Genomic DNA, 65,000 nt, shown 5'->3' with positions numbered 1-65,000 from the left:
TCTTTGTTAACATAATTTCTACGTGTTTTCCTTGATGCTGTAATGAAACAAGAAGCTAATTTGCCCATATCTGCTATTTCTCCGGCCATCACTTGCAAAATAACACGGCCGGAAGGAGTTAGGAGTTAATTAACAAGTTTATTCTACCAGCGACACAGAAATTAGTTTTTAATCAGAAGCTGCAATATTTATTTAATTCATTGTTATTATTATTATTATTATTATTATTATTATTATTATTATTATTATTATTATTATTATTATTGTACTTAGTGACGTAATGAACAGAGATTAATGTAAAATTCTCTGTGTATTTTGAGGTTACGAGAAAATTCAATGCCTAACAGAGATATATTTTAAGTAGGCAGGTTTTCTTCAGACTTGTAGGCCTATAAGCCTCTTCAAGCCTACTCCTTTTTGGTCACGTTCCTCTTGAGAATAATTGGAATGCTTGATAAATGAGAGGAACAAAATAAGGCAGATGAAAAAGGAATAACGAAAGAATGAGAATAATTGTGCAAATAGATGAGATTTTATTTATTTATTTATTTATTTATTTGAGAGAGAGAGAGAGAGAGAGAGAGAGAGAGAGAGAGAGAGAGAGAGAGAGAGAGAGAGAGAGAGAGAGAGAGAGAATGTGTGTGTGTTTGTGTGTGTTTTCCTTCACCTTCATCTTCTCCTCCTCCTCCTCCACCTCCTCCTCCTCCTCCTCCTCCTCCTCCTCCTCCTCCTCCTCCTCCTCCTCCTTCTTCTTCTTCTTCTTCTTCTTCTTCTTCTTCTTCTTCTTCTTCTTCTTCCTCCTCATTTTTCGTCTTCCTCTTCTTATTATTATTGTTCTTGATATTATCATTGTTATCATTGTTGTTGTTGTTGTTGTTGTTGTTGTTGTTGTTGTTGTTGTTGTTGTTGTTGTTCCTTCCTTTCTTTCTTTGTTTTTCTAAATCTTTTCTCTTATTGTACTATCTCTCTCTCTCTCTCTCTCTCTCTCTCTCTCTCTCTCTCTCTCTCTCTCTCTCTCTCTCTCTCACTCCATTACAGAGAGAGAGAGAGAGAGAGAGAGAGAGAGAGAGAGAGAGAGAGAGAGAGAGAGAGAGAGAGAGAGGTTGGAATTTTTCTTTGGAATTTTCTATAAGCATTCCAGAGAGAGAGAGAGAGAGAGAGAGAGAGAGAGAGAGAGAGAGAGAGAGAGAGAGAGAGATAGTACAATAAGAGAAAAGAGAAAAGGGGGGGGGGGGGGGGAGGGCGGAGCAGCGCGCCACGTGCGGGGACGCGTCGTCAGGAACTACCACTCCGTGAGGCGCCCCTACCCGCGGAGCCCCAGCGAGCACCACACACACTCACACACACACACACACACACACACACACACACACACACACACACACACACAGAGGAAAATGTTAAGGAATATTTGGCATTTATTTTATTTTTCGTCTATAATAATAATGATATTGACTGGGAAAGGTTTGTTTGTTTGTTTGTTTGGTGAAAGTTAATGATGTGTGTGTTGTTATTGTTATTGTTGTTATTAGAAGTATTCCTATTAATTATTGATATGATTATTATTATTATTATAACTGCTACTATTATTAAGAGACTCAACTATAACTTGTATAATATTAAATGGATAGACATTCTCTCTCTCTCTCTCTCTCTCTCTCTCTCTCTCTCTCTCTCTCTCTCTCTCTCTCTCTCTCTCTCTCTCTCTCGCACAGTTATCCATCCTACTAATTCTCTCCAGCAATAACAATATGCTCTTCTCTCCCCCTCCCTCTCCCTCTCTCCCCCCCACCTCCCCCTTAAGCCTTCCCTTGCTATCATATACTTGTGGCCATGGCTCACCCGCGCCTACACACACACACACACACACACACACACACACACACACACACACACACACACACAGAACAAAAGCACCAGTGACTCAGACCAATTCGTGGGCGTCCTTGGAACACCATCACTAAACAGGACGGCCCGCTACTCCCACGCCCACCCGCCCACCACGCCCACATCCCACACTACTTCCTCCCACGCCGCCCGCAACACACCCAGCGGCAAGGTAGGAGCGCGGGGGGGGAGGGGGTCAGGGGAGACGCTGTGTTTTGAAGCTAAGGGGAAAAAGGAAATTTGTGGGTAGGGAAGTGAAATTCTGTGTTTTAGGGGAAAGAAAAGAGGAGTATTTTTTGTGATGATTGAGGAAAAATTGTCTGTTTTGAGTTAGGGGGAAAAAAGAGGGCAGTTTTGGGGGTCATGCAGGGAAAATCCTGTCTTTTGTATGGGAAAACAGACGGAAAAGGAGGGAGACTGTGTGGGGTGAAGGAAGGGGAAATACTGTGTTTTGAGGGGAAGGGGGAAGTGAAGGGAGATCTTTGTTTTGCTCTTGAGGGGGATGAGGGGAAAGAGTGCCCCAAACACACCCAAACACACCTAGACACAGCCTCTCTCTCTCTCTCTCTCTCTCTCTCTCTCTCTCTCTCTCTCTCTCTCTCTCTCTCTCTCTCTCTCTCTCTCTCTCTCTCTCTCTCTCTCTCTAACTGTATGTGCATATTCTCATTTACAAACCTAAAACATTATTATTATTATTGTTATTATTATCATTACTATTATTAAATAGTATAGATAATAAATAGTAATAAATATTATTAAATAGTAATGATGATAATAACAATAATAATAATAATGTTTTAGGTTTGTAAATGAGAATATACACATACATACATACATACATACATACATACATACATACCCACACACACAGACAGACAGACAGGCAGGCAAATAGATAGACAGACAGGGTGACAGATAGACAGACAGACATAAACATGATGTGTGACTGGTGTGTGTGTGTGTGTGTGTGTGTGTGTGTGTGTGTGTGTGTGTGTGTGTGTGTGTGTGTGTGTGGTTAGTGGGCGGATCAGGTCACGGCCAGGGGTGGCGTCTGGAGGAGACAAAGGGTGTGGAGGGTTTGACCTCACCCCTCGTGGCAACAAGGCGGCCACCTGGCGTCATGTCCTAGGGGAGAGAGAGAGAGAGAGAGAGAGAGAGAGAGAGAGAGAGAGAGAGAGAGAGAGAGAGAGAGAGAGAGAGAGAATTATGGAAAATACGCCAGTGTGTGCTTATTATTTTTTTCCTCCTCGTAATATGATAAAATTATTGAGCGCTCTCTCTCTCTCTCTCTCTCTCTCTCTCTCTCTCTCTCTCTCTCTCTCTCTCTCTCTCTCTCTCTCTCTCTCTCTCTCTCTCTCTCTCTCTTTCTCTCTCTCTGGCATCTTTTTCCTTCCTGTTTCCTCCTCCTCCTCCTCCTCCTCCTCCTCCTCCTCCTCCTCCTCCTCCTCCTCCTCCTCTTGGAGACGAATGAGGAGGAAGAGAGGAAGGAGGAAATAAAGTGAGAAGGAGGGGAAGAGGAAGGTTGATAAGGAGGAAGTGTGATAAATAAGAAGAAAAGAGGAGGAGGAGGAGGAGGAGGAGGAGGAGGTGATATTGTAAACCCTGTACTCCTTATTTGGAGGTTACTTAAAGTTTGCTAAGGAAGATGAGGAGGAGGAGGAGGAAGAAGAAGAGGAGAAAATAATAAATTAAATATTTTGTCTTTTTTATTTTTCTTCATATTATTATTATTATTATTATTATTATTATTATTATTATTATTATTATTATTATTATTATTATTCGTAGTAGTAGTAGTAGTAGTAGTAGTAGTAATTTTGCAGTTAATTTCACCACCACCAGCAAATGAGATCCCCAGGTAACGAACACACACTCACCTGTCTAATTAGAGAGTAATCACCTCTTATTACCTGGCGAGGAGGAGAAGGAGGAGAAGGAGGAGGAGGGTAATGAGCTGAGATATGTATACTTCTTGTTATAAAGGGAGGAGGAGGAGGAGGAAGAGGAGATAAATCTGTATTGAATTTCGTCAGTTTAACTCTCTCTCTCTCTCTCTCTCTCTCTCTCTCTCTCTCTCTCTCTCTCTCTCTCTCTCTCTCTCTCTCTCTCTCTCTCTCTCTCTCTCTCGTATTTTTGACTGGACAAGTTGAATCAGTACACACACACACACACACACACACACACACACACACACACACACACACACACACACACACACACACACACACACACAGAGAGAGAGAGAGAGAGAGAGAGAGAGAGAGAGAGAGAGAGAGAGAGAGAGAGAGAGAGAGAGAGAGAGGCTGCCCATTAACGTACGATACGTGTGTGTGAGTGTGATTATATGAAATGGAAGAAAAAGAAAACGGTACTTTTTTATATCAAAATTTTTTTTCACTACTACTACTACTACTACTACTACTACTACTACTACTACTACTACTACTACTACTATTGCTACTATTATCACACCTGGCCTAATTAGCAGGAAATTTATGTAAATTAGCAATGCGGTATTCAAGTGTTGGAAGGAGGAGGAGGAGGAGAGAGGAGAGAACAATATGTACCATTCTCTCTCTCTCTCTCTCTCTCTCTCTCTCTCTCTCTCTCTCTCTCTCTCTCTCTCTCTCTCTCTCTCTCTCTCTCTCTCTCTCTCTCTCTCGTACATAGAAACACACACACACACACACACACACACACACACACACACACACACACACACACACACACACACACACACACACACATGTGAAAAAGGAAGAGGAAAGAATAATCAATAGGAAGAAGGAAGGGAAGAAAGAGGAGGAGGTCTAACAAGAGGGAGAGAAGGGAAGGAAGGAAGGAAGAAGAGGACATGAGTTGTACCGAGGCGCCCTTTGTGTGGCTGCCTCGGTTGAGGGTGCGGGCTGGGACTGGTGAAGGGGCGGGTCTCGTGGTGTGTTAGGGGGTGATGGGGGGCCATATAGTTGTGTTGTGGTGTGGTGGTGTGACGGCAGGCACCGTGGTGGCGGTGTTGTGTTATGAGTGTGGTGCAGGCAGAGTGAGGGTGCGGGGTTGGCGTGGAGCGCGGCGCCCTTCCTGGAATGGTGACGTCCCGCGCACCGTGAGTCTCGCGGGCGGCGGACACAGTGACGGTGCGCGACATGTTCGAGGGGTGGCGGCGGCCCCCTAGGAGCTCCAGGGCGGCAAGAAGAATGGCGGGGGGCCGTCCCGCACCAGGAGCGTCCTGCTGCCCAGCCCCGTGGTGTGGGGCAGTGACGCGCCGCAGGCCTCCTTCCTGACGCTGCTGCACAACGGCGGCGCCAACGTGCTGCTGGATGGCTACGACGGAGGCGGCGTCGGCGGCGGCGGCAGGGGGGCGCGGCGGTGGGGCGGCTGCTAGGGCCACCCTGGCCAATGGGGAGCGCTCCTCAGACTCCCAGGACTCCGGGGCCATTTCGGGCACCACGTCAGGCAAGGAGGCCAGCCCGGGCTGCGAGGAGAGCTCGGGCTCCGAGCAGAGCAGCGCGCCGCTCCACGAGGACCCCCGCCACGAGGAGGACCAGTCCAGCCCCCGCCCCAGCCCGCTCCTGCGCGGCCCTGCCCCACTCCCGCACCACGCCCTGCTCAACGGGGGGGCGCCATGCCGCGCTGGACGACGCGCTGCGCCCCCTCACTCTCTACGGGCAGGAGACGGGCGGCGGCGACCTGGGCAGGGTGCGAGCGGCACACGAGGCCAACATGAGCATGCTGGCGGCGCTGTTCACGGGCGCCAAGCTGGAGGAGGCGCGCCTGGAGGGCAGCAGGGAGGAGCCGCGGAGCCGTCAGTCCCGCTCCCCGGCGCCCCGCAGCCTGCACAGCCCCGATACAGGATACAAGACCTTGCCCGCATCTTGCTCAGAGCACGCCCTGCGCGGCCTGGCGGGCGGCCTCAGCACGCCCGCACGGCCACAGATGCTGCGCACCATCAAGACGCGCCTGCAGCTGGCGCGGTCCCGCGAGGGCGGCGGGGCGGAGCGGTGTGTGTGTGGCGGAGGGGGGACTGGCCGGGGGCGGCGACCCCTCTGTACAGTGCAGCACGCATTATTGTGTTACCCTCACCACTCTCTTCACCCAGCCCCCCCACCACGCCCCCCACCACACTCCCTCATCCCCCCACTCCTTCACTCTCCCTTGTGTAGCACGAGCATGGTCACACACACACACACACACACACACACACACACACACACACACACACACACACACACACCACACACACACACACACACACAAAACTTTCTCTTTTTATTAAGACTTGCAATACACCGCCCTCGCCCACTCCCTCTCTCCCTCTCTCTCTCTCTCTCCCTTTCTCTCTCTCCCTGTCACTTTGTGTTGAGCTGCCTCTGGAACGTGTCGCTTGAGCGGAAAAAGAAAAGAGAAAATGGAAGAGAGAAAAAAAAAGTGATTTTCGTACATTTTCAATATAATTTTTTCGTGTTTTTAGGGCAAAACAATTAAACCAAAACTCAGAAATGAAGAATTGTCTCTCCGCTAAAAAAACGCGCATACCAAAAACCAGAAATAACTCCAAACGAAAGAGACAAGACCGATCACGAGCAGTTGCGACGCCGTACTGAAAAACATTGAAGTCTCCAATGCTGAAATATTGTTAATCTGTCACAACAATCTTAAAAACACCCTTAAAAAAACCTTTGTAACCTCATCTAGGGTGTTTGGAATGTAGAAATGTTGTTTGGGTGTGTTTGGGAGTGTTTTTATGATTATTTTTATTATATATTTATTTTTTTGTGCTTTAAATTCCAATAACTTCAAATAGAGCCTTTTAAAGAGTGCTTCTCCCTTTAGGAATGTTGAAATGTTGTTAATCTGTCAATACAACCTTAAAAACACCCTTGAAAACCACAGTAACTTCAACTACAACCTTTTAAATACAGGTAGCAGGGTTCTCAAGGATGTTCCTCATGTCAGTAATGCAGAAATGTTGTTAATCTGTCACTAGAACCTTAAAAACACCCTTGAAAACCACAAAAATACAGCCTTTTAAATACAGTTAGCAGGGTTCTCAAGAGTGTTTCTCCTGTTAGTAATGCAGAAATATTGTTAATCTGTCTCTAGAATCTTAAAAACACCCATAAAAAGCCCTTGTAACTTCAACTAGGGCCTTTGGAAAGTAGAAATGTTGTTAATCTAACACTAGAACCTTAAAAACATCCTTGAAATCCCACGTCACTTCAACCACAGTAAACAAACAAAGAAAGAAAATTTATTATTATTCTTTTTATTTACTTATTTGTTTGTTTATTTATTTTGTTTGAGAGAAAAAAATATTATATATATATATATATATATATATATATATATATATATATATATATATATATATATATATATATATATATATATATATATATATATATATATATATATATATTATTTCATTATTTTGTAGTAATAGTAGTAGTAGTAGTAGTAGTAGCATATTTTCATTGCATTTTGTTGTTGTTGTTGTTGTTGTTGTTGTTGTTGTTGTTGTTGTTGTTGTTGTTATGTGTGTGTGTGTGTGTGTGTGTGTGTGTGTGTGTGTGTGTGTGTGTTTCCATTGTATACATACCATAATACATTAATATTTTTATAGTGAAAATACAAAAAAATATTACTATTATTATTATTATTATTATTATTATTATTATTATTATTATTATTATTATTATTATTATTATTATTATTATCATTATATTATTATTATTATTATTATCATTATTATTATCATTATTATCATTATTATTATTGTCATTATTATTATTATTATTATTATTATTATTATTATTATTATTATTATTATTATTATCATTATTGTTACTATTGTTATTACTATTATTATTAGGTAGGTGAGAGGTGAATCAATAATGTACTACTAGTTGGAAAAATTGATAACTAATTTTTCATACCATTGTCTGGTAAAGGTCTCACAAAAATGATAGACCCGGGACATGTTTTCTTCTTATTTTCCTCCTCCTCCTCCTCTTCCTACCCTCCCCCCTTCTCTCTCTCTCTCTCTCTCTCTCTCTCTCTCTCTCTCTCTCTCTCTCTCTCTCTCTCTCTCTCTCTCTCTCTCTCTCTCTGACTGTCTTCAGCCTCTCTCTCGCTATTACAAGCACATGCACAAGACTTTCTTCTTTCTCTCACCCCTATTTTGTCCACCTTTCTAATGCAAGAGTTAACCAGTATTCTCAATCAATCACCACTATTCTGTCCTCCTCTCAATTGCAAGAGTTAACTCTCTGCCTCTCGTTGCCATTGATCAATGACTCTCTTACATAAAATAAATAAATAAAATAATGATATATATAAAATGAATGACCAATTAAATTAAAGAACGAAATTTTTGTAAGCCTAATCTAGCCTAATCTAGCCTAGCCCAACTTAACTGAACCCAGTGTATCTGTCAGATGAAAACAGAATTGAAACACGTCTCAATCTCTTTTTTTCGGTATTGTTACACCAGGGGTATGGATGCGGGTGGCAGCACTGTGGAGTTGGCAGCACTGGGAGAAGCGGGAACAGGCAGAGAGGGGAGACGCGTGGCCAGAGAGGAGGCCAGCGTGTGCCTGCCTGCTTTGGAAGTGTTTCCCTGCCTGTTGAGTGCCTGTCGTGCCCTGGGAGACTTGTGGTGCCCCCTGTAAACTTGTAAAGCAGTGTACTTGCGGAGGATTTGTCGATAAACCTAGGAAATAGTGCCCGTGTTTTCCTTTGTGCCCTGGGCCCGTATACACAAACCTTTTTTGTTAGTCTTAACAATCTCTGCTAGCTAACAGAAAATCACTAAAAGTAATTCACCAATGCTTAACTAGCAAATGTTAGCTAGTAAACAGTTGTTTGTCAAGTCCCGCTAAACAATGCTGAAGTTAGCGGCTTATGAACATGTAAATGGGCATATTATTAAAAATTGCACACATAAAACAGTGTTATTAATGCAGTTGTTCAAAATGTATTAATATAGTATCATGGTAGCACATAAATAACGTATATAATGGTTTTTTTAGGAGTACTTATTAACCAACGACAGATATTTTTGGACGAAAGCGCATCGCGCCGTATGTTTGTAGACAGTGTGCAGGCGGCCGCGCCACAGACAAATCTTCCTACACTCAGCAATTACTTCAGAGGATATAGACATGGCAGAAGAACCACAGAAAAAGAAAAGGAAGCCAAACTGGTCACAAGAGGAAACACTCCTCTTGGTTAACGTGATAATGGAGAAACACTTGATTATAAATGGGCGATTTAAACCAAGTTTAAGCCACAAGGACAAGAGGGAGGCATGGCAAAGCATAACTGATGCCATTAATGGAAGAAATCCACTGACTAAGCGGACTGTAGAAGAAGTTGAAACCAAATGGTTTTCTGTGCTCTCAAAATCGAGGAAGAAAATTGCGGCAATAAAGGCTGAATATAACCAATCAGGTAAGATTAACTTGTTACTGTCTACTCTTCCGTTTTAAGAAGTTAACATAAGCGAAATAGCTTTCATGTTATTCCTATTGCTTATTCACCTCAATCAACTTGTCACAATTACTTTCATTAAGGTAGAAATTTAGCATTTGAGTGTTCCTTCTCACAGTATTAATAACATGCATATCATTTAACCAAGATGTGTTGCAAGTACTGTAGCAGTCAAATTCAGTGCAAACTTAGTCATACATACAAATTATATTGTACTGTAATGTGTAGTGCTATTGTATATTTGCAGCTTTACAGTACTTTGCTAAAATATGATTAACTCTTATTGAAGGTGCTGGTGGCCCCCAAGCTCCTCCACTTGACCCAGTAGACATGAAAGTGGAGGAATTATTAGGGGAGAAGAATGCAACGGTGACAGGTGTGAATCAGAATGATCTCGGTTTTCATACGTTGAGGTAAGATTCTTGCAATTTTTTTGTCCTGTGTACTGTATTGGACTTTCTATTGTGTAGTGTACCACAATTTTAGCCTAACATTTGCAATGATATATTGTTATCAGATAGTTCATCCTTCAGCAAGGCATTTTTACATACTGTACTGTAGTTGATATGCACTTTTCTCCTTGTGAGATTAAAATAGTTGCATGTTTTTAACTGTGGTAAATTTATGCAATGGTTTTAGGAAGCTGCAGACCCAGCAACGGCAGGAAGACACTGAAGAGTTGGGAGAAGAACCACCCCAGCAACAGGTAGAGGATGATAGTGAACTCCCTCAGCTTCATTGGCAAAGTGTCCAACGCCAGCCCCAACCACAACAATCTTCGCACAAGGCCCACCACTTAGAACTCTTGGAGGATGGGTCCTTTATAGAATGCACCATCACTGAACCTGAAACCTCTGCGGCCCAACCAAGCATATCAACACCAAAACTAAGAAAGTGTTCAAGTGTCAGTGATGAATATCAACAATACAAAGCTGAAAAACGCAAATTAAAACTTGAAAAGGAAAAGTTAAAAATTGAAAAAAGGAAAGTAAAATTGTTAGCATTGAGGGGAAACATTGAACTTAAACATAAGTTAATGATGGCAGAAATTGATTATTACCAGTCTTTGACAGCAAAAAATATGAAAAATTAATATGTGAATTGTATAGGCTTCATTTTTGGTACAGTATAAATTTATGCAGAGGAAATAAAAATATATTATTTTATTTATTAAGATTTTACAGTCAGTATTATTAACAAAATTGAATCTCATGAAGATTGTCCACCCCAGAGTACCCAACTGAAAATTGTCCACCCGAGCCGCACTCTCATGAAGATTGTCCACTTCAGCTGCTCTCGGCATCTAACACCGAAGTTTAGGTTAGGTTAGGTTAGGGAATGGTCGGGTCAGCTGAAGATTGTCCACCCCCAGTCTCGCTCTCATGAAGATTGTCCACCCTAACATGCTTGGGGTGAACAATCTTCATGAGATCCATAAGGTTATATACTGTAGCATGTATGTAAAGGACAAAAATACAAATTATATTATTTTATAAACTGTATTTGTTTCATTTTATCTTTCACTTTTGACTTTAAGTGGAAAAAACTTGTTAGTAGAGAGAGAGCACTGCAACAACAATCACACCTTCATGATACCTCACTCAGCCACTGGTCTGCTGCAATATAAATAAATGTACAAAAATTTAGTAGTTTAGAAAATAAGACTGGCACCAATCACAAATATTTATGCACAGTACTGCATCTCTGAGCAAGGGTAATTAAGTTATTATATTAATTTATTATTATTATTATTATTATTATTATTATTATTCTTATTCTTATTATTTATTATTTTAGTGAACATATATTGTAATGTATACAGTATACTGTATTGTACAGTATACAGTACAGTACATTCAGAAAAGTTGATAAGGATAAGTAGCACATACCTGAAATGAAGATTGGCAATATAATCTCGAAATGGATGTCCATTACGGCCAGCTGGTCTACCAGGATTAGGAGGTATCTCTGCTTCACCTGGCTCTTCTTCATCTGCACCTACGTCCCCTTCAGCTGCATCGTGGAACACTTCATCTTCCTCGTTGATAGGTACTGGAATGTTAAATTGCTTGCACATGTTGTGAAGCAGAGCACAGACATAGACGATTTTGCATGTCTTCTCTGGGGACAATCGCACTTCACCATGAAGTACATGGAACCGTCGCTTGAGCTGGCCAATCCCCCGCTCTACAACACAACGTGTCCTCTTGTGTGCTCTGCAAGAATTGTTAACCATCATAAGGTGAGGTATTGCAGTATATACAGTAGCATCTATAAGCTGCATAGTGTTGAAGAGAAAATCTGTACTGAAGAGGAATTCTATACTGTATTGGTATTTTGGTTGTTATCACATTAAGTAATGACTACTACCTAGACTGGAGAGGACAATACCTCCTTTAAAATAAACTGTACTATATAGCATAAGAAACATGATTTTAACTTACGTGTTATAGTTTGTCTGAACGCCAGCCAGAGGGTTTAGATAAGGCGTCAGCAACCACTCCTTGCAAGGATAACCACTGTCTCCTAGAAGGTAGCATCCAGCTGGGACATAATTTTGTTCAAAAAGTGCCTTCAAGCCAGACTCGTCCAATATCCTGGCATCATGTACTGAACCAGGCCACCGTGCCAAGACATCAAGTATCCTGTACTTGGCATCGAATACGATTTGCACATTGATGCTGTGGTATCGTTTTCTATTTACATATAAATGTTCATCGACACTGGGAGCCACAATTCTAATGTGTGTGCCATCTATGGTACCCACAACACCGGGAAACCTATAGTCTTCCATGAACTCTTCTTGTTTCACTTGAACTTCTTGGCGAGTCAATGGGAATTTTACAAATTGAGTTACAATGTCTGGTTCTGACAGTGCATCAATTGTCTGAGTAATGACACGGCTGATTGTTGCTTGTGAGGTCCCAAAGTCGTCACTGCTGCACTGCTGCATTTTACCCGTGGCCAAATATCTTAGGGTAATTGCCACCTTGGTCTCAGGACTCAGTGGTTGATTCCGTTCTGTACGGGATTGAAGTTTGTCCCTCACTAAATCAGCCACTGTTATTATACCAGCACGGTTCATCCTGAAGCGTTTGATGAGTTCGTCGTCACTGTACTCGTTGAATACGTCCCGTCGCTGTCGATACACTCGCTGTCGTCTTGGAAGTTGTTGTTGTTGCTCCGCCATCTTCTCTACTAACAGGAATTTGTTAAGAGCCTAAAAGTCCTCCACAGCACTTTTACCTTAACAGTACTTTTAAGGCCCTAACAAGTTTTCTGTATCCACTGTTAGTGCTTAACAGCTAAATGTTAGCCTTAACAGGAATTTGTTACCCTTAACAGCTATTTGTTAGTGCTAACAAGTTTTGTGTATATGGGCCCTGGCCTCGTGTGTGTGTGTGTGTGTGTGTGTTTTGTCCCGGCGTTCAGAGTGCTACTTATTTGAGGCCCCGCTGCTCAAGTTTCTTGATCTGTGCCCGTGTGGATAACACGCCCGCCCGGAGTGAGGGGTAGGCACAACAGTATTATTAGAAACATGAACCGTCTAACAGCCACGAAAAAGAAATGTAAATTTTCGTATGGAGAAGCAAAAATCACTGGAATTTGGCTTTCTAAACTAACCTAATTCTCTCTCTCTCTCTCTCTCTCTCTCTCTCTCTCTCTCTCTCTCTCTCTCTCTCTCTCTCTCTCTCTCTCTCTCTCTCTCTCTGTCAAATGTGCAGGTATGGCAGTCCATGGAAGTAATGTTTGGCAGAGCAAAGGACTGACTTGTGTTCCTTGTTGATAACAAACAAACATGAGCAGGCAGGGTGTAGTAATGTTTTGATGCTACACTGATGCATTAGCAAATAATAATCATAAATGGTTTATTAATAATCCAGTAAGGACAAAATTTATATTGTACTGGATACAAAAAATAATATGTAATAAATATAAGCTTAAAATTAGGAACTTATTAACTAAGGTGGTATTACAGGAGGAGGAGGAGGAGGAGGGTTTGTATTGCTGTACAGGAGGAGGAAGAGATTTTGTGTTGCTGGCAAGAGGAAGAGATTTTGTGTTGCTTGGAAGGGGAAGAAGAGATCTTGTGTTGCTGGGAAGGGGAAGAAGAAATTTTTGGCAGTCATGGAGAATGTGTCCCTCCTGGCTGGGTCCTGCATCATGGTGGTATGAGTTGCCAGTGATGTGTCTCTGCTACAGTGCTGCCATGCCAGGTGAGTGAGGCAGCCTGGCAGCACAGTGGAATGTTATGATGGGCAGCTAATGTATGTGCACAGGAAAAATAAATGCTGGATTCTTTAAAAAATCAGTTTATCTGTATTTTACTGGAGAAAGGCTAAACATAAGTTAAAAGTAATGTGTGGGATCCAAGGAATTAGTAATGTTTTCTTTGAAAGCTATTGGGATGAATTTCAATGGAGAAAAAGGTTCTGATAAACTGGAATGGCTGCTGTCACCATTCTTTTACTTGTCAGTCAATGGTAGGTGTCTGACTCCTTAAATATCACAGCCACACATGATGCCTGTCTCATGACACAAAAGTAGTACAGTTGAACACCACACTATAACCACTTGGGTTAACTTGGAAGGTTCACCCCTGTGGACGCTCCATAACAAGTCACTCTAACTGCCATGCATCAGTGGCTTGCCTTACCTTACCTTACCTTACCTTACCTTACTGCAGTGTCTTATCCTCCAGTACATTAGCAACTATGGACCTCTACTCTTGTCTGCATTGTGTAGCTTGTATCATCTGCACTGCTGTCATCCTTGCACTTGTCAGCTTCACCAAACTTTCCATGTAGGTATATCTCCCCTGGTCTTTTTCTTCTACTCCCCTCTATCATTCCCCTCGGAACAGCATGACTGTGTATGAAGTGTTATTGACTGGTGACAGCAAGGTAAGTGGCATCAATCCTTGCTCTTGTAAAACTGAGCCTGGCCAGTTGCAGAACACAGTATGATAGTTTGATGCCATTTTCATGAGTAAATTTTAATTTTAAATGAAGTCTGACCGTATATTTCAACTTCCAAACCTAACCATGAAGTTTTGTCTCCCTGCACCCCTGAACAGTCTCACCAGCTGCCTTGCTTCACTCCCCTGGCCATGTGAAACAGGCAGGCCAGCAGCTGTCATGAGCCAGTCACAGTGTACACTATCACAGTGCATAGTATCTGCCCAGTCCAGTATTTCCATTCCTTGCATTAATGTATTTTATTTTATTTATTTATTTATTTTATGTAAGAGAGACACAGGCCAAGGGGAATAAATAGTGAAAAAAAAAGACCACTAAGGTGCCAGTCTCAAAAGAAAGGTTAGAATGAGAGGATAAATGTCTTAAAACCTTTGTCTTGAAAGAGTTCAATTCATAGGAAGGAGGAAATACAGAAGCAGACAGGGAGTTCCAGTGTATGCCATGAATAGATCCCCTTTTGTGTGTGTGTGTGTGTGTGTGTGTGTGTGTGTGTGTGTGTGTGTGTGTGTGTGTGTGTGTTTTATGTAGGAGGGACACTGGCCAAGGGCAACAAAAATCCAATAAAAAAAAAATGGCCCCTGAAATGCCAGTCCCATAAAAAGGTCCAAAGTGGTAGTCAAAAATTGAAGGACAAGTGTCTTGAAACCTTGTGTGTGTGTGTGTGTGTGTGTGTGTGTGTGTGTGCATTTATGTAGTTGTATTTATGTAGTTGTAATGTATGGGAGGGGACCTATACTTGTGGTGTCCTGTCTTTGCATCTCATGGTGTTTAACATGGCCCTTAAAAAAATTGATGTATTCTCTTTACTTTCCCATCCCATTCTATGGACTGGATGGGAAAGCTGTTCATTTTCATATTCCTTGTGTAACTATCTTTTTTTATGTTCCTTCCATGTCCTCTTGTATCTCTCATGTCCCACTGTATTAGGTCTTCTCTATCCACCATGTCCATATTCTTCATCATTATATAAATTGCCATCAAGTCTCCTTCTTGCCTTCTTTGTTCCAGCATTGTCAATTCCAGTTTTGCTAGTCTCTCCTCATATAACATGTCCAACAAGCATGGAACAAATGTTGTTGCTGCTCTTTGAATCCTTTCAGGTTTCCTGATGTAATTTGTTGTGCTTTGTGAACACACTGTTGCTGCATATTCCAGCCTTGGCCTTATCAGAGTGATGATCACTTTCTTTACCCTTTCTTCATCCATGTGGATAAATGCCACTCAGGCCTTTTTTTTTTTTTTCTCCTCATTAGCTTGTAAGTCTCTCCAACAATTTTATTTATGTGTTTCTCAGGTGACGTGTTGTCTGATATGAATACTCCTAGATATCTCTCTGACTTTGATTTCTGTATAAGCTCTCCTCCAAGTTTATATTCCCTTGAAATCCTTTGCTTGCTCTTTCCAAACTCCATTACACTGAATTTCTTGACATTGAATTACATTTCCCATGTGCAGCTCCATTTCCAACTTGTATTAAGGTGTTGCAGTATTTCACAATTGTCCTGTACACTCACTTGTCTCATGAGTTTAGCATTGTAGGCAAAGAAACTTTTACTGATTCATCATTCATGTCATTCATATATGTTGCAAACATAATTAGGGGCAAAACTGATCCCTGTGGGTGATAACTTCCTTCCAAGAAGATCATTTGTCTCTAATAATCACTCACATTTCCCTGTCTGTCACTGTTATTTGCCCAGGGTCGTGCGCTGGTGCTGCTGGAAGTTATTAGGGTTTTGAGGAGTTATCTTGCTGTCCAGCCAGCCACTCCCTTACGTTAAGAGCTCATGGTTCATGGTGACTGATCTGTGGGTAGGACTGAGGCTCATGTGCCACACACCGTTACAGCCAGGCCACAACCCTCATCTCTCATCCCGTATCTACAATACTTGCTGCTGGTAAACAGTTGCTATGTTAAGAGGCTCACTCCTCTCTCTTACTATTCTTGGGGCTTCAACCCATCCTGATTTTTAATGTTTTTGCTTATGTCATGATCCTAATGATAGATAAAGAGAGAAAAAATATTGAACCCAGCTAATCATGTCTGTGATCTTTGAAAATAATCCTGATGAGAGAAGAGTGCTTTTAACAGTGTGCTTAATGGTCATCCTACTTCCTGCCATTCTTTCAATGTGATGAATTAGAAGGCTGTCTTTGATTCTGCTCTTGACCACTCCTATATTTCTTTGTACCATTAACTCTTTTCTGTTATTTAGCATCTTTTAATTTTTTTCTGTTCCTTATGAGAACCACATCTAAACACTATACTGACTACAAATGTGAAGATCTATTCCTGTAATTCTTTTCTCTTTCTTGTGACAGCCACATCTAAACTGGCTACAAATGTGAAACTCTTTTCTCTCTCCTGACATCTTTATCTAAATATTATACTTGCTAGGAATTTGATAATCTATTTAATTCTTTTCTCTCTCTTGTGACAGCTTTATCTAAACATTATAATTATTGGCTTGGAATTTCATAATCTATTTCATTCTTTTCTCTGTCTTGTGACAGCTTTATCTAAGCATTATACGGGCTAGGAATTTGAGGATGTATTCACTTAAAAAATTCTTTTCTCTACTTTGTGGATGCATGCAATGACTACATACAGTGCATGTGAACTGCTGTTGAAAGAGTTGATTAATGTGGGGTGTAGTCATCTTGTTTCCTGCCAGTCTTTCTCCATGACAAATTGCATGCTGTGTTTGATCCTTCCCATGGCCATTCCTGTATTCCTTCACTCCATTCACCCTTCACTGGTATTCAACACATTTTTCCTCCCTGAGGCATTCTATTTTGTTTGACACCCACTTCCAAACATTAGACTGGCCAGAAATGTGAAAATCTATTCATTATTATTTTTTTTTTCTTCCTCATGAGAGCCACAGCTGAATGTTATACTGTACTGGATACAAATTTAGATATCTATTTTTTAGTCCTTTTGTCTTCCTTGTGACAGCCACATCTAAACATTATACCTAATAGAAATGTGAAAATACATTATTTTAATTTCTTTCTCTTTCTTGTGACAGCCACTACTAAATACACTGTACAACAAATTTCAGGGTTAAGAAGAAAACATAGTTCTCATGTGCGTTTTATTATGAAGTTCAGTGTGCTGAATTCAAATTTGATAACAAAAATTTCATGCCACGTCAAAATTTTTTGTAAATCGCTGTTTTAATAATTATGCAATTAATAGAGATTTCCAAGATTCCATAAATCTATTTTGCTCCCAAAGTCAGATTAAATGTCTTCATTGTATTTATTTAATTAATATATAATGTTTGTTAGCTTTATATAATGTATTAACCTACAATCTAGTATTTACTTCTTCTTTTATAAGACGTCTCAGGCGTGTCACGCTTCAGGTTCAAACAGAAGTCAGCCAGCATAGCAGGGCTCCATTTTCCCTTGTACCTGTTTTCCATTGACGCTATATCTTGATGGAACCTCTCTCCATGTTCATCACTCACATCTGCTGCGTTCTCTGGGAAGAAGGACAGATGAGAATGAAGAAAGTGTATCTTCAGTGACATATTGCATCCGAGATCTTGGTTGCATTTGATTAGCCTCTCCACTTTACGCTCTCGCTGGGACTCTTGGTGCTTTCCCAGAAGCCCTTTGCATACATCTTTGAATGCATGCCAGGCCGCTAGCTCAGGTTCATCCATTGTCGCATCAAAGTCCTCATCATTTATAAGCTTGCGAATCTGAAGGCCTACAAATATACCCTCTTTAATCTTGGCATCACTAATTTTAGGGAAGATCCCTTTGAGATACTGGAAACATGGCTTGTTATGTTGCAGTGCTTTGGTAAATTGCTTCATTAGGCCTAGTTTTATATGCAGTGGTGGCAAAATGATTTTCTCCTTCTTAACTAGTGGCTCATGAATTACATTATGGCATCCAAGCGTCATAGATTCCCGAGATGGCCATTCTGAGCGTATTATAATGTTCTGATCTGGCCCTACTGTCCCACTTGCAAAGAAAGCACACAAATTTGGTGTATCCAGTTTGTAGCCCATTAAGTATGGCTACTACTTTCAAGTCTGCACAAATTAACCACTCATGCTCTTTGTAACTTATGTGGTCTAGAATAAAAGCAAGGTTCTCATATGTCTCTCTTAAAATGACTGAGTAAGCAACTGGAACTGAAGGCATGGTGTTCCCAATGTGCAACAGAACTGCTTTTATGCTGTAAAGGGATCCATCTATGAATAGCCTCCACTCATTGGGTTCATAGGACAGCTCAAGGGCACTGAATAGGCCTCTGATATCATTACAATAAGTCAAGTTGTTTTCCAAAGTGAAGAAATCCTGTAGATTTGCAGAACGCTTCCTAAATACTGTAATTCGAGCTTCTTCATCCAACAGGTGCCATTGTTGCAAACGTGAGGCCAGGAGTTCACTCTGTTGCTTAGTAAGTGTTAGATCACGAACTAGATCATTGAGTTCTGGTTGGGTGATGAGGTGTGGTTTCTTATCAGATTCAAGTTGTGTCGTATACGTTGCATCTTAAGATTCTGAATCGTCTGAGTTGCTCGTGTCATCGCTTGGTAGTTCAGAGGGCGGCTGTGGTACAGGAATATCACTTGAATGTAGAACTGGGTGAATAGCAGACTGAAGATCTGGATACACGATAGATTTCTTGCCTTTTCTGTTGTGACCTGCAGGAAAATAAAATAAAATCAGACTAAAAATAGATACTATTGGTTGTGATCACGTGCAAAAATAGTGGAAGTGCAACTTATTATGTATTTCGACCTTTTTTATTGATACATCTCTTGAAAATATATATAAAAACAGTAAAAAATAAACACTGAATACCCACCTTTAATATCCGTTAAGCAGAAGTAGCAATCTGTTGAGTGGTCCTTTGGCTTCCTCCAGACCATTGGTACGCCAAACATGAGGCCAGTCCCTTTGCCTTTCACCCAGGCAGAAAGGGAACTTGTACACCTGACACAACATATGTGAGGTGCCCAGCTTTTGTCCTGGTCACCCACTTTACATCCAAAGTACAGCTCATAAAGTTTCTTTACACGTTGAGTCAACTGTCTCTTGTATTGCTTTAATGTAACTGATCCACATATATAACAAAACTTGTCTGGCGAATTCTTGCATTCTCTAGGCATCTTAACTCTGTATCCTGTTAAGAAAAAAAAACACATAGCTATGTGAAAAATTATATAAATGGTAAAAGCAACAAAAAATACCGTTCAGATAGACATTGCGGGCACTGCTATTTACAAAAAACTGGAGGGTCACAGAAAGAAACGGATGTTATATTCATAATCTACGCAAAAAATAACTTTAGAAAAGGATAGTCTCATTTCCGTTTTTTTCATTGTTATACAGTGATATTATATTGGCCAGAAAACTACAAAATCTATTGTTTTCATTCTTTTGTTTAACCTGTGAGAGCCTTATCTACACATTATACTGGTTACAAATGTGAAAATCTATTCTGTTTTTTCTCTATCTTGTGACAGTCACATCTAAATATTATAAATGTATTTTCAAGTTCTTTTTGTCTTGTTTGTGACAGCCACTTCTAAACATCATACTGGATATAACTTTGAAATCTATTCTTTTCTTTCCTTGTTGATGCTTGCAGAGATTGTGCACAGTGCCTCAAGTGGTTGGAGTTGTTGCTGAGAGTTAATTATTACAGTATTACAGACACTCAGGAGCAAAGCAGTGAAGAAGAAAGCTTAGTCCAGTAGTATGTACTAAGCCAGATGTTTTGTAATGTGATAATGCAGTGTGTTTAGTGTTTGGAATTGATGTTGAAGGAGTTGATTAATGCACATGTTATTATTACAGGTATTCAAGAGCCAGGGAATAAGCAAGAAAGCTGAGTCCAGTCTGCTGTCTGCACATTAAGCCTCAGCTTGTTTGCTCCTATTATGTATTGTACTTAAAGCTCTGAATTATTATTGAAAGAGTTAATTAAAGCATACATTATTATTATTACAGGCATTCAAGAGCAAGGGAGTGAGGAGAAAAGCTTAGTCCAGTCTGCTGTCTGTGCATCAAGCCTGAGCTGGTCTGCTCCCACGATGCAGCGTGTGGCAGTGTTAGCAGACACGGCTCTTGTCTGCACCTCATCCTCTTAAAGATATGAGGTGAGCAAGAGGGTGATATTGGTGTAGCTTTGTGTACCATGTGGAAAAACTCCTGCTATGGGATAGAGTCCTTGGTTATAGAAACAATACATTTACTCTGGATGATACACACTAAGACTAAGATACCACTGAGTGGTTTAACTGCCCTACAGGCCTCAGTGAGTACATTGTGGCTTAATTAGGGTCGGACCATTTCATCCTGAGTGTTTATGTGTTGTCCTTTCTGGGAATTTCCCAGCCTGTGGCACTGCCAGACTTTTTAATGGGCAAATTACCAGATTAGACCCTAAGTGTCAGAGATAACCTTGCTTCCAACTTTCTCTCTCTCTCTCTCTCTCTCTCTCTCTCTCTCTCTCTCTCTCTCTCTCTCTCTCTCTCTCTCTCTCTCTCTCTCTCTCTCTCTTTTTTCACGTGCTGTGTGAGAGGAAGTGACCAGTGGATTGACAGGTCACTCTGACAGACTTTCTGAGTCACTGACTAACTAACTGACTGAGTCACTCAAAGAAACGTGACAACACCTGGAGGAAACGTTGCCAAGTATTGTGGTGTTTGCAAAACACAATGCAGTTCTCACTAAAAAATAGACATATATTACATTAACTTACCTTTTTATATCATTACAGTGTATATATGCTACAACTCCATTTAATGTTGTAGTAGTAAGTATCTGACATAAGGTATGTGTTGGTAAAGTTTAGCAGCACCACAGGACGGGAAATCCCCAGAAAGGACAATACCCAAATGTTGAGGATAAAAGGGTCAGACCATAGGTGAGGCTGTCCGAGTGTTGGAGTGGAGTGGTGTTTGTACACTGGTGTCAAAAGCAGGTCTTCTGTGAAGGAAGAGAGAGTGGCTGCTCAGACTGGAGGCCAAGACACCTTCACGTGTCTGGCCTCACCACAAGTCCCTAGAACATCATGTCAGTTAAGAGAACTCAGGGTATTAGTTTGTCCTTTTCACAACTATAGACCCAACTAGTTATTGAATTTGGTATTATTTCTGAGATAGTAATCAGAAAAAAAGCATTACTTACTGCATTATTAGATGGTAAGGGAACTGAACTGTATAAACCTTTTGCTTGTTCTTAGGACAAGTAAAAAGATATATGGCCAGCTGTGCTATACCTAACCTCCTGGGGTGTAGTAGGATGGTCCATGAAACTGTCCCTTTCCACCACGGGCTGGCTGGGCTAAGAGTGTGAGTGATGTGTGTGTGTGTGTGTGTGTGTGTGTGTGTGTGTGTGTGTGTGTGTAATATAGGGTTTGAGCAGGGCTCATAGTGTCCTGTCTCCATAGCTATATTTATCCAGCATTTCCTTAAATTTCTGCATGTTTGGTGCTCTAACAACCTCTTCATTTAAGCAATTCCAGATATTCACAGTTCTATGTGGAAGACTGTTCTTCTTGATGCCCCTCAAACACTGACTCTTCTTCCCTCTCAGTCCTCCTATATGTTTCTTCTTCCACAATAATCTTTTATGCAGAACTTTATCAAAAGTTTTTTGATGTCCAAGCACACTACATCTACCCACCCATCTCTGTTTTGTACTTCATCTATTACTCTTGTATAGAAACTCTGTAAATTTGGTACACATGACCTTCCTCTTCTGAAACCAAATTGTCTATTTGTTATAACTTTGTTCTTTTCCAAATATTTCACTCACTTTTCTTTGATCACTATTTCACAGATCTTGCCTATAACACTAGCTACCAACACCAGTCTATAATTTAGTGGCTCAGTCCTCTTTCCTCCTTTGTGTATTGACACTATATTTGCTCTCTTCCACTCTTTTGGTACTTTTCCCTCTATCAGTGAGCTGTTAATCACATCCCAAATTGGCTCCACCACTTGTTCTCTACATTCCTTTAGTGTCCAGCCTGATACTTCATCAAGCCCCAATGCTTTCCTGACATCCAACTCTCATAACAATTTGCCAATTTCATGTTTTTGCACCAAGACTTCCTGTAACCCTTCCCACCACACTTCCTCATTTGGTTCTATGAAATTTGCTTCCACATTGAACACAGACCTAAAACTCTCATTCATAATTTCACTCATCTCTTCCACTGTTTGATATATCCTTTCTCCCTTTACTATCTTGTCAATGGTCTCTCTGTTAATCATCTTTCCATTAATATACCTGTAAAAAAAAGCTTGGGGTCTTCTTCACATTTCTTTACCACATCCTTTTCAAGTTGTTTCTCCTCCTCTCTTCTTATTCTAAAATATTTATTCCTTGCCTCCTTATACTGCTTTCTATTCTTTTAATTTTTTTTGCTTCAATTTTTCCAAGCTATATCCTTTCTCTTCTTAGCTTATGCACATCTGGCATTATACCAAATATGTTTGTTCCTCCTTACTTTTTATATAGGTACATACTTCTGCACACCTTCATTGTACTTCTTCAAGAATGTTTCATATTTCTCTTGCACTCTCATGCCTTCCGTAAGTCCCTTCCAAAGAATTTTCTTAACTCTGCAAAATTTGTCTTTGCGTGATTTAATCTCCCATTTTTATAATCCTCCTTACATGCTAGAACCTCCCAGTCTTACAGTACCACTTCTAACACCACATGGTCACTTTTTCCCTTTGGGATTAAGCATTTAATGTTTGGACAGGGCTTTTTTTTTTTTTTTTTTTTTTTTTTTTTTTTTTTTTTTTTTTTTTTTTTTTTTGTGAACACCAGGTCTAGCATTGATGGTTCCTTCTCCTCTCTGTATCTTGTAAATTCCTCCACCCATCGGTCCATTGTATTCAACATAGCTAACTGTAGCGTTTCTTCACTCCATTGTCCAGCATTTCCATTATCTTCCATCTCCTCCCAGCTTACATTTTTGTGGTTAAAGTCTCCCACTAGTAGTATTTTACTGTCCTTCCTTATCATGTTGTCTAGGCACTTCAACACTTCCTTTTGCATTTCCTTGTGTTGTGGCACGTACGTTAATATGATCCTCCTCCTCTCTCTTCCACTAGTCCTGATTGTTATACCTATCACCTCCACCATACCATCTCCACGTTGCACTTCTTCCACATATATATCATCTCGAAGTATTATCAGTACTCCTCCTCCTCCTTTTCCCTTTCTATCTCTCCTCTAGTAATTATATCTCTCCTCCTTAAAGCTTAAGTGGACTTCCTCTTTTAACTTTGTCTCAGTTAGGCACAACACATCTGGTCTACTTTCCTTCAGGTAATCTCTCACTTCCAGTACACCTGAGAGTAACCCATCTATGTTTGTATAAATTACTCTTAATGTACTGCTTCCCCCACCACTTGTAATTTCTCTGTCTGTTGCTTTGGTTCTTTCAGTACTTGTTCCCTTTCCCAAGTATACCATTTCCTCAGTGTCGTATCTAGTATCTTCCAATAAAATTTCCTCTTCTCGGTATCTGTCCTTCTGTCATTTTTTCCTCAGCTTCATTTGCTCTTTTTCCCTTTCTTCCAAGTTCATATCTCTTTTTACCCAAATATTCCTGTATTCCGAACTTTCAGCCAGCTTCCCAGTTCTCACTAGGATCTGCTGTATTGCAACTTGGGATCTCATTCTCACTTTTAATGGTCTTTTACCTCCCTCACTATATTTTCCAATTCTATGTGCCTCTTCCACTTCTTGTTCCAGTCCCTGTTCCTCATCTTGGACCATTGTAATAATTTTCCTTACCAATTCCTTCCTTTCCATCTCTCAGATTTAACTGGGTTTTCTTCTCTTGCAGTCCATGTGTGTGTGTGTGTGTGTGTGTGTGTTGCTTTGTATGGGCCACTACATATGTGATTACCAGTCTGGTATACAGAAAGATAGATAGATTATTATTGCTGCTGCTGCTGCTGCTGCTGTATATAGATAAATAGATAGATTTAACTTTTTTTTTCTTTTTTTTTACTCCAGAGAAGGTAGAAAGATACCCATAACAATATATTTTACTTACTCTGCTCCAGAAAATATAGGAATGTACCTATAGCAATTTCCTAAAGCAGTTTTCCCATCCAGGTGGTATGAGCACTGGGATAAGATGAAGAGCGTACGCAGCAAGTTTGTGGATGTTTTGCGGCTGCACGTGCGGGGTGGAGCGGGGGGCATGGGTCTGCTGTGCCTCAGGGGAGTGGGTGGCACAGGGGTTGACGTGTATGTGGAGGGGAAGGAAGGTGAGGCACGGAGACACTGTGTCTGTTGTGATGGGAAGTGACATAGAGAGACTATGTTTGTTATGACAGGAAGTGAGGCATGGCATTTAAACACTGTTATGACAGGGAATGAGGCTTGCAAACTTCCTTCTCACCCTGCTCTCCCTCTCACAGACCACTTCTCACCCTGCTCTCCCTCTCACAGACCACTTCTCACCCTGCTCTCTCTCACAGACCACTTCTCACCCTGCTCTCCCTCTCACAGACCACTTCTCACCCTGGTCTCCCTCTCACAGACCACTTCTCACCCTGCTCTCCCTCACACAGACCACTTCTCACCCTGCTCTCCCTCTCACAGACCACTTCTCACCCTGCTCTCCCTCTCACAGACCACTTCTCACCCTGCTCTCCCTCTCACAGACCACTTCTCATCCTGCTCTCCCTCTCACAGACCACTTCTCACCCTGCTCTCCCTCACACAGACCACTTCTCACCCTGCTCTCCCTCTCACAGACCACTTCTCACCCTGCTCTCTCTCACAAACCACTTCTCACCCTGCTCTCCCTCTCACAGACCACTTCTCACCCTGTTCTCCCTCTCACAGACCACTTCTCACCCTGCTCTCTCTCACAAACCACTTCTCACCCTGCTCTCCCTCTCACAGACCACTTCTCACCCTGCTCTCCCTCTCACAGACCACTTCTCACCCTGCTCTCCCTCTCATAGACCACTTCTCACCCTGCTCTCCCTCTCATAGACCACTTCTCATTCTGCTCACCCTCTCATAGACCACTTCTCACCCTGCTCTCTCTCACAAACCACTTCTCACCCTGCTCTCCCTCTCACAGACCACTTCTCACCCTGCTCTCCCTCTCACAGACCACTTCTCACCCTGCTCTCCCTCTCATAGACCACTTCTCACCCTGCTCTCCCTCTCATAGACCACTTCTCATTCTGCTCACCCTCTCATAGACCACTTCTCACCCTGCTTTCCCTCACAGACCACTTCTCACTCTGCTCTCCCTCTCACAGACCACTTCTCACCCTGCTCTCCCTCTCATAGACCACTTTTCATTCTACTCACCCTCTCATAGACCACTTCTCACCCTGCTTTCCCTCACAGACCACTTCTCACCCTGCTCTCCCTCTCACAGACCACTTCTCACCCTGCTCTCCTTCTCACAGACCATATCCCTCTTACCCTGCTCTCTCTGTCTGTCTCTTTCCCTCACAGGCCACAGTCTGCTGAAGCTGTGCAAGGCTCGGCCAGACCAGCGGTGGGTTGGGGCAGCTGGCATGGACAGTCGCAAGTATCGCATCTGTGGGGAGGCTGGCGCTGAGCTGACCATTCCTGTCCCTACAGGCACCACCGTCTGGCTCAAGCAGCACCAGAAATTGCTGGGTGAGGATGCCACTCTCACCTTTTTCCTGATGGCACTCTCACCCTTTTCCTTTTTCACCCTGTCTTTATTTTCTCTTTGATCTCTTGTTAGGAGAATTTTTTTTATTGACAGGAAAGAATTGGTTCTGAAATAGACTGGTGGATGAATGGAATGGACTCAGTAATCAGTTGTTAGTGTATATATGTGTGTGTGTGTGTGTAGGATGGTTAAGCTGTAATCAGTAGAAATATTTCCCTAAGTTAAGATGTGATTTTTATCTTTTCTTCCTTTATTTATTTATTTATTTATTTTTGTTTTTTTCAAGTGAGATAAACTGTGCAGGAGACAGGGTGTTGGTGGCTTGAGGTGGGCAGGGCGGCAACCCCAGCAACCAGTACAATGGGCAGAAGGGACAGGTGGGTACTGGTGGGGCATCAGGAACACTGGCACTTCCTTGGCTTATTTATTTATTGATTGATTTGTTTTTATGTAAGTGGGTCACTGGCCAACAGCAACAAAAGGTTAAAAAAGAAAAAAAGGCTCATTAGAATGCCAGTCCCTAAAGAGAGGTCAAAAAGGATCATCAATAATTGGAGGACAAGTGTCTTGAAATGGAAACCCCCTCTCATACTTGTGAAATGTACAGTGTGCATGGACATATAAGGCACCTGTGCAAAGTTAGCAGCTGTGGAGGTGAGAAAAACTATGTACAAACCTGCTGGCTTCTTGCACTACCCCTTTTGATGATGTGTTCTCATGTTCCTATGTTCCCGCATCCACAGGGACACATTGTGAAGCTGGAACTGAAGCTGTTGGCCGATGTGGGTCTGGTGGGCTTCCCTAATGCTGGCAAGTCCACACTGCTGTGGGCCATCTCCAGGGCCAGACCCAAGGTGGCCAGCTACCCCTGTGAGTGTTCTTCACCTCTCTCTCCTTGTTCACATCATCTCCACTTCACTCTGCCTCATGTTTGCTTGATTTTTTGACTGTACTGCTCATTGCCTTTACTTTATACTGTTTTATGTATTCTCACTATATGTACTCTCTCTCTCTCTCTCTCTCTCTCTCTCTCTCTCTCTCTCTCTCTCTCTCTCTCTCTCTCTCTCTCTCTCTCTCTCTCTCTCTCTCTCTCTCTCTCTCTCTCTCTCTCTCTCTCTCTCTCTCTCTGTCCATAAATATGTTTGTCTGTCTGTCACCACACTTCAGGCTAGAAGTATTCCCATAGTTCATACAATTCATCATTTTCATCTCCTGCCTCTGAGCCACAGCCTGCCCAAGGAAACAGAGAACCATTCCCAAGACTAGACAACTATGAATATTTTTCATGCCTCTACTTTGCTAATCTGTCTTGGGCTCATGAAAGTTATGTAGAAAGTACTTTTTTAGGTACAAGTGATTGCTTCATAAACATGACATGCATGTAATAAAACTGAATACAGGAATTAATTAGAGGAGAAGCGTATAAAAAAATAATTCAATGAAATCTGTATTATTATTATTATTATTATTATTATTATTATCATTATTATTATTATTAGTAGTAGTAGTAGTAGTAGTACATTTTATTTTATTTTATGAATTTTATTTTATTTAGATAGATTATTATTGTTGTTATCATTATTATTATTATTATTATTATTACACATTATTTCTCCTTATCAGCATAGATAATATTATGAGATGGAGGCAGTTGGCCAAGTGAATAAGCAAGTTTGGATAACCTGACTCAAGGTTGTTATGTTCACTTTAAGACAAGAACATCATCCATTGCATAACTCAGGTCAGGGGTAAAAGGAAATCAAGTGCTTGTAAACTTTACCTTAATATATTGAACAATTTATAGCAAACAAAGCTGCCTATTGAAAAATGAAAGGATAGACAGGCCAGCAGATGTTACATCACTGCAGTTTGACAAACAGATTAAGTACTCTCATGATTCACTACTAGACTAGCAACAGGAAATAATAACATACACCATAAACTCACAATGGTTGATAATCACTGACAAACCACAAAGCACTTCACCAAAACCACCACCACAAAACAGCATTAAATAACCTAACTGCTCTCACTGAATAAACCAAGACAAGTATCATGAAAACTGAAGGTACATGTACTTATCCATTGCATAGAGTGTAGCAGCTACAAGCAAACCCACCAGTCCCAAGCAGAGGCACAACACAGCTCACTACAGCCGACCAAGAATATCTGTCAGCTTTACCCCCGACCTGGGCTTAGGTTAAGTCCACCTGGGCCTGGCATGTACATTTCCATTGGCCAGCCACAATTCATCCGAAGCTCATGACCTGACTCCAACTTTGGTTAACTAGGAACTTGTAACAATAGATAGATAAATAGATTATTTTTTTTGTTATTATTATTATTATTATTATTATTATTATTATTATTATTATTATTATTATTATTATTATTATTATTATTAAAATAGTACAGATACAACATATCAGACAAACACAAAATGCAAAATCAACTGAAGAGAAACAAAACAGCACATTATAAGCCTAATTTTATGCTGCTCTCCTGAAATAACTCATCATTTAAATTTCTAACGTTATACTTTGTTTCCTCCACCAGTCACGACACTGCAGCCGACCCTGGATGTGGTGGAGTACAGTGACATGCGGCGGATGACCATCGCTGACCTGCCAGGACTCATTGAGGGTGCCTGGGCCAACGTGGGGATGGGGCACCGCTTCCTGCGCCACGTGGAGCGGACACACTTCCTCCTCTTTGTGGTGGACATCAACGGCTTCCGGCTGTCACCCAAACACCCATACCGCTCACCCACCGAGAATGTCATGCTGGTCAACAGGGTGAGTGTGTGGGTGCCCAGTGCCCTGCAGGGGTGTGTGGGGCTGAGGAACTTTGGGTGAATGTGATGCCTGTGTGTTTACAGTTTTGACTTGCTGCTGTGTTGTGTTGATTGGCAGCTTTACTCTCATTCTAACTAATAGGAGAGTTATTTGCTAGTGCTCTTAATACTGATTCTGTGCATTTATGGTTGTATGTGGACAAAATGTTTTAGTTTTGATTCTGTTTTTGTCAATTTATGACATGGTGTTGGAACAGAACTCTATCATGACTTGGGGAAACTCTGTACAGTGTTGACATCTAGCCTACAATGAGTGTCTGGCTTGTGGCTTCCTTGGGGATGTCAGACACACCCTGCTGGTAAACACATGGACATGAATTTGTGATTCCAAGTTTGAGTCATGTTGGAAGCTGAGTCTTTGTGGCAGTGACAGGGCAGTCGGTCGACCAAAATCCACTCAGGTCGTGATGACCACCTCGGCCTGAGTGGTAACATGTCAGACTCATGTTTCTGTGAGTCCTGACAAAGGCGTGATCTCCTGTAAACCTTCTCCTGGTTGATTCATCCTGCCTCATCCTGTCTCCAGACCAGTGTCTCAGAGTTTGCATGATGCCCCAAGGCATGACATCACAGGGACAGCCTGTCATGCACTTACCCTTCACTCTAACACACACACACACACACACACACACACACACACACACACACACACACACACACACACAGTCTTCATCTTTACCTTAATTAGTGTAGTTTATGACAAATCCCCCCCACAAAAAAAAAAAAGGCCAACAGATCTGCTACTCTTTATCCTCTTTTGAGTTCATTTGTACCTTATCACAAGCATTGTCATGAGGGCCAAGAAATCCACTGCTCTTTTTTTCCTGTTCCTTTGTACCTTACCACAAAGTCTCATAAGGGTCAAGAAATCTGCTGCTCTTTTACCTTCATTTACGAGTATATTCCTTTGTAGTTACTCCTCCACACCTGTACACACAGGAGTTGGAGCTGTATTCACCTGACCTGCTGAGTAAGCCAGCACTCCTTATGGTGAATAAGATGGACTCCCCCAATGCTGAGTCTTGCTGCAGGAACTCCTTCACAACCTTAAGAGGATGGAGGATGAGTATATGGGAACATAAGAATACAAGGGAAGCTGCAAGAATCTGTCAACCCACAATTGGCATTTCCTGTCAGAAATGCCTTCAGATTTCTACCTATCATCCTCATACCTAAATTTATTTGGTCTTCTTTTAAAAGCTCCATATTGACAGGACATTAACAGCCATAAGAAAATAGGGGAAGCTGCAGGCAGCCATCAGTCCTTAACATGACAATCCCTGTATGAAACATGCCTGCCTATTTCCACCCATCACCCCCATCCACAAGTTTATTTAGTTTTCTTTTAAAGCTTCCTAATGACTCAGCACTAACAACCAGATTACTGAGTCTATTCTATTCATCAACCACTATATTTGAAAACTTATTCCTTTGTGTCTCATTTAAAGCTAGCTTTATCAAGCTTGAACCCACTATTTCTTGTCCTATCCTGATCACTGAACCTAAGGATTTTGCTCATGTCATCCTTGTTATATCCCCTAAGTAAAGACCTGAGGGAGGAAGAGAGTAGAGACATCTTTTATCATTATCTTTTCATCTCATTTACTCCTTCATTCCTGTTGGTTTGATATTCTGTGTTTGAAGCACCAAGCCAACTGATTATGTGGCACTGAGATTGTTATAGTTATTTTATACTATATTAGGTGAATACCCTCTCCATTAGGGGCTGATAGGACTAAGAGTGTGAATGATGTGTGTATGAGCGGATGGTGCTTTGTCTGGGCCACCCTGTGTGGGATTGCCAACCTGGTATATGGACAGATGGACAGATAGATACATGGGTCAATAATTTGGAGCTTGGATATGAAGAAAATGTAAAACTAGTGGAGATGTTTCAAAGGACACAGGAAAAAAGGCTGCAGTGTTTTAGCCATGTGAAGAGAAGGAAAGAGTCATATGTCAGGAGAAGTGTGATGGAGATAGAGGTGCAAGGCAGGAGAGCAAGAGGAAAACTAAACCTTATATGGATAGACTGTGTAAGGAAGGATTTGAGACAGAAACAATTGTCAAAGGAAAATATATATGACTATGCTTGGAGGAGAGCTGGCAAGAACAATGACTCTATAGAGACTAGGGAAAAGATATCAAGAAGAAGAAATTATGGAGGTGTAAGAATTAATAAGGGAATTATTGAGGTGTTTGGGCTGTGGGAGGCTGTGGAAGACAGTGCCTGGAAGTCACCAAATTCAGGGTAAACCTTCCACCATGGTCCAGGAAGTCATCAGCCAGTAGAGATGAGTCCAGAGCCTGACATGCCACCACCTAGTAGGAGGGAATGTATTTATAAATTTCTTGAATAGAGTATAGTTGTCTTACAGGGTTAAGTGTCTTGTAAGGATATAAATCCTGCTATATTTACAGTCAGTGCAGGCCGAGGTGATCTGGAAGTCACACCCTGAGCCTCTTTCCCTTCTAATGTGGCTGCTGACTGGTGCTCTCATAATGTTCTTGACACTTCCTCAAATATATTTAAGATATTTTCTATCACCATATTAATTAAACTTTCCCCAAACTTTTTTTTTTCATATCAACAGGAAAACGGAGTATTAAACCTTCTGGAAACAAAAATGTGTCAGCAATAATTCAAATCAAGGATAACATTGAAAATGAAACATAATATTGAAAATGAAAACTGGAATCATGACGCCTCTTGTGGTTGAGTCGTCCCAGTAGTAGTGCAGTGACTCTCCTTCACTAGGAATTACTAAAGACTAGTGTTTCTTATTGTTACTGAAAAAGGACAGAATATATTTTCTATCTTAGTTTAAGTAAATTAAATAGATGAAAGAATTTTTGCCTTTGTCTTTTCACAAAATAAGCCTCACTGGCTTTTGAAGTGAGAGTAATGAGCTCATTATATTTAGTGAAGCATTCTCCAAAGTAAAGTCCTCTCTTTTGTAAAGAATTTCCTGTACATATGGAATGACATCACAGCCTGTGTAACACATTCATTACCTGGTCAACCTACTGTGGGAGGGAACATTGCTACCATTCCAGTATTTTGTAAAGCGTGTTCATGTTCATCTTTGATTCCTGCACTTACATGTGCATCTTTCCTGTAAATTGAAAATGTTTTTAATGCCTTTCTGCACTAAGTGACGTTTCACATGAAGACATTTTGATGCATGCATTCTGTTCATAAGAGGGTCTCAAGTGACAGTCATAGTAATAATCACTGGACTGATGACTGACGTCTGGGAATGTCAAAATGGTGACTAAGGATGTCAGACTATTAACTATTGACTGGAGACTGGTGACTAAGAATTTCAGAGTAGACTGGTGACTTAGGATGTCATTTAGGATAGTGAGTAATGATGAGGATCTTGATTGATGAGTGGTGTCTGAGGAGTGTGACTGGTGACTAGTGATTGAAGGTGTGTCATGGGTGACTTTATGTATTTGACTGGTAAAATAGAATGTCTCTTAGGATAATGAGTACTGACCATGATTTTTGACTGGTGAGTGGTGGTGTTCCTGGGTGGTGTTAACAACTGGTGTTCCTCACAGACTATGTGTTGTGTTGCTCCTGTGGTGCCAAACTCACAGAGAACTCATGGGATAACTTTGTAAACATCTCCATTCCACTGTCTGAGGCATCCCAGCTGGTGACCATCCTGGGACACCCCCACCTCATGGTCCAGACCCTCAGGAACCCTGCTGACCTTGCTTTTGACTTGGTGACTGTCAGGAGGTCAGGCTGCTCAGGAGTGGGAGAGGTGAGCTGCACTCAAACATGTGTTTTGTTAGTTATGTGTTTGTTCCTGACCTCTAATCCTTCTGCTTATGTTGTCATCCTCTCTTCTCCATTGGGCTCCTCCAATCACAGTCTCATATCTGCATCTTGTCCTATTGCTCCAATCCCTCCTCAGGATCTTCCTAAGCAGAGGTGCCTCTGGCATTTTGTCTCTGCTAGTGTGGGGACCTGATGAGGTATTTTGCTGATTTTCCTTGGAATGGCCACAGCTTCCATGTCAGAGACCAGGGGTGCGTTAAGTTAAGTGACTTGGGTTACCCAGGTCACCCAGTTCTCAACTGAACGCTCTCTTTGCATGACTCGGGTGATTTGGGTTACCCAAACCGAGGAGGTGGTGTGCTCTGTGCTTTGATATTACAGCAAAAATGGCCACCCAACCATACTTATATTGGTGTTATACATGCTCAGTTATTGTGCATAGTGCAGGGAGGCTCCCTTACTTTGAAGAACCTTGCTCCAGTTGTCATTGTGGGTGTAAAGTTTTCTGAACACTTCTTCTATCAGTCAGTGTTTCTCAGTGGTGCAAGACTGATACTTTTTTCCTTTACGTGATATTTGAGTCAGATACCAAAGTTAGCTGATAGCTTATTTTCCATTAGATGATATTTGAACCAGAAACCAAAGTTAGTTGATATGAACTGATTTTCCTTGAACCAGAGACCAGATCCACCTGACTGCTTTTTTTTTCTTTTCCAGGATATTTGAACCAGAAACCAAAGCCAGCACAACACACTTCAAAGCTTCCTTGGAGGGTTTCTATGGACTCATTCTAGAGAAACTGGTCACTGAGAAATGTAAGTATGCAAAAGTTGGAACAGAATTTATTAGCTAATATTTACCTTTGAAGTATGATGTTGTAGTGGTCAGAATGTTTGCTTCTATCTTGTTGGAGTTGTGTTCAGTTTGCATTCAGTTTGCAGTGTGTCCAAGTAACTGCAGTTGGTGTATGCATAGCTGATGTAGAAGCTGTGCCTGCTGCCTCCTTCCTTCTTTTAATGGTGCACCCTTAAATCTTGCCATCACCTAAAATTTTGCACTAAAAATATTTGTAATCACCTTTTTGGTCAGCTTTGCCCTAAGCTAATTTAAAATATATATATATATATATATATATATATATATATATATATATATATATATATATATATATATATATATATATATATATATATATATATATATATATATATATATGAATAAAGAAACTAATAATATCTAGCTATTATCCTTTAGATAAATCATGAAAACAAATAAACAAAAAAAAAAAAATAAAAAAAGGAGGGGCATGTGGTCCATGGAAGAACCACATGAGTGAGTTTACATGAGTGATAGGTTTGTTTCTGCAGTTTTCTTAAGGAGTAATACTAAATTATTATTATTGTTTTCCTCGTGATCATTTTTTAATCACCTGAGAGCAAGGCTAAGTGATACAGTGATTGGATGGCATGCGGATGTTGATTGACACTTGAAAATTTTGTCATTGTTTTTGCTGCCAACTTTATAATTCGAAGACTCTCTCTCTCTCTCTCTCTCTCTCTCTCTCTCTCTCTCTCTAAGTAAAATTAAGTAAAGTAATAGACTGGAAATATTAAAATGTATATATCTTTTATTTATATTGATAAATCATCATTAACAAATAACAGTTTTGTGGTTATGTCTTTTTGAACAGTGCAGTGTCCTAAACACAGAGGCAGGCAGTCTCCCTATTGAAGCAGGCTGAAGCTAAACACTAGAGGCAACAAGATTCAGTCTACTTTTACAGTGTGCAGCTTTACATATAATTACAGAAGTACATGAGACTTACCGTAGGTTAGTTGAAATGTGCTTCGGATTTTGCGAGGCACATCACGTCTGCTAGATGGTAGAGTTCACATGAGATACACTACACTTCGCCACACAGTCAGTCTTTAAAGATACAACTACCCACATGAAATATTATCTCCCAACCCTTCCAGTCCTTGAATTTTTGTTGTGTAAACCAAGAATCATCAATTAACAAAGGGAGGGAGTGGAGGGCATGTGAACTCTACCATCTAGCAGACGTGATGTGCCTCGCAAAATCCGAAGCACATTTCAACTAACCTACGGTAAGTCTCATGTACTTCTGTAATTTTACTTCGGCAAATCACTTGTCTGCTAGATGGTGCCGTTCACATGAGATTTTAAAGTCATGTGGGTGTTGTATGTAAAGGGTTCTGTCAAATTTCACATTTTGTAAATAGGTGTAAATAAAAGTTCCTATTACAAAAACCCCATTGTCATTTATGAAAATAGAACATGATTTTTACTGCTGATAACATTTCAAACCTTACATTATACTGAGCCTGGCACTGCTTCTTGAAAAAGGGTCTATTTCCCCTTGTATATCCTTATTATAATATTTAGCAAATGTGGCTTCCTGCGTCCAACCAGCTTTTGCCATGATGGTGGCAATAGGCACATCCAGTGCCTTGGCCTTAGACACTGACACAGGTCTAATACTACCTGCTGTGTACCTCTTGGTATCAATCCCACACTTACATAACATGGTCTTAAGCCACCTTGCCACCATGTCCTTAGAAACACCCCTATGGGGTTTTATATAACTTATGAGTAGTCTCCCATCTGCATTTCCAGATTCTGTCCTTAGCCTCTCAGTTCTTTCTATATATTCTTTCATAGCCTTAAGTACACACAATCTGTAATCCTGAGGATAAGCTTTAAATACAATAGTACAAACATTAAATTTTGGCCTGCATTGCTTGATGTTACCTCCTAACAAAACTGAAACAGATTCTTCTCCAAATGCCATATTCACCAACAATAAGTGCAAAGTTTGGATCCTGGCTGCTTGTGTCATTGCCATCAGCATCACCATTTTTAGCGATAAGTCTTTCAGTGTTAGGCTGTGTAGTGGTTCCATGAGTCTTATCTTTTGTAATACAAGTTTCACATCCCAGGTCGTTGCGTACCTGGGTGTAGAAGGGCGTAAGTTGAAGACTCCCCGCAGAAATCTGTTGACAAGTGGGTGATTGCCCATTCTGCAGCCTTCCACCATAATTCCTATTGCAGATAGAGTCCCTCTCACCGTGTTAATGCTTTCATAACCCACATTCCTTTGAAAGTTACGAGACAGAAAGTTTAATATATCTGCTATAGATGGTGCAATGGGATTAATGTTCCCTCTACTACAAAAGAGTGTCCACCTCTTGATGTGAGTGTTGTATTGTCTACCTGTTGCTGGTTTCCAAGAGGCCATAATGATTTCCGTACCTTCTTTTAGATATGCCACGTTCTCCAAGTTGTTTCCGGACAACTGACAAGCCATCAAATTTGTGTGTTTCATTATTGGGTGTTCCTCAGCAGTTGACGGATGCATTAGCACATTTTTCCTTCTCTGTATGACCCGAGGGTCGTCTACTAGCATCCGAAGGAGCACCCCCATCCACGGTTGTGATGGCCAAAGTGGCACTATGATCCATCCTCTGGTCCTTTCCTCCCTTAACTTCAGCAGACATCTAGAGATCAGAGAGAAGGGAGGAAAGAGGTAAACCAATTTAAATTTAGCCCACGGAATTGTAACTGCATCAATATATGCAGCCTCTGGATCTGGTGTCCATGCACAGAATGGAGTCATTTGTTTGTTCAAACGTGAAGCGAATAGGTCTATACAAGGATTCCCAAATATAGAACACAATTCCTTAAATATCATCTCATTCAGCTGCCACTCATGTCCGTCATTAAAGTAACGTGATGCCTCGTCGGCCATGACGTTACATTTGCCTGGTATGTGGGAAGCTGTCAGCCATACCCCATTACTAAGACACCATTCCCAGATGTTCCTACTAATGTCATCACAAACTATTGACTTAACACCTCCCATCTCATTCACGTAATTAATCGCTGTGGTGTTATCACATAACGTGTAAACCTCTAAGGAGATGTGTAAAAGATCTCAATGAGAATAACATAGCCAATAATTCACGCATTAATGTGCGAACGCACCTCTTCAGGGGACCATCTGCCATTGGTAGTGATGCTATTTTGGCAACCTGCCCATCCTAGATTTTAAGCATCTGTGAACAACTCAGTATCTGGTGCATTTCTGAATATTTTCCTGTTTTGATTCTCCAATTCCTTAATCCACCAGTTTAAATATGTTCTAATCTCCTCTGTAATGTTCATCCATCTATTAAAGTCTCCACATGCCTCTTCCAAAGCCTTGATCTTTGCTCTTTCCATCCTCCTATAGTGCATCTTCCCCATCTCTACAGCTGGGATTGCTGCCACCAGCAGGCCAATCACTCTTGCCACAATTCTAATTTTTTCTTTGTCTATTGACTAAAAGAGAGTAATGCTGTATAATCTCATCCCTCCTACGCGCCGGCAAGGTAACTGTCATGGCCACCAAATCTATCACGTTACCTAAATACTCAATACGCGTAGTGGGACTTAAAACAGATTTCTCCACATTTATGCAGAAACCTACACTCTGCAACAACTGAATGTTGTCATTCATGCAATCAAAACATCTCGGCAAAGAGCTACTATACAGAAGCGTATCGTCAATATAACTAGTGATGTTGTGGCTTTTATGCCTAAGTGTAGAGAAAACTGGCTTCAGAAGTTTTGTAAATAGACGAGGACCATCCGAAAACCCGTTAGGTAGACGTGAACTGGTAAATCTTATCCAACCATCTAAAACACAGATATTTTTGTTGTTCCTCTGCAATTTTTACTGAATAATAGGCTTTCTTAAGGTCTATAGAAGCCATATATAATCTCCTTGACTAAGCAACTGTAATACTTGTTCAAAATTTTCTATTTTAAAATGAGTATATTCTACATGCCTGTTCAGTTTTCAAGATTTAACACCATCCTATAATCCCCCGTCTTATTCTTCCTCAGAAAAACTGGTGAAAGTATTTGTTGATCCTGTCCATGTGTCTCTATGATGGCCTTTATCTCTAACAATTTTTTAACCTCCTAATGCATAATCAGTTTATCTTCCTCACTAAAGACATACTGTATATCCTCTCTAAATAAATATCCGATATTAGCTTCATCTATATTCAGATGACAATGTTCCACCATATCCAAAATGAACAGGTCACTTGTAATCACACGCCATTTATTGATAAACTTGTGAAGTTGCCCAGCCTCAAATTGTTCTTTCACCTGGGTTAATGCCGGGGGATATGTTGACCCCAGCCTCTCACGTTTTTTGTTGTCCAAGCTTGAGCAGGGTAGGAGCGCCTGTGTTCACCACTGGAGGGCATCCTGCGAAAACCATACGGCTGATATCTGGATGGGAATCCACAGGAGGAGGCCTTGGCAAAAAAGTTACATTGTTTACCTCCACCAAATCTGCCACTGCTTGCAGTCCAAGATGTAGGCTTCTTAAAAGTGAATTTAGTTTTCAGCCTTTCTGCCTCCTCAATATTTCTGTTGGCTTGTGACAGGTCATCCCCAAACAATAGACCCGTCATGGGAGCCTTGTCAGCACACAAATGAGAATATTTGGGATTAATGTCCCTCTTTATGATATGTCGCCTGTTCAAGTTATTTCTGTAGTGGGCATTACCCAATAATGCTAATGCACCATTGAGCATGGCCACCTCATTTGCAATAATTTGGTGCTCTTCATCACGTGCCACCTTGTCTAGCACAGTAAGCGATTTTACAACAATAGTAGCTGCCTTGGTAATATCTTTTTTCCCACTTCCCTTAAGCGGAAGTCTGCCTTCTTTGCCTCTGCAGGCAGTGCGTCCAGGACCTTTGGGTTGCAATCCATTTGAGTTAATGCATGGCAGTTATTTGGTCTAAATGTCACCTCATCCTCTACAATGGCTTTGTAATCTTCCTGCCTCATGCCATTAATAAACAGGTGGTTCACCATTGCAGCAATTTCCTTGTCAAGTTCTTCTGAGACAGTTTCCATGGGTTCATAATTCTTAGCACCTTGTAACAATATACTATCATGAGGAACATCCCTCTGGATTTCCTCTTCCTCATCACTGTCCTCCCTCAGTGGAGTTCTAAATCCAGAAAATCCTGCCTGTGATTCCTGAGAATCAGGCATCAAAGTATTATTTGACACCTACAGGGGAGCATTGTTATGAACTGCTTTTGACTTCACAGCCCCATTTTCCTTCTTAAGCTTGTCCATGTCTTTCCTCAACTCAGTCAAAGCATCCATAATCATGCCCAAAGAAGGCGCATTGCTGTCTTCACCAGCGTATTTTGGAGAAGGGGAAGGTGACCGAGAGTAACTTAACCTCTCATGACGAGTAGAACGGCTCTTAGATCTGGATCTTTCTTCATGTTTACTCCCCTTGTGTAGTCCCTTTACCTTAGCTGAGGTGCGTGGCAAGCTGGTAGTTCTGAATCTCTCAGGACTGGGGCAAGCATCAGAAGGCGTCCTAGACATGGCGGCTAATGTTAACAATATGCCACCCCTTTTAACAGCAGTTCCTTTTATAACCCCACGGGTGCCTTAACCTCACACACAGGGTAACTTTAAATCAAAAACTCCTTCCTTATAATAATCTGGGAAGTCAAATGCCCCCAGGCTTGTAAATAAGGCAATATTCCTCTTGCCCCAATAATGGGTAACAAGATGGAACCATCTCGCATCTATGTCGGCTCACGAGTGCCCAAATATTGTTATATATATATAGCATAAAATATTTGCCAATAATCCGCCTTATACCAAGTAACGGATATCATATAACCAATAATCCGCCCTTATACAAGGTAACGGATATTTATAGTCCATAATCCGCCCTTAAATCAGGTAACGGATTCAAGTAGGCAACACTCCGCCCTTATCAGGTAACAGATATCCATAGGCAATACTCCGCCCTATAATCAGGTAACGGATAACTCAAGACAATATTCCATCCTTATAACAGGTAATGGAAACCATAATACACAATCCAAACAAGAAAACTGTAATATTCCTATCACTCCTCGATAACAGAAGTCGTAACAACAGAACAGGAGGCAGGACCGACGTCCGTCTTGTGTGGTGTCTGTGTAGTAACTGACTGTGTGGCAAAGTGTAGTGTATCTCATGTGAACGGCACCATCTAGCAGACTAGTGATTTGCCGAAGTAAAATTTGTAGCATTGGTTGCCTCTTCCAGCTTTTCATTGTTGCCTTCTCATTCCTCACTTGATCCAGGTCAGATGTATTATTTCCACATGTGTTTTGCAGACACCACCTCTATTACAGTTCATTTCCTTCTCTCACCTGCTCTCACATTACATGCTGCAGCCCCACACAGTGCTGTTTTTTTTTTTTTTTTTTTTTTTTATGTAGGAAGGGCACTGGCCAAGGGCAACAAAAATCTAATAAAAAAATGCCCACTGAAATGCCAGTCCCATAAAAGGGTCAAAGCAGTGGTCAAAAATTGATGGATAAGTGTCTTGAAACCTCCCTCTTGAAGGAATTCAAGTCATAGGAAGATGGAAATACAGAAGCAGGCAGGGAGTTCCAGAGTTTACCAGAGAAAGGGATGAATGATTGAGAATACTGGTTAACTCTTGTGTTAGAGAGGTGGACAGAATAGGGGTGAGAGAAAGAAGAAAGTCTTGTGCAGCGAGGCTGCGGAAGGATGGGAGGCATGCAGTTAGCAAGATCAGAAGAGCAGTTAGCATGAAAATAGCGGTAGAAGACAGCTAGATATGCAACATTGCGGCGATGAGAGAGAGGCTGAAGACAGTCAGTTAGAGGAGAGGAGTTGATGAGATGAAAAGCTTTTGATTCCACCCTGTCTAGAAAAGCAGTTTCAGTGGAACCCCGCCAGACATGTGAAGCATACTCCATACATGGACGGATAAGGCCCTTGTACAGAGTTAGCAGCTGGGGGGGTGAGAAAAACTGGCGGAGACGTCTCAGAACACCTAACTTCATAGAAGCTGTTTTAGCTAGAGATGAGATGTGAAGTTTCCAGTTCAGATTATAAGTAAAGGACAGACTGAGGATGTTCAGTGTAGAAGAGGGGGACAGTTGAGTGTCATTGAAGAAGAGGGGATAGTTGTCTTGGAAGGATGTGTCGAGTTGATAGATGGAGGAATTGAGTTTTTGAGGCATTGAACAATACCAAGTTTGCTCTGCCCCAATCAGAAATTTTAGAAAGATCAGAAGTCAGGCGTTCTGTGGCTTCCCTGCGTGAAATGTTTACCTCCTGAAGGGTTGGACGTCTATGAAAAGACGTGGAAAAGTGCAGGGTGGTATCACCAGCGTAGGAGTGGATAGGACAAGAAGTTTGGTTTAGATCATTAATGAATAATAAGAAGAGAGTGGGTGACAGGACAGAACCCTGAGGAACACCACTGTTAATAGATTTAGGAGAAGAACAGTGACTGTCTACCACAGCAGCAATAGAACGGTCAGAAAGGAAACTTGAGATGAAGTTACAGAGAGAAGGATAGAAACCGTAGGAGGATAGTTTGGAAATCAAAGCTTTGTGCCAGACTCTATCAAAAGCTTTTGATATGTCCAAGGCAACAGCAAAAGTTTCACCAAAATCTCTAAAAGAGGATGACCAAGACTCAGTAAGGAAAGCCAGAAGATCACCAGTAGAGCGGCCTTGACGGAACCCATACTGGCGATCAGATAGAAGGTTGTGAAGTGATAGATGTTTAAGAATCTTCCTGTTGAGGATAGATTCAAAAACTTTAGATAGGCAGGAAATTAAAGCAATAGGACAGTAGTTTGAGGGATTAGAACGGTCACCCTTTTTAGGAACAGGTTGAATGTAGGCAAACTTCCAGCAAGAAGGAAAGGTAGATGGTGACAGACAGAGCTGAAAGAGTTTGACTAGGCAAGGTGCAAGCACGGAGGCACAGTTTCGGAGAACAATAGGAGGGACCCCATCAGGTCCATAAGCCGTCTGAGGGTTTAGGCCAGCGAGGGCATGGAAAACATCATTGCGAAGAATTTTAATAGGTGGCATGAAGTAGTCAGAGGGTGGAGGAGAGGGAGGAACAAGCCCAGAATCGTCCAAGGTAGTGTTTTTAGCAAAGGTTTGAGCAAAGAGTTCAGCTTTAGGAATAGATGTGATAGCAGTGGTGCCATCTGGTTGAAATAGAAGAGGGAGAGAAGAAGAAGCAAAGTTATTGGAGATTTCTGGCTAGATGCCAGAAATCACGAGGGGAGTTAGATCTTGAAAGGTTTGACATTTTCTGTTAATGAAGGAGTTTTTGGCTAGTTAGAGAACAGACTTGACATGGTTCCGGGCAGAAATATAAAGTGCATGAGATTCTGGTGATGGAAGGCTTAAGTACCTTTTGTGGGCCACCTCTCTATCATGTATAGCACAAGAACAAGCTGTGTTAAACCAAGGTTTAGAAGGTTTAGGACGAGAAAAAGAGTGAGGAATGTACGCCTCCATGCCAGACACTATCACCTCTGTTATACGCTCAGCACACAAAGACGGGTCTCTGACACGGAAGCAGTAGTCATTCCAAGGAAAATCAGCAAAATACCTCCTCAGGTCCCCCCAACTAGCAGAGGCAAAACGCCAGAGGCACCTTCGCTTAGGGGGATCCTGAGGAGGGATTGGAGTGATAGGACAAGATAAAGATATGAGATTGTGATCGGAGGAGCCCAACGGAGAAGAAAGGGTGACAGCATAAGCAGAAGGATTAGAGGTCAGGAAAAGGTCAAGAATGTTGGGCGTATCTCCAAGACGGTCAGGAATACGAGTAGGGTGTTGCACCAATTGCTCTAGGTCGTGGAGGATAGCAAAGTTGTAGGCTAGTTCACCAGGATGGTCAGTGAAGGGAGAGGAAAGCCAAAGCTGGTGGTGAACATTGAAGTCTCCAAGAATGGAGATCTCTGCAAAAGGGAAGAGGGTCAGAATGTGCTCCACTTTGGAAGTTAAGTAGTCAAAGAATTTCTTATAGTCAGAGGAGTTAGGTGAGAGGTATACAGCACAGATAAATTTAGTATGAGAGTGACTCTGTAGTCATAGCCAGATGGTGGAAAACTCGGAAGATTCAAGAGCGTGGGCACGAGAGCAGGTTAAGTCATTGCGCACATAAACGCAGCATCCAGCTTTGGATCGAAAATGAGGATAGAGAAAGTAGGAGGGAACAGAAAAGGGGCTACTGTCAGTTGCCTCAGACACCTGAGTTTCGGTGAGGAAAAAAAGATGAGGTTTAGAAGAGGAGAGGTGGTGTTCTACAGATTGAAAATTAGATCTTAGACTGCGAATGTTGCAGAAGTTAATGAAGAAAAAGTTGAGGGGGCTGTCAAGACACTTAGGGTCGTCGACAAAAAGACAGTCCGACCTGGGGACATTTATGGTCCCCTCCCCAGATGGGGACTCCGAGGCTGGTGTAGGAGTCGCCATGATGATTTAAAAAATTTTGAGTGAAGGGTGTGTGTGTTATTAGGTGCTTGTAGATTTGTGTGGAGGAAGAGAGTTGTCTTTAGAGGGCAGGCTGTGACTGCCCCCTTGTGTTGTGAGACACAAAGGGAAATGTTGTGAGGTCACAGCTGGGTTTAATGATAAGTTCACAGCACCCCCTGAACAGTGCTTTAGACCTCACTGGGAGTAATTATCGTTTTGGCAGGTGTCTACTGCCTCCTCCTGTGAGGAGGCAGTAGACTTCCTTGTATAACCAGCTCTGCATTCATTAAAAGCATTCTATATTTCTCCCTTTTCTCTTCATACTTCTTTCATGCAGTTTCATTCTACTTCTGCTTATCTTCTGAAGCAGTATAATATTCAAAACACCTAACTTGTAACAGCTGTATGTCTTGCTTCTCTGTCAGCCACCAGTGCAGTATTCTTTTTTTTAATACCAGTTGGTTCACATTCCACTGTACTACCAACTTTCACCAGACTCCCCTCTATCTGTATTAAATGAAAACACTCAGTTTCAGACTCCTCATTGGCCTTCCCAAGCACCAGCAGTTTTAGCACAATGGCACAAGACGGGTAGGACATGGTGCCTCTCGACCTCGAGCTTCTGGCTGAGCTGGAGGAGGAAGCAACCTCTCACTATACTGAGGAGGATAACCAGTTTACAGAGGTAGTGTGTATGTCTGTTGTTACACATGTGTGGTGCTTTGTTTCAGCTTTCCTTTTTTATTGAGACATCAGCTTGATGTGTGTGCATGCTCAAGTGTGGATGCTTTGTTTCATCTGCCTCTTTTGTTAAGATATCAGCCTAGAGTAATGAAAATTACTTCACATCACTGGGATGGATATTCAGTCACAAAGGAGTATAGTTGCTGAAGCCAAGCTGATCTGCAAGTTGTGCTCTCTGCATGCTCTCCACCTCCTTCCCCTATCTTTTGAAAATATTGGTATGAAAACATAATGTATGATATCAAAGTATTAACTTTTAGAAAAAAAAATAGTTTAAAGAAATAGACCAGTTATTTACACAACTCATTCATACGCCTGTGTTTCATATCACGTCACTGACTTGCATCACGTCTCCACTGGTGAGTCAGCAGGCATGACTGCCTAACCTAGACACAATCAGTGGCCAGTGGGAGCAGCAGCAAGTGAACTGTAAGAGTTTTTAAAAAGAAAACTGCTTGTAATCCACCACCAGATCAATATGGGTGTTTGCTGCTATTGTATATTACCCATGCAAATCAGTTCACACTGTTTGATGTGTAGCTTATTTTATCTTTCCTCCAGGCAGAGAAAATTTGCACAGTTCACAGGCAGTCTCAACAAAAGAAAATGGCCAAGATAAAGCATGTGTATACACACACACACACACACACACACACACACACACACACACACACACACACACACACACACACACACACACACACTTTGTTGATTCATTCCATCTGTAAGCACCCCCACTCTCCCATAGATCACATTAGAACAGAAGTTTGAGGGTTGTGGAAAGTGTGATATTTCCTGCCACAAACACTGTGTGGAGTATGTCGTCCTAAGGTTAAGTGGTGGGACTTTGGCTGACACATGGTGGCAGTTAGAGGAAAATGCCATCATTATTGGAGCAAGACAGCTGAAGGAACAGAACCCCATGATTCTTCTGGATGTCAGTGTGAGTGGCGGAGCATATCATGCTCTCCAGAAGCCTCAAACCTAGAAGCCAGGTGATGTACTGTAACTCAGTTTACTCCAGTTTGGTGGCACATTTTCTTGTATGCAGTCCTGATTTGTACCATACAGTCACTCACTGTGTAAGTCTTTGACATCACGAGAAATTTGTGCACTTGTATATGCATGCATCACAAAATGCTGCAGATGGGATGAGGTAAGTGATACTTCATAAAAAGGCATATATTTCTCAAGAAAAGTAATTAAAACCGACCCATATTGTCAATCAAAGCAAGTGGGAAGAACTTGAGTATTGCCATTTAGTAGGTATTTTTGGCATGCAGCTTCTCTGTGGTGAATACAGTGGTAAAAATAACTAACATGCTAGTTGGCCACATGCAACTCACCAATCATGTCAAGATGTGCTGGCTGGACTTCTTTTACTCTATCCTTCCACCTCCCTGTGATTCTCTTCTCCTATTACTCTATCACCTTTCACCTTACTTGTTCAGCACTTCTGTCAGCTTTTCCTGCTCTCATTCATCTTAAATCTACTCGCAAAAATTCCCTCCCTCCATTAGGTGTTGGTCAGACATCACTACCTTTTCCTCTCATCATTCACAGGCAATCTTTTTACTGCTTCCCTGACACTGGTGGTGACAATTCTTCATCTGCTTGCATCACTCAAGTATGCTCATCATTATCCTTCTTAAATATAAATATTTCCAGTCACTAACTGTCACTGAAAGCATAGCCCTAACATTCTTCCTCCAATTTAATTTCTTTGAAGTGCACCACACAACTACACCTTAAACTACACACAGTGGAACCTCGGTTCGTGAACATTCCTATGTATGAACAAATCACTTCATGAATATTTTTTAAGAATTTTTGCCATGGTTCTTGAACAGTGTTTCTGTGTGTGAATGCACAAACACCCTGCAGACCCCCTCAGCTGGCAAGCACACACACACTGTTGTGTTTTGGCATGCCTGCCGTGAACATTGTGATTATCACACACTGGCAAGTCACCCAAGTCAGGTGCCTTCCCAGCTGTTGGAGAGGAGCTAGACCTGGATCTCCTTTACCCCATTCCACCTCTAGTAAATTGCATGCCTTCTTATTTAGCTGGCCTCTTTTTACTTTACTTTCAGGATGGTTATAAAGATGATAATGATTGGAGAGAAAAGATACCATCTCGCCTTGCACCAAACATGCACTGGCTGGAAGGAAATATTGGAGCAAGACTGTAAAGGAGGGATTTTTCTGCATAACAGTATGTGCTCTGTTGTCCAATTACATTTCACCTCATGTCCCATTGTCTGGATGCCCAAAGAAAGAGTGCATCTGTTAGACAGGTTTATAAGACGTGAGGTTGTCAAGAATTCCTGGATCACAGACACAAGGTGGAATTTGGGAAGCATGTGCTGTCATGAGTAGTGCAACAATCCCCATTTTACATAGACTTTTATGCTCAAATATTTCCTTCCAGCCAACCCATGCCTGGTGCAAGGCAAGATTTTGTCTTTTCCTCTCAAATAACTCTTTCCAACCATTCTGAAAGTTGAAATAGGAAGTGGCAGACTTAATTAATTTATGAAGGCATGTGATTTAGAGATGGAGTAAGGTAAGGGCTCCCAGGTCAAACAGCTGGGAAGGCACCTGACCTTCATATCAGTGACATGATATAGCCTGATGTCCAAGAAACTTACACCTTTCTGTGGTTACTGTAACTTCATTCTTGTCAAAAAAAAAAAAAATAATAATAATAATAATAATGCAGTTTCTGAGGTTGGAATAGATTAATTGTATTTTAATTAATTTAAATGGGAAAACTTGTTTTGGTTTGAGAACTGAGGTTTCTACTGTACATAGATCCCAACAAAGTTCAGAATCCCCTGAATCCCTCCTCTCTACTCTATAGCAGCTCCTTGTCTCCTTGTCTATGAAATGACCAGTATTTGATATGTTCCAGCACTGCAAGAAGAGCCTGCCTAAGCCGCCAATACTCCCTGCTGACAGATTTGACCGCAACAGACAGTGCAGAGGCAACTTTAGGCATCAAGACTACAGGAAGGAAGGAGGCTGCAGGGATCAAGGGGAGTACAGAGGTCATGGGAATTATAGGGATTGTGGGAATTACAGGGATCACAGGAGGGAATATTCTGACCACAGGCAAGGGAGGTTTGTCAGTGACCACAGAGATCATGATGACAGCAGAAGGGATAGCGAGAAGAGGAAGTACAGGTCTGAGAAGGAGAGTGATGAGTATGGAAGAAGGAATTACCAGTCCAGCAAATACTACAATGGGTGGGGGGGGGGGGGGGTCATCCTGTTGAGTTTTGTGAATCCAGTGGCTGGTATATTTATCTTTCATCAGGGACTTCACACAAGCTTCCACGCCATTAATTCTTTGACCATTACCAAAGGTTACTGACATTTAATTCACATTTAAATGCCTGCCTGCCTGTCTGTTCATATCTTTCTCTCACAACGTACTCACCATTCACTTGTGAACATTTAGATTTTTAGGAAATATTTTTGAGCAAGTTCCTTCATCACAAGGCAACCATCTACTAAAAAGAAAGAACAATGGAATATATGTTGGCATTTCCTTGATTGCTTTTGGTGTTAGTGTGTGACTTTCCAGAGTGACAATACAAGTGTTATCCCCACTACAAGTCATGCACTATATATAACATCACTGAGTATCTTTTCTCTCATTTTCATATAAATGTTTGTAACATTTTCATATAAATGTATGCTAACTTTTATGTGGACTTACTGTAAGATTTTTTAAAAGTAAAGTATTTTTCCAATTTACGATTATATACTAAAAACCTCCAAGAAAAGTATTTTTCCAATTCACGATTATATACTAAAGCTTCACCTCCAAGATAAGACGTGATGGTTCATAACGTGCACAGGAATGGCATCCAACAAAGTAATTGTTGCCAAAGCCTCCAGTAATCCAGAACCTTAAAAAAGTTGCAACCCTCACTTTAGTCTGAAATTTTTATACTGTATGTCTGCATAATTATCAAGTTACATCCCCATGCAGCCTCAGCACACCAAGGCAAGGAGATACCGTGAAGGATTAGACCAAACATTAACACAGGTAAATCTTTAAACTTACACTAAATCTTAAGATGGCAAGGCAACAACTACTTTGTTGGATACTGTTGTAATATGTAGTTTTTATTCTCACCCAAACTTTCTGGCATAAATTAAGGATGAATGATGAATAAGGCTGCCACAATTTGTAAAGAAAATACTGACTGATGTTAATAATATGGATTTAAGAAGTAAATGTAAAATAAACCTCTGCATGAATAACAAGACTTTTCTGTAGAATGTGTTGGTTAGTGTGGTGATGACTGCTACTGCTGCTGCTGCTGCTGCTACCGCTGCAGGTCAAGTGGCTTCTTGGGACTGTGCGTCACAGTACTCCTTGATTTCTGAAATAAACATTGAATCATTACTACAGTGTTTAGTGCATCCACTGAAATTCCATCTACTTATGCATCAGTCTGACATTCTCCAAGAGAGGCAGCCAGGACATCTATGTAACCCTACAAGCAATGCCTTAAGGCCAACTGAAATCATTCTAACTGGGAAAAGTAAGATGTAAAGGGAGCAGGTATCCATTTATTAATTCTTCAAATCTTTTGTTCATTTCTTGTTCCTAAATAAATATCAGCTTGGCAATGGAGAAGTAATGAAAGTGAAAAGTGTTAAAAGGAAAGGGTAACGTACATATCTATTCTACATTCATAATCACAAAACCTCTCAGATTTCAAACAAGAGTTCACTGCTTCACCTGCACAAAAAGTAATACAGGTGAGTGGGAGGGAAGACCAGCGAGACAGTGATAAAACATGGCCTTGTGCTGATTATTCAGGAAGAGACCAGAGATTAGCACACAAGAAATTAACCAAGAGGACAAAGAATATATGATTACATGAGCAGGGAAAATGGAGGATGGTGATATGCAACAATGAAGGGAAAAAAAAAACACATGTTTAGAAAGATGTATCATCTCTTCAACATTTCAAACCACTTCTATTTTACATTGCTCCTCTATTTACACTTTATCTCATTTTCCTTGACATTGTTTATGGTTCTTGTGACTGCCTGCCTCATTTTGATGTGAAATCCTACCATCAGGGTCAAGTCTGCAGCCATTCTACTTCATTAAGTCTGGAGTCTGGACTCTGTCTGGTATAAATACCACCTCAAAAGTGCCTGCTATCTCCTCTGTGAACAAGCCAGCAGTAGGGTGTTGGGAAGTCCCACTGTAGGCAGTGCCTGGCTGAGGACTTAAGGCAGCATCACACAAGGCAAATTTCTGCAAGCATGCTGCCTGTTTTGCTGGTGAGACCAGCGACACAGCAAGTTTGGCATCACACAGGGACTGGGCTGTTATGTTGACATCTTGTAATAAATATTTCCCTCTATTTGGCAGCTCATATAGGCTGTGCAGCACTGCCTCTACAAGCAGTGGCTGCACCCTGCTGGCCATGGTCAGTCACTCTGGGCCCCAGGGTTGAGGTGGCAACAGCGCAAGTAGGTCCTACAGCCAACATGGTGCCCAGATCCACTATAGCTCAATTAATGTGTCGAGCTTTCACACTCTAGCAAAACTTAGTGCGGGTCTCCATCACAACACATTGTTTATCTCCCCAGCTGCAGTTGTCAAATAAGCACTGTAAGTAATTTCACAAGCACACACTGGCACATATACTTCATTTTTATAAGTTCTATAGTTGACAGTTTTACTCAAAGTACCACAATATATTTTTATTTAACATGTACAGCTTGTAGTACAGTGGTCATTTAATTTCAAATACTCCCAGCAAGTCTGGTATCACAGCCATATGCCATTCTTCCTGACAGCTCAGTTTGCCCAGCTGGCAGCAAAAATGGGCAGCATACTGGGGGAAATTTGCCCTGTGTGACACTGCCTTTAGTGTGATTAGCTGCACATACTAATATGATGCCAACCCCTACATACTTAATGTGGGATAAGCTGGCTACAAGATTAGCCAGTCAAGATGTTTGCATGAACTAAATTCATATAATATTCTCCACAATTGTGCAAACAATTGGCACAGCATGAATGAGAGACCACTGACACGGAACACTGATTAGATTGAGTGGAGAGCATATGTAAATAGAAAATGGGACACGAGCCTGTAGGACTCTGTCTGTGGCTTGTCTGCACCTGATCTGCTCAGCTGAATGTCTCAGGCACAGGGGGCAGGGGAGGGGATGGGCTGTCATGGTGTGGTGAGGGGCAAACAAGAGGCGGTGGTGTCAGGCTCTTGTGCTGACAAACTTGAGTAAGCCTTTGCAAATGTCCCTTGTGTTGGGGTAGGAGGAGGGATCCATCCTCTCCCCATTAGAGACTCAGGCACCAAGGTGAATTTGAAATTAACCTTAGGCAATGTTTTTGTGCAGTGTGTGTGTGTGTGTGTGTGTGTGTGTGTGTACACACACACACACACACACACACACACACACACACACACACACACACACACACACACACACACAGTCTTTACTACCTCCTTTGTGGGGGTGGTGGCCTGGAACAAAGATTGAATTCCAGATAAAGAATCTTCCATTTAAAACAACACTTACTGTTTGCAATGTCTTTGTATGCCTGAGTGACAGCAGCATCTGGCTCGTGTCGGAATGTTGGTGCCTTCATCACACGCCTGGGCCACCCAGGGGTCCAGCGGCAGCTGGCCAAGCAGTGGCATCTCAGTATCCTCTGCCAGCTGGGGGTCACATCCCAGTAGTGGCAGGGAAGATGGCCGTCTTGGTCTGAAATTCATGGTGCATCAAGATAAGACAAGCCTGACATACTCCTCTTAAGATGGCTTACCTAATACAAGATTTGCAAGATTGCTTATTGAAAAATTTTTGTTTCATCCTGGCAGAAAAATTGTGTAATTTTTTTTTGTTCTGTTAATTTCATTTAAACTGGTTGACTTTTGTATTGCCAAAAATCTTCCATTGATAAGAATGGTGTGGTCTGTCGCCATCAATCTTGTCCCTTTACATAACACACATGAATTCCCACCTAGCCAAGAGGTGGTCTTGGTTGCAAGGAGTCTATGATTGCTGCTGGATCCCAGCTACATCACCACCACTCTTTGCTGCTGACACACAAATGAACAGGTGAGAGGCACCACACATCTCACTCACCTTACACTTGGGGCACACAAAGGTGGTCATGTTCTCCACCAGGCCAATGATGGGAATGTTCACTTTCCTGCAGAATGTTATTTCCTTCCTCACATCCAGCAGAGCCACTTCCTGGTGAGGGAAACAAGTCACATGAAGTCAGTAATGAAAGTCAGTAATGAGGACAGGTCAAGAAACAACAGGCTCAAACCCAATAAAGTTAGATTTGAAAGAGAGATACAAAGAAATTGGTTATCAAGTAGTGATAGATGAAAGAAGCAGGCTTAGTAAAAAGGTTATTAGTGCTGAGTCATTAAGGACAAGTAAAGACAAATTTCTGGATGAGGAGGATAGGTAGAAATGGAAGGGTATATTTCATACAGGGACTGCCATGTGTGGGCTTCTTGTAGCTTCCCTCATCTCATGTTTTTATATTCTAAGCAATCCCACATCAAACACTACTAATTCTTCCCTCACACTTTCTCCACTGTACTCATTTCAAACCTCACATCAATATATTCAGTCTTACATCCACAGCTACATGCTTAAACACTACCTCGTCAATCACTTCAACATTAAAAACTACATTACTCTCCTGTCACCCAACATCCTTATACACTTACATTTCTTAAAGTAAACAAGATACATGAAATAAAAGAAATTAAAAAAACCTCACGATGATAATTCTTGATTCCACATAAAACTCAACGGTTTGACAAAATCAGCAACGCTTCTCCTTTGACCATTTCCCTGGAGTGAGTGCAGGGTTGGTGTCATGTACAAGTCTCCTCCAGTTAACCATTTCTGTCCCTTTCATGTTCCTCTGTGCCTCCTATCCTTTGCTGTTCTACCACAATCTCATCCCTCCATCTCACTCTATCTTCCCCTCAGTGGCTTTCTCCAGGCTCCTTTAATTGGCTTCTGGTCTCCTCTTCTTACAAAACCAAAGACACTAGAGGTAACCTATTTCTACTACTTACCATCTTTCTTGGGTCCCTTCCAGATGACAGCGTCGTCTGCACTGTTGAGCAGGAACCCAACGGACATGACAGCCAGATTGTCAGACACATACTGAAAGGGTACACTGTCTTGTCATATATAAAGGATTTATCTGAAGTGTCTGTCATATACAAATGACCTATCTAAAGAGTACCTGTTATATACAAATGATTTAGTTGAAGAGTGTGTGCCAACAAATTATTTATGTGAAGTATTTATCCATCATATACAAATAATTATCTGAATCAAATAAAAAATAAATACAAATAAAAAAAAAATACATGAAAATAGAAAGCAGAGTTTCTTCCCAGAGTAACAAGGTAGGTAATACTTAATGTGAAGGATAATTAAGAAGAAAAAAATTTTTTTTTAATTACTGTAACTCTGTGTGGGCTGAAGTACAAGAATGCTTAAAATGATCTAGCATGAGACAGCATTTCTGGTGCACAACTACAGGGAAAAATAACGGGAGCATTTTGTTCACACCACAGAATACTATTGGGAAAACTCTAACCTGGTTTAAGAAATTTATAAAAAGGGGAAAAAAAAAAGGAAACAGCATTTCTTGTTCACAACTACAGGGAAATAACAGGAGCATTTGTTTACACCACGGTGTACTATTGGGAAAACTCTAACCTGGTTTAAGAAATTTATAAGAAGGGAAAAAAAGGAAAAAGGAAAACTGGGAAACTATTTTGACATGATGGAAGTGTTAAATCTTCAAGTAAAAAAAAAAAAATAAAATAAATAAATAAAAAATAAATAAATAAAAAGGACTGACACACACACACACACACACACACACACACACACACACACTTTTACACTATTACCATTGAGGCTTATCCCAGGTTAAGAGATTTTCCTCAACAGTACAAAACCTAACATAGGAACCTGGAAGTTGCCACCTACCACAGGGGACCAGCCAACACCTGAAGAGTGGACCTTCTCCTCTGCTGTCCCCAACACCTGCGGCTGAGACGGCCCACAGATGTCAATGTCAAGGAACCCCACCTGCCAGGGAGACAATGGAGGGGCAATGTTACCACAGGAAGGATGACCGGGAAGACTGAACAACTCACACGATCCTTATACAGGGTGTCCTTGAGTTACACTTGTCCACTTGTTGAGTGACGTGCAGGATGTATTGTTAGTATGAAGCTGTTGACAAGTAAGATCATTGTATTTAATGCATTGGGAAGAATAATAATGCAATGTGGCAAAGGTATGGCTATATTGGAAGTGAGTGAGCCATAAGTAGTTGCATTTTCTATTGTACTTTTGTTAAGGTGATCTGTTTTCTGTTTCATCAGATGAAAAGCAATGAGACAAGCAGCAGCACTGGCTGTGCTTCAGTGCAGTTTTGCCAGTGTTACTGCAGTTCAAGAACATTTGTGGGTGACATTACAACAGTGGTGAGCTCTGTTCCTGGGCTGCATCATAAACATTATTTTGGCGTGTCAGAACCATCCTAAGTAGGCAGTGAACCTGACACACACTTCCTTCCTCAGTCTATTGCCACATGATGAAGCATGCCTTCACTACACTCACCAGTTCACTAATTCTTTGTATTGTTTTTATCTTTTATTTCGTTTAGAAAAAAGAGTGTTTGGTGCAGTATGTGTGTGTGGTGTACTATAAAAAGTAAGAGGTCAGCATATTGGAGGGCATGCTGCTACCCTCACTCGAAGTGTACCACTGAAAAAAAAAAAAAAAAAAAAAAAAAAAAAAAAAAGCCAAGCAAAATGCAGGTAATTATGAAATGGGTGAAGTGAAAACCGCCATGAACGGAGGACTCCCTGCGTTGGCCCATATTCAGAAACACTGGTCTCACCACTACTACTTTCCAAGGCCACAAAGATGATAAGCTGGGTTCTCAAGAGTGGTTTTCCTATTAGTAGATTTGTTAATCTGTCACTTGAACCATAAAGACACACTTAAAAACCTGTATCACTTCAAGCAGAGCCTTTGGAAAGTAGTGGGGCACACAAGTATTTAAGAATACAGTTCACTGTGAGTCAAGGTCAACTCACTTCACTGGTCACTGTTTCATTATTTTTTTTTTTGGGTATTTTTTTTATTATTTTTCAACTAACTTACTATTTGTAATAAATTTTAATGCTTTATGCTTTTACAGTCAATGAATATGTAATGCTTTTACATTGACTGTAATGCTTTTACAGTCAATGAATATTTACTTTTTTTGGATAGTTTTCTAGTTTTACTTTTTATGCGAGTCACTCACAATGTCTAAACTAGATTCTATACAGATGTATTCTTACTTACATACAAACATGTGTTCAGTGTTTGATGCACAGCCATGCAACACTCAATAAAAAGTTCTCTCTCAATCTGTCATGATGCTCAGTACAGTGGTCAGCTAACCTCACTGACACCAGAGAGCATCACTGCACTGCTCACTCAGCAAGGGAGGGCTGCGTTCAGACCTGTCCTGTCCTACAAGAGGCTCTGACCAAAGGAAAAGAAGCAGAGAGAGAGAGAGAGAGAGAGAGAGAGAGAGAGAGAGAGAGAGAGAGAGAGAGAGAGAGAGAGAGAGAGAGAGAGAGAGAGAGAGAGAGAGAGAGAGAGAGAGAGAGAGAGAGAGAGAGAGAGAGAGAGAGAGAGAGAGAGAGAGAGAGAGAGAGAGAGAGAGAGAGAGAGAGAGAGAGAGAGAGAGAGACTAAAGGTGCCAGTCCCTAAAAGGAACAAAAATATCCAAAATCAATTGGAGAGATCTCTTCAAGCCTCCCTCTTGAGAGATTTCAAGTCACAGGCAAGAGGGAATGCAGCAGCAAGCAGGAGTTTGAGTTTACAATTAACAGTTACTACAGTAACTGTTAATTGTTAATTGTAATTCATCACTTTCACCATCCTACATTTCAATTCCTCTCTTACAAAGCACAGCAAATCTTTGATACACTAATTCTTCTCGCTGTCCACTCTGCTCACACCACAGGCATCCCTTCAGTAACTCATTTCTACTGTTTCAATCCTACTTCAATAACTTTTCATCTATATTCAATAAAATAAATAAATAATAGCAACCACTCTGCACTAAATAAATTTCAAAACTAACACCAGCTCACATCCTGATCACTCAACTAATCAGCACTAAACATGAGACACCGTCAGTGTGACACAAACAACAGTGAGTGGAAGGGTGACATGGAGTGTGGCAGTGCAGCTCACCTCCTTGGAGTCATCGAGGGCCAAGGTAAGGCCCAGCATGGCACTCACAGTGGACTTGCCCAAGCCTCCCTTGCCAGACAGCACCAGCACCTTGTTCTTGACGGATGCCAGGCGCTCCCTCACCACCACCAGGTCTGTGCACCATATGCCATCATTATGATTTTTTATTTTTACTTTCATTTTATTTATTTATTTTTCTATACAAGAGGGGCACTGGCCAAGGGCAACAAAAAGAGCAAAGGAGAAAGTCTATTGATGTGTCAGTCCCAAAAGAAGTGTCAAAAATGTCATCCAATATTGGAGGATGTGTCATGAAGCCTCCCTCTTGAAAGAGCTCAAGTCATAGGAAAGAGTAAATACAGAAGCAGGGAGTTCCTGATTTTACCAGAGAAAGTGATTAATTATTTAGAATACTGGTTAACTCTTACATTAGAGAGGTGGACAGAATAGGGGTGAGAGAAAGAAGAAAGTCTAGTGCTGCGAGGCCATGGGAGGAGGGGAGGCATACAGTTAGCAAGATCAGAAGAGCAGTCAGCGTGAAAAATGTGGTAGAGGATAGCAAGAGATGCAATAATGTGCCAATGAGAGAGAGGCTGAAGACAGTCAGTTAGGGGTGAGTAGTTGATAAGATGAAATGCTTTTGACACTAAACAAAAATTAGCAACTGTTGTGTATTGAAGCATCTCACTCATGTTATCAATAAGGTGTACTGAAGCATTTCATCAGATGTATCAGTGAAGCGTTTCACCAAAGGGGTTCAGAACCTCCTGGCCAGACACGAACCTTACACAGGGGAGTGAATACCTTTGTAGGCAAGACTTGAGTGGGAGTAAAAACAGTGAGCACTTACTCTCTTCCACCTCACACAGTCCCTCCACACTAAAGCAACCAAGGCATAGTACATTTCATGGCTATAAATCAAATAAAAACTAATATACATACTAGTTAAGCTTGCAATAAAACCTGTGCAAAGACCAAGCATAAGATATCACAGGAAATCATTGCCAAACACAGCTTTTTTTCATCCAAGTCTCTTAGTACTGGTATAACAAGAAGCAATGGATGTGATACAGTGTCTTGTAGGACAGCCTGAGGATAGGTAAAAAGAGTGGTTTGGTGCCCCAGGAGTGTTGCATGAACATGTCTGATACACCCAGTGAGCCAACTTACTTATGGCATACACAAAGATATGAAATAAAAAGTTTGTCCAGCAATCCAGCCGTCTATAAGTGTGTGATGCCCACTCCTAAAAACTTCCCCCACAGGACAAGAATGGCAGTGTCCATTGATTCCTGTCCTTGAATGCTCTAATCCTCACCTTATCTCCCCTCCCACACTCCAGCAAGACAGAGCTCTCCACAGCAAGGCTTCCATACATCAAGTCCACAGGCTGACTCATACCAGGTACAGCATCAGGACTCACTTCAAAACTTTCTACACTAAGCAAGGCTCACCATTTTCTACAGTAGGCAAGGTTTCAACAACAAAATTCAAATCATAAAACATCCAGACAGAGGAGAGCCACAGGAAGGTGAAAGTAAAGCATAAAGAAGTATGTGTGAGTGAGACAGTTGCCAGTGAGGACAGAAGCCTTCAAACAGCCTTGAGGGAGTGACTGGGTGGAGGGAGGTGGAGACTCTTCTGCCGTGGCTGCCCCTCCTGCAGGATGCGCTTATGATGCAGTTAACTTTAAGTGAATGCAGGAACAGAAATACACTAGAGAGGAAAAAAAAGAGATGAGAAAGACTGAGAAACAAATGGAACACAAACCATAAAGAGAAATGAAAACAAAAAATACAAGAGTAAAATAAGAAACAAACAAAAGAAAGAAGGAGAAATATATTAGCAGGACAGAGGCACCAGTACAGGACACACACTGCACATAACAAAGCTGCCATTACAGATTACACCCAACATTACACTCAACATGGGCAGCTGAGTTCCTGGAAACTAGACACACTAATCTTATAACACTTCCACCAATCAAACCCAACTCAGCCATCACTCATAAGAACAAAAGAACACAAGGGAAACGGCAGGAAGCCATCAGGCCTACAAGTGGGAGTCCCTGTACGAAACATACCTACCTATTTCCACCATTCTCATCAAAAAATTTGTCTAATCTTTTAAAACTTGCTATTTGATTCATCCACTACTCTATCTAATAACCAATTTCTTCCTATCACTTTTCACTGATCATTCTCATCTATACATTTGTCTAATCTTGTTTCATAGCTCCCTAATGACTCAGCACTAACAACCTGGTCACAGATTCTATTCCATCTGTTCACCACTCTATTGAGAACCTATTTCTTCCTCACTGTTTAAAAGCTTAAAGCAGCATTAAAGTACACAATTCTTTGCCTCAAGCCCCAGGTGTGTGTGTGTGTGTGTGTGTGTGTGTGTGTGTGTGTGTGTGTGTGTGTGTGTGTGTGTGTGTGTGTGTGTGTGTGTGTGTGTGTGTGTGTGTGTGTTGTTGAGGGTCTGGCCAAGGGTAACAGAAACTAAAGGCGTCAGATCCTGAAGGAGACAGTGAAAGCAGTCCAAAATTACCTGGAGAAATGTCTTGAAGCTTCACTCCCTCTCAAAGAAGTTAAAGTCACAGACAGGAGTAAATACAGAAGAAACAGGGAGTTCCAGAATTTACCAGTGAAGCTTGCCAGTGTGAGTCCAAAGTGAGGCAGAGGACATGTTCACTGCTGTACAACTTTTCCACTGGTCATCTACACAACTTTTTAAACAATTTCTTGAATAATTGTGTAGCTTAAAAACAATATAACGTGCTATTCTTTGTCTACTTTCTGTGCATCCAGTAAGCAGTTTTCTCGTGCTCTGAATGTTAACAAGGGACAGTCAATACATTGGAAGTGTTCCCAACATAGCACCTGTCACTATGTTACTGGGTACACCCTGAAAAGTTTTGTTCATGATACAACACAAATTTGCAACTTCATAATCAACTTTGAAAGCCTACACGGTAATAATGCAATTAAAAAAGTAAGTGAAGGAAGGAATAACTTCCTACCATTACCAAAAAGATCAAGCTACTGTTCACTTTCAACTAGTGACAACAGTGTGGACAACATGAAGGATATCAAGAATATCAAGCCAGGTAAACTCTGGAACTCCCTACCTGCTTCTGTATTTCCTCTTTTGACTTGAATTATTTCAAAATGGAAGTTTTAAGATGGTTCAAATTTTGGATGATCCTTTTTTGAGTGTACTCTATAAGGACTAGCACCTTGAGTGAGCCTTTCTATAACTTTTGCTGCCCTATGCCAGTGCCCCTCTTACATGAAAGAAAAAAATGAGGGAAAAAATAATCTGCATCATAAAGGCAATCCTTGAGTGTGATGACTAAGCAGGGCAAAGCAGAGACCAGTGGTGGGAAAGTTCATGTTGAGGCCAAGTAAGCATGGCACACTCTCATATCTCACTCCTGGTGGCATGACTCTGGCCTCTGGCACAAATAAACAATCTTTCTGACAAGCAGACGTCCACTAGGGGATGACGGGACTAAGAGAATGAATGATGTGTCTATGAATGTGCGTTGCTTTGTCAGGGACATCTCATGTGGAATTGCTGGTTTGGTATATAGATAAAAATAGACAGATGTATTAGATGTATGTTAAGACAAGTGTTGGGTCTTGGTGTGAATGTGTGGGGCCAGCTGTACTATGACTTAGCTCCTGGTGTAGTAGGCGGGTCCATGAGACTGTCCCTCTCCACCAGGGGAAGACAGCTCAAAGAGTGTGAATGATGTGTGTTTGTGAATGTGTGGTGCTTTGTCTGTGCCAACCCGTGTCACTGCTGGCCTGCTAAATGGATGCAGAGATAGATATTTATTCTTAACATATGGCCATACATACTTCCCCCCTCAGTGTTAGTACTCACATTCTTGGCAAAGGTTCCTAGGATATCCTCAATGTCTCTCTTGAACTTCCTCTCCATGTCCCTCATGAACTACTCCATCTGGGAGAATGGCTTCCGCCAAAAGGGGCCACGGTGGATCAGCCTCACCTGGCTCGGGTGAACCATGGGAAGCACCAAGGCCCTCCTGCTGCCGGGCTGGGTCGGTGCCGCCCTCACCTGGGGAGCTGCTCGTCCCACTATGAGGAAAGACACCATGGCTGCTGCTGCTGCTGCCTGCCGATGGGGAGGACAGCTGTTACGGTTACATTATACTGCCACACCTCTGGGAAGATGCTCCTTACCTAAACATTACAAGAGCACACAACTTTTTTGGTCTAAAGGGTAACTTTTCTTGTTCCCTACTTGAAAGAGTGGAAGTTGGTTGGTTGGATGTATCTACTGGTACACAAGCTCACCAACCCACAACTCTACCCAGTCACCAACATGTTTAACATGCCTACGAAAGATACAATTGTACAACTTGAAAAAAATGAAATAAAATAACCAAGAAGAACACTAGGGCCTCATCCTAGGAATCATCTATGTCTATGAAGAGTTATCTTCGATAAAAGACAAGTCAAGGATGAGTTCCTTTGCAATGATGAAGAGATCTAGGCAGAGGTGAATCAAGGATACAGAGTTCCCTTAATTGCCATGACGCAATCAGGGCTGAGGTGGATCAAGGATGAAGAGTTCCCTTGCAATGACGCAGAGATTAAGAACTGAAAGAAATCACGGTAATTCTTAAGAAATACACCTCCACACATATCTTATTAATCTTTTCCCCTCTCCCCCAACAAGCTTGGGGGCACGTGGGGAATCGGGGGTTTTGGGGGGGACATAAAAGACCGATAAATGGACTTTGAAAATCTAGGGAAATTTCCCTAGAATAAAAAAATTTGGGGTAAAATTTAAGTTTTAACCAATATGCCAGAATAATTATATACCTAACCTAACTAAGGGGGCTGCACCCCCCCTGGACCTCCCCTAAGGTTACTAACCTAACCTATGCTTTTAACCTAACCTAACATAACCTAACCTAACCTGGGGGCTGCGCCCCCTCCTGGACCCCCCCTGTTATCCAGGGGAGCTGCGCCCCCCCTGGACCCCCCCTAAGGTCACTAACCTAACCTATGCTTTTAACCTAACCTAACCTATGCTTTTCAACCTAACCTAACATAACCTAACATAACCTGGGGGCTGCGCCCCCTCCTGGACCCCCCCCTGCTATCCAAGGGAGCTGCGCCCCCCCTGGACCCCCCCTAAGGTTACTAACCTAAACCAACGCACGAACGCACGCAGTGTAACTTCAGCACGGACAGGTAAGCAGGACGGATCTCGGGAATACTGGAGAAACTTTAACATTGTATTGTAACCTTAATATCAAGGAGCGATCAGTAAAACCTTTACAGACATGTAGCTATACTACTTACACTTCTTGAAAGCACACCTTACTGAAAATAATCTTGGGTGCGTTGTTCTTAAGATTTTCCGAAATCACGGTAATAAGTTGTAGTGTAGTGACGCGCAGATCAAGGTAAGAATGAAATCAAGGTGGTAATGGTTCTCTTGCTGTGACGCTGATCACGGTAAAACAAAGCAGGGAAAGAAACTCCCTTGCAGTGACACAAATATCAAGGTAAGAAGCAGACCAAGGCAATAAGCCTCTTTGCAATGACACGCAAACCAAGGCAACAAACAATCACAGACAATCCTTATGGCTAGGCGGTGATGGTGGTGGCGGCGAGTCTCCTACCACTCCTCACATTTCCCCACACACGGCCTGACAACTCACGTGCAGCTCAACACATCAAAGCAAGACCCCTCACGTACCTAGAGCGACGTGCCTGCAGGGGAGTAGAGGCTGAGAAAGGCTGTGATGCCCCGAGAAAGGCCATGCTACGTTACTCGCATGCGCCGTCAGTTGAAATCTGTATCTGCCTTCAGTCTGGTCTCCTCTATTCCTCTCTCTCATCTCTGGCCTTGACTTCGGCTTAATTATTTCACTGTTATAGTCGTTCTTTGTTAGCATTTATAGCTTTGCAAATTGTTGTTAGCGTGGGTGTACTGGTATATAAGGGAATATAAGGTTATATATGTTTTCTAAGGTACATAACTGTTTATGAGACTAATTTAATATTTTTTTTCCAAAAAGTTCTAGATAGTTATGGGAGACTCTGTCAAGCAGGATTAGTTATCATTACTAACTCTTCATGAGTCATTTATGGATTTAGATTTGTATTACGCTCATCAGATACCAACTTTGTTAATGCTAGTATACGTGCGTACATCCAGCTTCCAACACTGACTTCGCCTCCACACCTTCACATTTCCCTGATTCTTAACGTACTTTAATCAAATATTTTATGTATTAGGGATTAATAAAACATATATTACGGCGTTCTTACTAAATACATCAGTGAAACAAGGTGCAGTAAGGTATGATATCAATAAAAGTAGGTGTCTGAGCGCTCTATCCGAACACAGGTACAGGTCAGCGCCTCTGGAATGTTCTGCCTCCATATCATGAAACCCTTCATTCTTCCATAAGCTTTATCGTCAAAGGACTACAGAAATGATTTAGTCAGGTACAGGAGATACAACAAGGGTGATACTAGCGAAGTCTTCAGAGTCAGTAATCAGTATTGGACAAGTAAATTAAGAGGGGATCTGTCACACAGGTCTTCAAGTGGTATCAGAAACACAATACAGGTGACATAAGCAAATCGAGGACAATAATCAGGATAAGACAAGAAATAATGGGTTTCTTGATAAATTTTGATTAAAGAATATATATAAGAAGCCAGGTATATATAAGAAGCTCTGTAACCTCTGAAAATAGTCGTGGTGATGGAGAGAGCTAAGCATTTCTGAATACGCCACACACTCGCAAGTCAGCCACCAACAAGGAATTGACTCCCTACCGCCGCCTCCTCCCTGCACCTTGTGTGGGTCTTCCCTCTTGAGGAACACAAAAAAAGAATGAACACCTGCCGGCCTGTAGTGTGTGGTGAGCTGCAATGCCTCATCTAAAGTAAGAGACGTGAGACAGTACAGGCAACGGCTTCTCCCCACCTCCTACTCTACCCTCAAGTCAGAGAGAGAGAGAGAGAGAGAGAGAGAGAGAGAGAGAGAGAGAGAGTTCTAACACAATGACTCATTCTTGCAACACACACACACACACACACACACTATTAAGGAAGCCTAATATTCTCGTTTCATTGTAGTGACACACACACACACACACACACACACACAGCTACATATAGCCACTATTGTTTCGCTTTACTTGTGCTTTTTGCCTCAGCACTTCTTCCTTTGTGGGCGTTTCTCCAGAGTGAGTGAGGGGTTGGCGCCATGTACGAGTCTCCTGCAGGTGTTTCTGCCTTGCATCTTCCTCTGTGATTCCCATAATTTGCATCTCTGTCACAATTCCGTCCCTCTGTCTCACTCTCTGTCTTCCCTCCGATTTTATTCCCTCAATTTGTTTCCTGCAGGCTCTTCTAATCGGTTCCTGGTGTTCTCTTCTTACTACTTGACAAACCATCTCATTGTTAATAGTCTTATCACTTCAGTAAAGCGTTCCACAACACTGATCATTATAAAGCTGAGATACACTACACCCCGACAACCAGCGTAGCGGCTCAGGAGGCAGCGAGGGTCAAGATGTGGCATACATAGGTCGTGATGAACTAATGACCTACACGAGACCCGAAGCCTTGTAAGTGGTGTGTGTGTGTGTGTGTGTGTGTGTGTGTGTGTGTGTGTGTGTGTGTGTATACCAGAGTCCGTTATTTCTTTCGCTGCCCCTCCTTTACCAGACAGGTAGACACACAGACAGATAGACAGACAGACAAACAGACGGAGGGACGGATGGACACACACGCACACACACACACACACACACACACACACACACACACACACACACACACACACACACACACACACACATACACGCACACACACACACACACACGCACACACACACACACACACGCACACACACACACACACACACGCACACACACACACACACACGCACACACACACACACAAACACACACACACACACACACACACGCACACACACACACGCACACACACACACGCACACACACACATATATATATATATATATATATATATATATATATATATATATATATATATATATATATATATATATATATATATATATATATATATATATATAAGAATGAAAGAAAAAAGACGTAAATGATTTATCGTTGAATTACAGCATCATTTCCGGTAAAGTAGTTCAGCAATTAACTATGAAGACAATAACACATAACAAGAACACAGTGGTAACATCCTCACCTGATTCACTTCCCTCCTTTGTAAGTTTGGCTGCCCCCTTCCCGCCACCAGCTAACTCCAACGTGCCAACTGTGCTTCAAAGATTCAAATTCATAATATAAAAATGTCAAGGGAGAGGATTTCAGCACGCCAGCAAGCCCTCACTGGCACACAGGCAGCACCTCACCTGTCACTCATTAAGGTCTCTCACCTGGCGTGCCTTGCGGTGCGCGGCGTGGCGCGTGGGGTGTGGCTCCTGTGTGGCTCTCACTCACTCTGCAATAAGAACACAAGGGTTGGTCCTGTACGTGGCAGTCCCTGTACACTCGTTAAACATGCATGGCTGTTTCCACCTGTCATCTCCTTCACAACCTTCTTTCAGTGTTCTCTAATGACTCACCACTCACAAAGTTATTACAGAACATAAGAAAATCACAAAGTCAGAGAAGCTGCAAGAAGCCATCAGGCCTACACGTGGCACTCCCTGTGTCAAACATGCCTACCTCTTTCCACCTGTCATCCCCATCCAGAAATTTGTCAAGTCTTCTTTCACAGCTCCCACTTGACGCGGCACTAACAACATCAATACACACTTTATTCTATTCACCCATCACTTTATTTGCGACCTAATTCATTCCTATCTTATGTTAAATCTATTATCATTATTATTATTATTATTAATTATTATTATTATTATTATTATTATTATTATTATTATTATTATTATTAATACTGTTATCATTATTACTATTATTATTATCATTATTATTGTTGTTGATGTTTTAATTACTAATATTACACAATTATGAATCTCTCTCTCTCTCTCTCTCTCTCTCTCTCTCTCTCTCTCTCTCTCTCTCTCTCTCTCTCTCTCTCTCTCTCTCTCTCTCTCTCTCTCTCTCTCCGCAGGAAAAAAATCCCAAGATCCCCCCACCGAAAAAAAAAAAAAAAAATTCTTCCAGCATCCACATAGGAGAGAGAGAGAGAGAGGGAGAGAGAGAGAGAGAGAGAGAGAGAGAGAGAGAGAGAGAGAGAGAGAGAGAGAGAGAGAGAGAGAGAGAGAGAGAGAGAGAGAGATTGATTGATGGATTGATTTATTGATTTATTGTCAAATTACAGAGAGTTGGATGAAGTAGATATCTAATTTCACTCAGTACCACATCATTCATAATTACAAAAAAAAAAATATATAACCAATCATGAGAAGTAAATTGTACAGCAATGACATAGTGTGAACAATATCATATACCCACAAGCACAAAACAATAAACACACCTCAAAATTACTCATACATCACAAAAAACTCCTCGACAAATTATCACAGAGTCCTCCACCATAAAATACAAATAAAAAACAAATGAAAACAATTTATTAATAATAATAATAATAATAATAATAATAATAATAATAATAATAATAATAATAATAATAATAATAATAATAATAATTTATGTAGTATTGTCTATATAAATTACATAAATACGAACATATTAGGAGAGAGAGAGAGAGAGAGAGAGAGAGAGAGAGAGAGAGAGAGAGAGAGAGAGAGAGAGAGAGAGAGAGAGAGAGAGAGAGAGAGAGAGAGAGAGCCCTTATATAAGGGCCAACATGCCCTTATATAAGGGCATGTTGGGTGAAGGATGTTGGATACAGAGGTAGAAGGCAGA

At 41.5% G+C, this 65,000-nt stretch overlaps 3 protein-coding genes and 1 pseudogene across 3 annotated transcripts; 2 read left to right on the top strand and 2 right to left on the bottom strand.

Moving 5' to 3' along the window:
- The first annotated feature begins 8,356 nt into the window (after positions 1 to 8,356).
- LOC135112406 (myb/SANT-like DNA-binding domain-containing protein 4) lies at positions 8,357 to 10,873 on the top strand. The gene is made up of 3 exons (XM_064026835.1): positions 8,357 to 9,336; positions 9,665 to 9,788; positions 10,015 to 10,873. Exons 1-3 carry the CDS (start codon positions 9,048 to 9,050, stop codon positions 10,466 to 10,468), a joined length of 867 nt encoding a protein of 288 aa, XP_063882905.1. The 5' UTR covers positions 8,357 to 9,047; the 3' UTR covers positions 10,469 to 10,873.
- On the bottom strand, positions 10,855 to 13,023 carry LOC135112405 (putative nuclease HARBI1). Its single transcript, XM_064026834.1, has 3 exons — positions 11,820 to 13,023; positions 11,265 to 11,591; positions 10,855 to 10,991 (listed from the first exon to the last, which is right to left on the bottom strand). Exons 1-3 carry the CDS (start codon positions 12,563 to 12,565, stop codon positions 10,973 to 10,975), a joined length of 1,092 nt encoding a protein of 363 aa, XP_063882904.1. The 5' UTR covers positions 12,566 to 13,023; the 3' UTR covers positions 10,855 to 10,972.
- Positions 13,024 to 13,604: 581 nt separating this feature from the next.
- Positions 13,605 to 48,200, top strand: LOC135111966 (GTP-binding protein 10 homolog; annotated as a pseudogene).
- Positions 48,001 to 60,911, bottom strand: LOC135111965 (cytosolic Fe-S cluster assembly factor nubp1-like). The gene is given in 10 exon segments (XM_064025645.1): positions 48,001 to 48,179; positions 50,365 to 50,519; positions 50,521 to 50,550; positions 50,935 to 51,045; positions 51,443 to 51,480; positions 51,894 to 51,984; positions 52,825 to 52,926; positions 55,102 to 55,235; positions 58,996 to 59,012; positions 60,847 to 60,911. Coding segments are annotated over 10 exon segments (762 nt in total). The 3' UTR covers positions 48,001 to 48,160.
- Positions 60,912 to 65,000: the final 4,089 nt, after the last annotated feature.

Source organism: Scylla paramamosain, chromosome 23 (genome assembly GCF_035594125.1).
Source record: "Scylla paramamosain isolate STU-SP2022 chromosome 23, ASM3559412v1, whole genome shotgun sequence".
NCBI lineage: Eukaryota > Metazoa > Arthropoda > Malacostraca > Decapoda > Portunidae > Scylla > Scylla paramamosain.
The sequence above is the reverse complement of the archived record's forward strand: the minus strand, read 5'-3'. Positions and strand labels throughout refer to the sequence as shown.

Bases quoted from the DNA above. Each gene is read 5' to 3' on its own strand.
- LOC135112406 (XM_064026835.1), top strand. From the start codon at position 9,048: ATGGCAGAAGAACCACAGAAAAAGAAAAGGAAGCCAAACTGGTCACAA. The intron at 9,337-9,664 runs GTAAGATTAACT...CTCTTATTGAAG, and splicing joins GGCTGAATATAACCAATCAG to GTGCTGGTGGCCCCCAAGCT. The intron at 9,789-10,014 runs GTAAGATTCTTG...CAATGGTTTTAG, and splicing joins CTCGGTTTTCATACGTTGAG to GAAGCTGCAGACCCAGCAAC.
- LOC135112405 (XM_064026834.1), bottom strand. From the start codon at position 12,565: ATGGCGGAGCAACAACAACAACTTCCAAGACGACAGCGAGTGTATCGA. The intron at 11,592-11,819 runs GTAAGTTAAAAT...CAATTCTTGCAG, and splicing joins GTTCAGACAAACTATAACAC to AGCACACAAGAGGACACGTT.